The sequence below is a fragment of the Salmo salar genome, unplaced genomic scaffold, assembly GCF_905237065.1.
Source record: "Salmo salar unplaced genomic scaffold, Ssal_v3.1, whole genome shotgun sequence".
Taxonomy (NCBI): domain Eukaryota; kingdom Metazoa; phylum Chordata; class Actinopteri; order Salmoniformes; family Salmonidae; genus Salmo; species Salmo salar.
The window spans coordinates 10283-71230 of record NW_025550932.1 but is presented as its reverse complement, the minus strand read 5'-3'; the positions used below and the strand labels follow the sequence as shown (position 1 = coordinate 71230).

The 60948-nt window shown below is 45.1% G+C and overlaps 3 protein-coding genes, 1 long non-coding RNA gene and 1 pseudogene across 8 annotated transcripts; 4 read left to right on the top strand and 1 right to left on the bottom strand.

The window, feature by feature from the left end:
* Positions 1-458: 458 nt before the first annotated feature.
* Positions 459-3779, top strand: LOC123723780 (collagen alpha-1(XXVIII) chain). Of its 3 annotated transcripts, XM_045714108.1 has the most exons (7): positions 459-931; positions 1007-1084; positions 1265-1345; positions 1517-1549; positions 2484-2552; positions 3322-3390; positions 3492-3779. In XM_045714108.1, the coding sequence occupies exons 4-7, from the start codon at positions 1518-1520 to the stop codon at positions 3604-3606; spliced, it is 285 nt and encodes a 94-aa protein (XP_045570064.1). In that variant the 5' UTR covers positions 459-931; positions 1007-1084; positions 1265-1345; position 1517; the 3' UTR covers positions 3607-3779. The 3 variants fall into 3 exon arrangements, with proteins under 3 accessions (XP_045570064.1, XP_045570065.1, XP_045570063.1); XM_045714109.1 differs by having other exon boundaries at positions 459-1084; XM_045714107.1 differs by lacking the exons at positions 459-931; positions 1007-1084; positions 1265-1345 and having other exon boundaries at positions 1352-1549.
* A 6930-nt stretch (positions 3780-10709) lies between these two features.
* On the top strand, positions 10710-14035 carry LOC106606713 (collagen alpha-1(VIII) chain-like). Of its 2 annotated transcripts, none has more exons than XM_045714110.1 (5): positions 10710-10984; positions 12454-12511; positions 13472-13538; positions 13730-13802; positions 13920-14035. In XM_045714110.1, the coding sequence occupies exons 1-5, from the start codon at positions 10937-10939 to the stop codon at positions 13944-13946; spliced, it is 273 nt and encodes a 90-aa protein (XP_045570066.1). In that variant the 5' UTR covers positions 10710-10936; the 3' UTR covers positions 13947-14035. The 2 variants fall into 2 exon arrangements, with proteins under 2 accessions (XP_045570066.1, XP_045570067.1); XM_045714111.1 differs by having other exon boundaries at positions 12457-12511; positions 13920-13958.
* Positions 14036-16477: 2442 nt separating this feature from the next.
* On the top strand, positions 16478-17582 carry LOC106606710 (collagen alpha-1(XXVIII) chain). Its single transcript, XM_014203066.2, has 4 exons — positions 16478-16622; positions 16726-16762; positions 17084-17310; positions 17547-17582. The coding sequence occupies exons 1-4, from the start codon at positions 16554-16556 to the stop codon at positions 17580-17582; spliced, it is 369 nt and encodes a 122-aa protein (XP_014058541.2). The 5' UTR covers positions 16478-16553.
* A 467-nt stretch (positions 17583-18049) lies between these two features.
* LOC106595667 (glycoprotein-N-acetylgalactosamine 3-beta-galactosyltransferase 1-like) lies at positions 18050-26231 on the bottom strand (annotated as a pseudogene). The gene is made up of 4 exons (XR_006768263.1): positions 26155-26231; positions 25665-25857; positions 22247-22911; positions 18050-20151 (listed from the first exon to the last, which is right to left on the bottom strand). The product of XR_006768263.1 is annotated as a glycoprotein-N-acetylgalactosamine 3-beta-galactosyltransferase 1-like (transcript).
* Positions 26232-45065: 18834 nt separating this feature from the next.
* Positions 45066-45748, top strand: LOC123740265 (uncharacterized). Its single transcript, XR_006768264.1, has 3 exons — positions 45066-45218; positions 45328-45413; positions 45501-45748. It is a non-coding gene; the product is annotated as an uncharacterized lncRNA (long non-coding RNA).
* Positions 45749-60948: the final 15200 nt, after the last annotated feature.

The following is a 60948-nucleotide window of genomic DNA, read 5'->3' as shown; positions in this document are numbered from 1 at the left end:
GGACGATTGCATTGTCTTACTAAACGTTTCGGAACGAAAGGGTACCCACGGGCGCCCGCGTCATAGTAGTAATGGCCCTCCCTCTATGATCAACTTTCCAGGCCTCTCGTTCGGTCAGTTTCTACCAGAGAAGACTCAAACCACTTTGTAAAGACTGTTGACATCTAGTGGAAGCCTTAGGAAGTGCTAAATGAATCCTAACTCACGGTGTGTTTCATAGGCAAAGTGTTGAAGGTGATTCCACAAATCAGATTTCCACTTCCTGCATGGAATCTTCTCAGGTTTTGGCCTGCCATATGAGTTCTGTTATACTCACAGACACAATTCAAACAGTTTTAGAAACTTTAGAGTGTTTTCTATCCAAATCTACTAATTATATGCATATTCTAGTTACTGGGCAGGAGTAGTAACCAGATTAAATCGGGTACGTTTTTTATCCGGCCGTGCAAATACTGCCCCCTAGCCCCAACAGGTTTTAATTAATACATTTTTATTTAACTAGGCAAGTCAGTTAAGCAAAAACTATTATTTGCATTTACTGCCTACCCCGGCCAAACCCTAACGACGCTATGCCAATTGTGCGCCGCCTTATGGGACTCCCAATCACGGCTGATTGTGATACAGCCTGGAATCGAACCAGGGTCTGTAGTGACGCCTCTAGCACTGAGATGCAGTGCCTTAGACCGCTGCACCAGTTAGTGGAGGTCTTGGGGACCAGGGCCCTGAAGGACCCAAAGTAAGGATTATGCTAAACTTCCTATACCTCCAGAAATGTTCTAGATAAAGATACAGCTAAAATGTACAGAGAAAGTTGGGGAAAGGTGAATGATGCCCCTCTTTCCCAGGGTGACCTAGTGGAGTGACGGAACCTCCTGGGGATACTGGCATCAGGTTTCCTACACCTAAGGCCAGTTGAAATCTGTTGTTAGAGGTGACTTCTACCTCTTTTCTGTCATACGATCTCTCTAGTCATCTCTGACTCTAATCCTAATTTATCCTGTGTCAGAACACCTAGGGTGATAAAGGAAACCAGGGAAGACCTGGACCTACCAGTCCCATGGGTATGAGTGAACCAGGACTGCCAGTAAGTTCACAGTGTTCCTTAGGTTTTATGACTAGATATCTTTCTTAAGTCAATGCTTGACATAGCCCTCTTGTAGAATTACCCTGCAGTGTGTCAGGATATCCACTAGGGTGAGACATATTGTAAATAATTGAGCTTTGCTCTTTGCTGATGGATAAAAATAATTTCTATCTTCTTTAGTATGTCTACTAGTGTCTGATTGGTCGTCCAGGGCTTCAGGGAACACAAGGGTTCCCAGGAGAGGGTCTACCAGGGCCTAAGGTGAGACACCATCACTAGCTGTTCCACCCACTGATTAGTCTAGCTTGGATATGTACTGTATGTGTATGCTATAGTGTGCTGTATGTGAGATATGACATGTATTGGAGTACTCTCATACTCATACAGTGAAGTATGTACCTAGATAATGGCTCAGTGTCTTATGTGTTTCAGGATGACATGGGTTCAAGGTTCAAAGGTGACAAGGTATGTTTACATTTACATTTACGTCATTTAGCAGACGCTCTTATCCAGAGCGACTTACAAATTGAAGCATTCACCTTATGATATCCAGTGGAACAACTACTTTACAATAGTACATCTATATATTTTTTTTGGGGGGGGGTTAGAAGGATTACTTTATCCTATCCCAGGTATTCCTTAAAGAGGTGGAGTTTCAGGTGTCTCCGGATGGGACTGGGATGGGGGGGTGGGACTGGGATGGGGGGTTGGACTGGACTGGGATAGGGGGACTGGGATGGGGATGGTTGGACTGGTGATTGTTGACCCTGACCTTAACCTAAACCACCTCAAGATGGGAGGTATTGAAGTGCTGTGTGTCTGTGGTGATGATGGTCATGAAAACATGGCGTACAGTAAGGCAGGGGGTCCGGCGACAGAATTGTCTCTCTGCCCCAAGTCTAAATTTGTAGAATAGCAGGAAAGGTGCTTTAAAACTGGAAAATTGTCTCTCTGATGCCAAGAGGGGGGCCTTTTAAATGTTCAGTCCCTGGGGCCGAGACTTGAGTCCAGCCATGCACGGCAGAAGTCATAGTAAAACCTCTTGTATGCCATTTTTATCACACTGTAGTAGGAGTTGTGTTCTGATATTATGACAGGGTCCTTGATGAGGTTGCTATCATAAATGGGGTCCCGACGCAAAAAAATGTTTGGGAACCCCTGCACTAAGGGATTACCTCTTATCCCCTGATCCTCTAACTTCTGACCTCCAGGGAAACACAGGAGCCCCAGGGTTGTCAGGATTGATGGGTTTTCTAGGAGAAATGGCAGGCCTATCAAATGATTCAATTTTTTCCACTGTGTTCAATTGTTTTGATTTGTATCCCACTGCCATTCTGGTTTGTTCTATCACTCACTTATAACTGAACTGAGTAATCTATGTCCCTCTCTCTCCCTGCAGGGAGACCATGGTCCACCTGGGTCTTCCAGCCCTCGTGGGCCACCAGGGCTGGGAATATTCATCCCGAAGGTGAGTAGAACTAAATATGGGAGTGGGTGATATGGTACATTGCCCCCTTACTCAAATCCAGACCTCGACGTGCTTAGTACAGCTGGTTTTCATTCTTCACCTCTATTTATTTTTTATTTTATTTCACCTTTATTTAACCAGGTAGGCTAGTTGAGAACAAGTGCTCATTTACAACTGCATCCTGGCCAAGATAAAGCAAAGCAGTGCGACACAAACAACACAGAGTTACACATGGGATAAACAAACGTACAGTCAATAACACAATAGAAAAAACATCTATATACAGTGTGTGCAAATGAGGTAAGATTAGGGAGGTAAGGCAATAAATAGGCCGTAGTGGCGAAGTAATTACAATTTAGCAATTAAACACTGGAGTGATAGATGTGCAGAAGATTAATGTGCAAGTAGAGATACTGGGGTGCAAAGGAGCAAAAAAATAAATAACAATATGGGGATGAGGTTGTTGGATGGGCTATTTACAGATGGGCTATGTACAGGTGCAATGATCTGTGAGCTACTCTGACAGCTGATGTTTAAAGTTAGTGAGGCAGGGTAGGATAGGTATAGGTTTGTAACAGTTTGGATCTAGATTGTCTCCCCCTTTGAAGAGGGGGATGACCGCGGCAGCTTTCCAATCTTTAGGAATCTCGGACGATACGAAAGAGAGGTTGAACAGGCTAGTAATAGGGGTTGCAACAATTGCGGCGGATAATTTTAGAGAGGGTCCAGGTCCTCTAATCAGGGACTGATTCAGTTGTCTTCTCCACAGGGTGACCAGGGCTTCCCAGGGCAGCACGGACCACAGGGAGAGAGAGGAGTTGTGGAGCCAGGGCCGAAGGTGAGTGGATGGCAAAGGTCTCCAATGCAGCATACAATATACAGCTGAGATGAGCAGGTGTTGAATGTGGAGGTGAGTGTCTGATCTGTGGTCGTCTCCAGGGTGAACCAGGACCTGACGGATCCTCTGGGATACCTGGTATACTTGGGGAAGATGGAGCGGTCCAACCTAAGGTTGTCACGTCCTGACCAGTATAAGGGTTATTTGTTATTGTAGTTTGGTCAGGACGTGGCAGAGGGTATTTTGTTTATGTGGTTCGGGGTGGTGATTTATTTAATAGGGTGTTGGTTTAGTTAGTTCTGGGTTTTTGGGGTTATGTTCTAGGTTTGTATTTCTATGTGGTCTCTAGTCTTTTGTATTTCTATGTCTAGTTTATTGGGGTTGGACTCTCAATTGGAGGCAGGTGTTTTCTAGTTGCCTCTGATTGAGAGTCCTATATATGGGTATGTGCTTGTGGGAGATTGTTTCTTGTTTTGCCTGTGGGAGCCTGACAAGACTGTTTTGTTGTTCGTGCATTCTTCGTTTTGTTATTTTGGTGTTCCCTTTATTTAAAATAAATAACAAGATGAGCATCCACATTCCTGCTGCGTTTTGGTCCTCTATTCCCGACCGACAGCCGTTACAAAGGTAAGCAAGGTGTCAAAAGTTCATTTAGAGGTCAAAGTTCATTGGGCCCCATTGTTCATCTACTATACAGTATAAAGAGCACAGACATTTGAAGTAGTTATTACATAACTTGTTTATTGTCTGCATTTTCTTTGTGTCTTGAAACAGGGTGAGATTGGTTTGCCAGGACTGCGAGGAACAGAGTGTGCGCCTGGGAAAGGAATTCCTGGATTTTTTTTTGAAGGTTTAGGGATCTAGAATGTTTACCCAGACAACCACCCAGAGTCCTATAGAAACCTTTAGTAGTTCTGGCCTACCTGCATACACCTACGTTATACACAGCATTGTCTGCTTCCAGTATAAGAGTCATACTGATTAACTCAAACTTAAGCAATACAAGAGAGGATATCCTGAATAGTCAACCTTTGAAGTACAGGATGGACAAATATTGTGCTGGGTCTTACACAACTTAATTGAGTGAGTTTACCAGTCACCCTCTCCTGGGTGACAAAATATTGAACATGCCCTATACGTCAGGCTGGCTGAATAAACATTTCCTGAACACAAAGTCAATATATATCCACTACAACTAGACTCCCTGACTGGTGCTTCACCTTTAAAAGGCAGTTCCAAGCAATATTATATGTCATAATGAAATATGATAAGTTATGAATGGTACCTGTATTGATAACGGAAGCTTAAACACAGTAGTGGTGCTTTTAGAGAATCCAGACAGGGTTGGGTGTCCCAAATAGCATCTTATACCCTTAAAGTGTGGTCCACTGCACTCTCGTGGAACTGGGTCCTTTCTATGACTTCTGCAGTGAAACCTTTGACAATGACGACCAAAATGGTCAAGAATTTGTCCAGGTCCTAGTTATAGGCTAGCTACCTGAGCAGGTAATATGGGAAATGTTAGGGTTAACAATGTTAGGGTTACCAATTCCCCCACCAAAAAAACCTCAGTCTCAACTTACTGTTGATAGTTAAGTTAATAGAATACACAAGGTGCAATTTCGAAATTTGGTTGTGCATCACCAGTCACTCAATTAGCCCATGTCAATTTCTTTTTTAGGTTGGTAAGTTAGTCTGGTGGCCAGCTATCTAAACTTGTAGTAAGCATGGTCGAATTACCGACCGGGGTGGGGCCCATTGATCATCAGCTATCATGTTAAAAACTGCAAACATTTGCCTTCAACCTATGGCAAATTGTGTAGAATTGCAGGAAATTAGCTGTAAAACTGTACATTTTTATCTCCGCTCCATGGCAAGATGATTAGAAATGTAGCGAACTTGCTTTAAAACTGCAACATTTTCTCTATGCCCCATGGCAAAATGTGCAGAATTGCAGTAAATTAACTTTAAAACAGATTTTTTTCCCCTTTCGCTATTACGAGGGGGGCCGCTAAAATGTTTTGCTCGCAAGGTGGAGAGATATTGATGTGGGTACACAGACCCACAAGCCACTGGGGCCCCTTATGATGAGTTCGGTTTTTAGTGGCCCCCACCCCCATCAAAGTTGCCCATCCCTGCTGTAGATGTTAGAGAATGTTAGTGTTTAAGGCGGGTCATCTTTAATAGAGGAGGCATTAGGATTTATGGCTGGGTTTGGTTTGAAGTGTTTTTTAAAGGAATTCTAGGGGCTAACTTTAGGGTTCGATTATATGGCTGTTTATGAGTGTCATCTGAGGTTCCCTTTCAAGTTACATGTGTGGAATGCCACTTGGAATTCTTCAACTTTTTTCAGTCTGGGTGGTTTTCGGTCTTGAGATCTTCACACAACATTTTTAATTATAGATGGTTATAGGCTACATGTGCACCACCAAGTCAGGACAGTTGGCAAAATTAAGAGGGGTAAATAGACCAAATTATTAGGGTGAGGCACATGGGCTACTAACAGCTTACTACACAACATACACTTATTATTACTTTCTTAGCTACAGTGTACATATCTCCCTGGCATATTACATAATTTACGCAGCAGCATACAATAAATGTTTTGGAATCACCTTGTTGTGCTCACTTGAACAGGAAGGTGGCGTGGGAAAATCCTTAATGGGAAAATTTTGCCATCGAAGTCTGGCATTCTCTGGATTTAGGGTGCTTTCAAGACAACTGGGAACTCTGGGGGGAAGAAAAGGTTGAATCATGATGACGTCAGTGATCTCCAGGTTGTAGCTCTAGAAAGAGGCCCGAGTTCCGAATGTACAATTCCAAGTTGGATGAAAGTTCAAAATGTATTTTCCCAGTCATATTTGAGCACGGCACAAATCATGCTTCATTGACAGCATGGCAAATGTTGAATGTTTATCATTTTAAACTAGGAAAAGAGACCCTTAATCTTAGACTTTGGACCACACAGCCGCTTCACTGAATAGCAGGCTAGTGATTGCTAGCCATACTGATTCCTTCCAAACCACTCATTGTTGAATTTGCGATTTCCAACTTGTGTAATGTTTATCTCCAACGGCCGAGGAGCACCGATACGTTCTATCTATAATTTCTCTTCATTATTTCTCTTCATATGACAAGGATTAAACAGGATTTGCCAGTAGATTGTCGACTTGATTCATGATGATGACTGTTAGCTAAGATTTTGAAAGTATGATGTTGACATGGTCAGTGCAATCAAAGCTATTGTAGATGTAATGTGATTTCACATAATTTTATCAGTGGCCAATGACCTTGAGCATTCTTGGATTGACACTTCTATTGTAACTCTATGGCAGCACCCAAGGGGCTAGAATTTTCTAGCTCTACCCTTAGACTTGGCGATGACGTGCAGTCCTCATGAGTGAAAGAACACTGAGACGATCACGGCGCAAAACCACCACAGAAAACACTGAGCTACACTGAAACACCTGCATTTTGGAGCTGCCTTACTCAAGAAAAGAGACCACGTTTCTATGCGGCTTTATTAACTCAATTATATATTTTTTTTTACATTGTTTGCAAACTGATATGTGACACGTATTAATGCCAAAATAACATGCAAAACAGAAAAGCTCCGCCCAAAAAATGTTTTGGGGCCCCACCTGCCCTGAATGACGTGTCACCACTGGACATAACATAGTAAATCTAAATCCTGGACACTTAAATTAGTGTAACATGTTACATTTGGTATGAATACATGAGACAGAAAATGTCTTAAGGCAAAAACGAAAGGAACCCTAACCTTAACCGTTTAAACAAATTCATAACCTTAACCCTAAACTAGCTATTGTTAGCCAGCTAGCTAGCGTTAGCGTTGTTTTTACTATCAGTATTTGCCTTCTTACCATAATCCTCAGATTTCAAAAGACATAAGTATTGCTTCTATTACTTTACAAACTATTTGACTATTGTGTGACATGAGGTTGTTTGATTAGGGATAAAGACAGATGAACAATATGCTTTAACAATACCAGTAAGCTCTCCCACCCATGATTGTATTTTACATCTCTTTTAGAGTTGTTGATCCTATGAGAGGTATTTCTTAACTATATGTTTATGACAATAGCAGTGAACTCCCATTACGCTCTTTTACAGTAGATTTGGCTCATAATATGAAATGTGGCTTTTGACAGCTGGTTCAACATATCAGTGGAACAGGTTGTGTGTGTTTGCTGTATTTGCCTGGTTATTGTTGGTCTGTCATTCGAGGTTCATGATGTTGCGTATTACATTTACATTTACATTTAAGTCATTTAGCAGACGCTCTTATCCAGAGCGACTTACAAAATGGTGCATTCACCTTATGATATCCAGTGGAACAACCACTTTACAATAGTGCATCTAAATCTTTTAAGGGGGGGAGGGGGTTAGAAGGATTACTTTATCCTATCCTAGGTATTCCTTAAAGAGGTGGGGTTTCAGGTGTCTCCGGAAGGTGGTGATTGACTCCGCTGTCCTGGCGTTGTGAGGGAGCTTGTTCCACCATTGGGGTGCCAGAGCAGCGAACAGTTTTGACTGGGCTGAGCGGGAACTGTGCTTCCTCAGAGGTAGGGGGGCCAGCAGGCCAGTGGTGGATGAACGCAGTGCCCTTGTTTGGGTGTAGGGCCTGATCAGAGCCTGAAGGTATGGAGGTGCCGTTCCCTTCACAGCTCCGTAGGCAATCACCATGGTCTTGTAGCGGATGCGAGCTTTAACTGGAAGCCAGTGGAGAGAGCGGAGGAGCGGGGTGACGTGAGAGAACTTGGGAAGGTTGAACACCAGACGGGCTGCGGCGTTCTGGATGAGTTGTAGGGGTTTAATGGCACAGGCAGGGAGCCCAGCCAACAGCGAGTTGCAGTAATCCAGACGGGAGATGACAAGTGCCTGGATTAGGACCTGCGCCGCTTCCTGTGTGAGGCAGGGTCGTACTCTGCGAATGTTGTAGAGCATGAACCTACAGGATCGGGTCACCGCCTTGATGTTAGTGGAGAACGACAGGGTGTTGTCCAGGATCACGCCAAGGTTCTTAGCACTCTGGGAGGAGGACACAAGGGAGTTGTCAACCGTGATGGCGAGATCATGGAACGGGCAGTCCTTCCCCGGGAGGAAGAGCAGCTCCGTCTTGCCGAGGTTCAGCTTGAGCTGGTGATCCGTCATCCACACTGATATGTCTGACAGACATGCAGAGATGCGATTCACAGCCTGGTTATCAGAAGGGGGAAAGGAGAAGATTAATTGTGTGTCGTCTGCATAGCAATGATAGGAGAGACCATTTGAGGATATGACAGAGCCAAGTGACTTGGTGTATAGCGAGAATAGGAGAGGGCCTAGAACAGAGCCCTGGGGGACACCAGTGGTGAGAGCGCATGGTGCGGAGACAGATTCTCGCCACGCCACCTGGTAGGAGCGACCTGTCAGGTAGGACGCAATCCAAGCGTGGGCCGCGCCGGAGATGCCCAACTCGGAGAGGGTGGAGAGGAGGATCTGATGGTTCACAGTATCAAAGGCAGCAGATAGGTCTAGAAGGATGAGAGCAGAGGAGAGAGAGTTAGCTTTAGCAGTGCGGAGAGCCTCCGTGACACAGAGAAGAGCAGTCTCAGTTGAATGCCCAGTCTTGAAACCTGACTGATTAGGATCAAGAAGGTCATTCTGAGAGAGATAGCAGGAGAGCTGGCCAAGGACGGCACGTTCAAGAGTTTGAGAGAAAAGAAAGAAGGGATACTGGTCTGTAGTTGTTGACATCGGAGGGATCGAGTGTAGGTTTTTTTCAGAAGGGGTGCAACTCTCGCTCTCTTGAAGACGGAAGGGACGTAGCCAGCGGTCAAGGATGAGTTGATGAGCGAGGTGAGGAAGGGGAGAAGGTCTCCGGAAATGGTCTGGAGAAGAGAGGAGGGGATAGGGTCAAGTGGGCAGGTTGTTGGGCGGCCGGCCGTCACAAGACGCGAGATTTCATCTGGAGAGAGAGGGGAGAAAGAGGTCAAAGCACAGGATAGGGCAGTGTGAGCAGGACCAGCGGTGTCGTTTGACTTAGCAAACGAGGATCGGATATCGTCAACCTTCTTTTCAAAATGGTTGACGAAGTCATCCGCAGAGAGGGAGGAGGGGGGGAAGGAGGATTCAGGAGGGAGGAGAAGGTAGCAAAGAGCTTCCTAGGGTTAGAGGCAGATGCTTGGAATTTAGAGTGGTAGAAAGTGGCTTTAGCAGCAGAGACAGAAGAGGAGAATGTAGAGAGGAGTGAGTGAAAGGATGCCAGGTCCGCAGGGAGGCGAGTTTTCCTCCATTTCCGCTCGGCTGCCCGGAGCCTTGTTCTGTGAGCTCGTAGTGAGTCGTCGAGCCACGGAGCAGGAGGGGAGGACCGAGCCGGCCTGGAGGATAGGGGACAGAGAAAATCAAAGGATGCAGAAAGGGAGGAGAGGAGGGTTGAGGAGGCAGAATCAGGAGATAGGTTGGAGAAGGTTTGAGCAGAGGGAAGAGATGATAGGATGGAAGAGGAGAGAGTAGCGGGAGAGAGAGAGCGAAGGTTGGGACGGCGCAATACCATCCGAGTAGGGGCAGAGTGAGAAGTGTTGGATGAGAGCAAGAGGGAAAAGGATACAAGGTAGTGGTCGGAGATTTGGAGGGGAGTTGCAATGAGATTAGTGGAAGAACAGCATCTAGTAAAGATGAGGTCAAGCGTATTGCCTGCCTTGTGAGTAGGGGGGGAAGGTGAGAGGGTGAGGTCAAAAGAGGAGAGGAGTGGAAAGAAGGAGGCAGAGAGGAATGAGTCAAAGGTAGACGTGGGGAGGTTAAAGTCACCCAGAACTGTGAGAGGTGAGCCATCCTCAGGAAAGGAACTTATCAAGGCGTCAAGCTCATTGATGAACTCTCCAAGGGAACCTGGAGGGCGATAAATGATAAGGATGTTAAGCTTGAAAGGGCTGGTAACTGTGACAGCATGGAATTCAAATGAGGAGATAGACAGATGGGTCAGGGGAGAAAGAGAGAATGTCCACTTGGGAGAGATGAGGATTCCAGTGCCACCACCTCGCTGGCTCGATGCTCTAGGGGTATGCGAGAAAACGTGGGCAGACGAAGAGAGAGCAGTAGGAGTAGCAGTGTTATCTGTGGTAATCCATGTTTCCGTCAGCGCCAGGAAGTCTAGGGACTGGAGGGTAGCATAGGCTGAGATGAACTCAGCCTTGTTGGCTGCAGACCGGCAGTTCCAGAGGCTGCCGGAGACCTGGAACTCCACATGGGTCGTGCGCGCTGGGACCACCAGGTTAGAGTGGCAGCGGCCACGCGGTGTGAAGCGTTTGTATGGCCTGTGCAGAGAGGAGAGAACAGGGATAGACAGACACATAGTTGACAAGCTACAGAAGTGTTGTTTCTTGTATTATTGTCTCCTGTGTCTTTAGAGAACTGTTTCACTTTGATATCCTTTTTCTTCTGTCCTGATTTTCACTTTCTTTTCTTCTGTTAACTAGATATTCTTGAACATAGCAGAGTATTCGTATCTCACGTCTCTGTTCTTCTGCTTGGCAGTTTTGTAATGATGGGTCTACCAGGTCCTCCTGGCAGGGGTCTACCTGGGTCAAAGGTAAGTGGTATACACACAGGTGCATGCAAACAGCTGCGCGCACACACACACACACACACACACACACACACACACACACACACACACACACACAAGCAATCCAGAAACAGCCTGTATCTCCGTAGCCCCTACCACCTAGTCCCTACCCCTTATCACCCCTTTTCCCCTGACCCATTTCCCTGTATTCCTTTCCCCTACCATTTGCCCCTCCCCCTAATTCCTACCCCCTAGCTCCTACCCTGTAGCCCCTAACCCATAGCCCCTACCCCTCGCTCTATCCATAGCCCCTACACCCTATCTCCTACCCCTAGACCCTACTCCTAGCTCCTATCCCTATTCCGTACCCCTAGCTTCTAGCCCTTGCCCCTAGCCACTACCCCCTAGCCTCTACCCCTAGCTTCTACCACTAGCCCCTAGTCCCTACCCCCTAGCTTCTAGCCCCTATGCCCTAGCCCCTTGCTCCTACCCCTAGCCCCTCTCCCCTTGCTCCTATGCCCTAGCCCCTCTCCCCTTGCTCCTACGCCCTAGCCCCTCTCCCCTTGCTCCTACCCCTAGCCCCTACGCCCCTGCCCCCTTGCTCCTACCCCCTAGCCTCTACCCCTAGCTTCTACCACTAGCACCTAGTCCCTACCCCCTAGCTTCTAGCCCCTACGCCCTTGCTCCTACCCCTACACCCTAGCCCCTTACGCCCTAGCCCCTCCTCCCTTGCTCCTAGCCCCTACTCCCTAGCCCCTCCCCCTTGCTCCTAGCCCCTATGCCCTAGTCCCTCCCCCCTTGCTCCTAGCCCAAGGGGTGGCAAAGTACAGCCCACGGGCCGTATTTATTATTCTAATATATATATATATATATTTTTATTTTTTAAACCCTTTTTTCCCCCAATTTCGTGGTATCCAATTGGTAGTTACAATCTTGTCCCATCGCTGCAACTCCCATACGGACTTGGGAGAGGCGAAGGTCGAGAGCCGCGCGACCTTCCGAAACACGACTCAGCCAAGCTACACTGCTTCTTGACACACAACGCCGCTTAACCCGGAAGCCAGCCGCACCAATGTGTTGGAGGAAACACCGTACACCAGGCAACCGTGTCAGCGTTCATGCGCGTGGCCCGCCACAGGAGTCGCTAGAGCGCGATGGGACAAGGAAATCTCAGCCTGCCAAACCCTCTCCTCTCGGGAGGCCCAAATTGATTTTAACAAACAATTGGTCCCCCATAAAATGCAGACCTCCATTGAATTGCAAAATTCCGATGTGGCCCTCAAGCCAAAATGTTTGCCTGCCATAGCCCATACCCCTGGCTCCTATCACCTAGCTCCTAGCCCCTACCCCTGGCATAGACCCTTCATCTGCTGTAGATCACTTATTGTCAACATCTCTTGTTTCTTTTCAATACCAGTGTCCCTTTAAAAAGGTCAAATGTTTTTCTTTTTGAAAATTGTCATGTGGAACTGAACTAATGTTTGTATGTTAAGCAGGGTTCTGTGGGCCAGCCAGGTCCACTTGGTCTGTCAGGTATCCCAGGAGCCCAAGGTAGGGTAACATTATCATACTGGACTGGCATGGTGGGGTGTGCGATAGTGATCATCATTTTATTTTACCTTTATTTAACTAGGCAAGTTAGGAACAAATTCTTATTTACAATGACGGCCTAGGAACAGTGGGTTAACTGCCTTGTTCAGGGGCAGAACAACAGATTTTTACCTTGTCAGCTCGGGGATTTAATCTTGCAACCTTTCGAGTCCAACGCTCTAACCACTAGGCTACCTGCTGCCACATAATGGTGATGATGGTGTAATATTTTTTGGATAATTATGTGTAATTGACAATATATCAACTGCAATTCTAGTTAAATGCCCATGTAATTATAGTATGTCGTTCATGGCCCCACAAACAAAATACTCTGCTATGTTCAAGTGGTGAGGTACAGGTAACTGTCAAAATAAAGGAAACACCAACATAAAGTGTCTTAATAGGGCATTGGGCCACCATGAGCCACCAGAACAGCTTCAGTGTGCATTGGTATAGATTCTACAAGTGTCTGGGACTCTACTGGAGGGGTGCGACACCATTCTTCCACAATAAATTCCATAATTTGGTGCTCCAGAATCTCCCATACGTGTTCAATTGGGTTGAGATCTGGTGATTGAGACACACACACCCTTTAAACCCCCTATGCTTCTTCTAGCCATTGTAGTGTTCAACTGGCCATTTTATACATGACCCTAAGCATGATGGGAGGTTTTAATTGCTTAATTAACTCAGGAACCACACCTGTGTGGAAGCACCTGCGTCAATATACTTTGCATCCCTCTTTTACTCAAGTGTTTCCTTTATTTTGGCAGTTACCTGTATGCTCAGAGGGAAATTGGTTTTGGTACTATCACACTGACGTGGCACAATATTCTGTGTGCCACTGTATACAGTATTGTGAGCTGTTATAGCCATGATTAACCATGCTAATCATTAGTCTGGTCTTCTTGTGACCTTCAGGGGAGCCTGGGTTCCAGGGGCCAATGGGCCCCCGGGGCCTCCAGGGGACAGCTTTCCAGGAGAAAAGGTACAAACTTAGCCAACGCTTTTGATCCCTGCGGGAATTGAACCAACAACCTGAGCCACACAGGACTGTAACTGCCAAACAAACACACACAGACCGGTTCAATGACAACATGGACACACACAACCATTTGCTGTTCACTATAAATGTTCTTGTTGATGTGCTTAACAATACTGTCATATTACTCTACACAGGGGGATTGGTGGAGACTGTGGGAGGAAAGGAGACAAGGGAGAATTTGGAGAGCCAGGGTCTATAGGACCCATGGTATGATAGTCTTTTGGTCCCATCATGGTTATAAAACTGAGACTGCTCTTCTCTGTGTCACGGAGGCTCTCCGCACTGCTAAAGTTAACTCTCTCTCCTCTGCTCTCATCCTTCTAGACCTATCTGTTGCCTTTGATACTGTGAACCATCAGATCCTCCTCTCCACCCTCTCCGAGTTGGGCATCTCCGGCGCGGCTCACTCTTGGATTGTGTCCTACCTGACAGGTCGCTCCTATCCGTCTCCGCACCACGTGCTCTCACCACTGGTGTCCCCCAGGGCTCAGTTCTAGGCCCTCTCCTATTCTCGCTATACACCAAGTCACTTGGCTCTGTCATATCCTCACATGGTCTCTCCTATCATTGCTACGCAGACGACACACAATTAATCTTCTCCTTTCCCCCTTCTGATAACCAGGTGGCAAATCGCATCTCTGCATGTCTGGCAGACATATAGTGTGGATGACGGATCACCACCTCAAGCTGAACCTCGGCAAGACGGGCGCTGCTCTTCCTCCCAGGGAAGGACTGCCCGTTCCATGATCTCGCCATCACGGTTGACAACTCCATTGTGTCCTCCTCCCAGAGTGCTAAGAGCCTTGGCGTGACCCTGGACAACACCCTGTAGTTCTCCGCTAACATCAAGGCGGTGACCCAATCCTGTAGGTTCATGCTCTACAACATTCGCAGAGTACGACCCTGCCTCACACAGGAAGCGGCGCAGGTCCTAATCCAGGAACTTGTCATCTCCCGTCTGGATTACTGGAACTCGCTGTTGGCGGGGCTCCCTGCCTGTGCCATTAAACCCCTACAACTCATCCAGAACGCCGCAGCCCGTCTGGTGTTCAACCTTCCCAAGTTCTCTCACGTCACCCCGCTCCTCCGCACACTCCACTGGCTTCCAGTTGAAGCTCGCATCTGCTACAAGACCATGGTGCTTGCCTACGGAGCTGTGAGGGGAACGGCACCTCCGTACCTTCAGGCTCTAATCCTTCTAACCCCCCCCTTAAAAGATTTAGATGCACTATTGTAAAGTGGTTGTTCCACTGGATATCATAAGGTGAATGCACCAATTTGTAAGTCTCTCTGGATAAGAGTGTCTGCTAAATGACGTAAATGTAAAATGACATACAGTTGAAGTCAGAAGTTTACATGCACTTATGTTGGAGTCATTAAAATGCGTTTTTCAACCACTCCACAAATTTCTTGTTAAAAACTAGTTTTGGCAAGTCGGTTAGGACATCTACTTTGTGCATGACACAAGTAATTTTCCAACAATTGCTTACAGACAGATTATTTCACTTATAATTCACTGTATCACAATTCCAGTGGGTCAGAAGTTTACATACACTAAGTTGACTGTGCCTTTAAACAGCTTGGAAAATTCCAGAAAATTATGACATGGCTTTAGAAGCTTCTGATAGGCTAATTGACATAATTTGAGTCAATTGAAGGTGTACCTGTGGATGTATTTCAAGGCCTACCTTCAAACTCAGTGCCGCTTTGCTTGACATCAAATCGGCCGAAAAATTGTAGACCTCCACAAGTCTGGTTCATCCTTGGGAGCAATTTCCAAATGCCTGAAGGTACCACGTTCATCTGTAAAAACAATAGTATGCAAGTATAAACACCATGGGACCACGCAGCTGTCATACCTCTCAGGAAGGAGACGCGTTCTGTCTCCTAGAGATGAACATACTTTGGTGCAAAAAGTGCAAATCAATCCCAGAACAACAGCGAAGGACCTTGTGAAGATGCTGGAGGAAACGGGTACAAAAGTATCTATATCCACAGTAAAACGAGTCCTATATCGACATAACCTGAAAAAACACTCAGCAAGGAAGAAGCCACTGCTCCAAAACCACCATAAAAAGCCAGACTACGGTTTGCAACTGCGCATGGGGACAAAGATCGTACTTTTTGGAGAAATGTTCTCTGGTCTGATGAAACAAAAATAGAACTGTTTGGCCATAATGACCATCATTATGTTTGGAGGAAAAAGGGGAGGCTTGCAAGCCAAAGAACACCATACCAACCGTGAAGCACGGGGTGGCAGCATCATGTTGTGGGGGTGATTTGCTGCAGGAGGGACTGGTGCACTTCACAAAATAGATGGCATCATGAGAAAGGAAAATGATGTGGATATATTGAAGCAACGTCTCAAGACATCAGTCAGGAAGTTAAAGCTTGGTCACAAATGGGTCTTCCAAATGGACAATGACCCAAAGCATACTTCCAAAGTTGTGGCAAAATGGCTTAAGGACAACAAAGTCAAGGTATTGGAGTGGCCATCACAAAGCCTTGACCTCAACCCTATAGAAAATTTGTGGGCAGAACTGAAAAAGCGTGTGCAAGCAAGGAGGCCTACAAACCTGACTCAGTTACACCAGCTCTGTCAGGAGGAATGGGCCAAAATTCATCCAACTTATTGTGGGAAGCTTGTGGAAGGCTACCCGAAACGTTTGACCCAAGTTAAACAATTTAAAGGCAATGCTACCAAATACTAATTGAGTGTATGTAAACTTCTGACCCACTGGGAATGTGATGAAAGAAATAAAAGCTGAAAGAAATCATTCTCTGTCCTATTATTCTGAAATTTCACATTCTTAAAATAAAGTGGTGATGCTAACTGACCTAAGAGAGGGAATTTTTACTAGGATTAAATGTCAGGAATTGTGAAAAACTGAGTTTAAATGTATTCGGCTAAGGTGTATGTAAACTTCCGACTTCAACTGTATTTCATGGTTCATTTATATGTTGATTGCTAACCTGTGTCCAAACTTGCAGGGGAAATCTGGTGAGAAGGGGGAACCTGGCCTGACAGTGAGGAGAGCACAAAATGCTTACTGTTTCATAATAACACCTTTTGTTATGTCTCTCAACCATATTTTTCTATCTCAATAACGTTTTCTTCTTCCTCCCACAGAGAGAGGAAGTCATCAAAATCATCAGGGACATTTGTGGTTAGTTAAAACAGCTCATTGACTATGAATGAATGGATGTGTACAGAACATAAACACTATTGACTTACAGAGTTAGCTGATGTTTCTTCCTTCTAAGGAACTGTGTCAAGAGCTCCCTGGAAAACAGTGGCAATTGTTACTATTGCTGGACTATCCTTTGCTAAATAGATCAAAATTAATATATTAAATGTTCTTCTGTTTGCTCTTTGTGTTCTAGGCCAGGTTACTGTAAAACACTTTGTGACAACTGCTGATGTAAAAATGACTTTTTAAATACATTTGATTGATCGATAAAGACACTCTCTCTGTTTATGTTCTCAGGCTGTGCTCTGAAGTGCAGAGAGAGTCCTCTGGAGCTGGCGTTTGTGATTGACAGCTCAGAGAGCTTTGGACCGGAGAACTTTGAGGTGGTCAAGGACTTTGTGAACGCCCTGACTGACCGTATGTCTGTGAACTGTGAGGCCAGCAGGATCAGTGTGATCCTCTACAGTCATTTGGACATGGTGGTGGTCAATGTGAAGCAGCAGTCCAGCCAGAACGATGTTAAGGTCAGTAGTATTGAAGCAGATGAGTACCTGTTACAGACTGGGTTCAAATCCTGGGTTTCTTGCATGCCACCACTGTGTTAGCCCTCTGAGCTAATGTCTAGACATTCTTGAAGCAGACCTGTGTTCATTCTGCTGTATCCTTTTTCTGTCTGATGTTAATTACACTCATTCATTCATCCACTGGTATATCTGTCTGTCTGTCAATCTATGTAATTTCTCTGACTGCGGTGAGGAAGATGCTATACCTGGGCGAGGGCACCTTTTATGGGTAGTGCCATCTTGAGAGCCAACCAGCTGTTCCAGGCCTCGCGGCCCGGTGTTCATAAAGTCGCCGTGGTACAAACCGATGGGCAGGCAGACCGGTGTGATGCAGTGCAGCCTGAGGACGCCGCCAGCATTGATGTTTGTCATCGGAGTGGTAAATAAGAAAGGCCCGCTGTAAGCAGAATTCCAGGCTGAGATGATTGCTATCACCTCTGGCCCAGATGAGGAGCACGTGTACCTGATAGACGACTTCATGACGCTGCCCAGTATGTGGTTCGAGATCAAGTTCAAGACTCTAGATCAAGTTTAAGACTAGATGCTAGACTGCCTAGTATATGGTTCTAGTTAAGTTTTATTTACACTGACACTCATAGCAGTCAATTCAAAATGGAATCCATGCAAATAGCATAGGCCTATCTAAATACATTGATAAAATATCTATCAGAACTCAGGATAAGACCCAGATGCAGACAGCTAGAATTACAGATGTTTATTGACCCAAACAGGGGGCAGGCAAAAGACAGGTCTAGGCCAGGAAGAGGTTCGTAATCGGGTCAGAGTCAGGCAGGTACAGAACGGCAGGCAGGCTGGTCAGAACTAGTTAACAGAAACTTGAGAAAACAGGAAGACGGGAAAACATGCTGGTAAGACCTGACAAGACGAACTGGAAACAGACAGAGAACACAGGTATAAATGCACAGGGGATAATGGGGAAGATGGGCAAGACCTAGAGGGGGGTGGAGACAAGCACAAAGACAGGTGAACCCAATCAGAGTGTGGCAAGAACAGACAAGGGATCTATTCTAACAACACAAATGAAGAGCCCCTTAAGGGGTTTGTGATGGGGATGTCTTGATTTCTGTAGATCGGGATGGAACAGGGCCAAAACTGCTTTGACATTAACTCGATGATGTTAAAAACCTTTATATAACCCTTTGGTTTATGACGTCTGTGAGAGAGCAGCGATTATTTAAAATGTAAGTATTTGAGTTTAAACAGTGTGAAAATGCATTGCATGTAAAGCAGTCACCATAGTTGCAGTATTGTAAACTCTTTAAACGTTATAGATAATGTCTCATCACATCCCAACTATGCTCACTGCGTGGCCTGTTTAAAGTTACATTTGGGGAAAAGTTATATTTTGATACTCCCTGGATGACTATTTAATAATTTGATAGCTTGAAATTAGCTTGATGTTGATGACAGTCTTTGTTAAACTGTGTATCTTGGCACAGCCCTGGAGAGTATGCTGCTCTTTGTCTTATCTGTACATGGATTTCTTCACACTTCCATACACCCACTATAAATGTTTTGTCTATGGCAGACTCAGATCTGTTTCCTTGTTCAGATTACGTCATAATGTTACAAAACCAGTTCTCACAACCAGTTCTCGCATGTAACAGACAGTGGTGCTTTGTTTAAAGAGTTGGGCCGGATACAAAGCCTGCACATTTCCCAATGTTGATGTCAGAGGGATGCACTGAGGACATGGCCTCCTATCTATCTATGGCTGCATCCCAATTCTCCCAAGGATGTGGAGTATGTAAGTGCATACTTTGGGATAAGGGTGGAGAATTGGGACACAGTCTCTATATCAGTTACAGTTTGACCAAAGCTCAGGCGAACGACAGCACTGCTACACTGATGCTCCAGAGGACCTGTATACTCTATTTCTCTATTGTGTTCTTTATGTAGTCTGTGAACCACCCCCTGTACTGTACAAATATTCAACCAGTTCATATTTTTTATATTTTCACACCCTTGTTTTTACTCATTGTGTTGCTTCAAATAATTGTCCATTAAAAGACACCTTAACTTCCACACCAAAAACACTGAACTGAACAGATTCTCACAGGTCAGGAGTCTCATAACATAAAATGATCTGTTGTGTACTGAACTTTGTCAAAATGTCATCTTTAGCTATCAATCTGAATTTAATATTTTACTAGACCTCCATAAATCTGTAGAACCCATTAAGTACATACTTCTATTTTCATTTTAACAAAATATCATGTTAACCTTTGTTTAACTGTAAGTTGGAAAAAATGAACACTCGACTGTAAAATAGATATTTTTTTACATTGTATAACAAAAGCAAAGAAGGAAATGTGAAACTCTCAACAGAATGAACTCAACTTAGTACAACTGTCTCACCCTGTCACAAAAAAACTGTAACTCTATTGTTCATGTTTGTTTACATAGACAACAAATACAATGTATAGCTTCAAAATATGTTTAAAACTACCATGTCAATGAATTTGATAGTGGTTCCATTTCCTTAGTCTCATTGCCACTTTCTTTGGTAAGCTGAGCAATGTCAGGCTGTTGTTTCGGCATTTAAACATGACACAGAAATAAGTTCTTTCTTCAGTGCAGTAGTCTGTCTGTGATATCTCTGTGTTAAGCAGAGACAGGTGTGGTGGTGTTACTCTCAATTTCAGCTGCTGCAGCATCAGGGTTGTACCTGTACTTGTATCCATAGGGCCGTAGATGATAGGTGAAGTATTCCAGCGTGTACATCTCTACAGGATAGATGTAGTGAAATGATACGATGTGATCTGAACAACATTCTGGGCCCTGGGAGAAAGAAGAACGACAGTCTGATTAAGTATATAAATAGTCGTTTAGGTCAAGGGTTCTTCAACGTTTTCAGCCTGGGACCCAAATGAGAAATTCTGTGTTTTCCTGGGACCCAAGCATAGGAAAATATGCAACTATACATACATATCAGTACATCTCATTGCACTTACGCCTAAAACAAATGCAATATAGACAAAAACAAATAACAATGAAATTAAATATCCATATAAATATATATTAATGTTAATTTTCCCCCATTAAAAACACTCTTACATATCTGTCTAGGTTGGAACTGTTGCTGTTAAAATACAATAAATAATTTTCATTCTGAACTGGAATAAACGGATTGATCACATCACACAGACGAATAACAGAACACACACAGGCTTTCTGATAGTGCAACCCTAAGTAACAGTACAGATTAAAAAAAAATGATCAGGCCTACTGTACATCTTACTGTAGAAATTATTGTTAAGTCTAGGTTGGAACTGTTGCTGTTAAAATACAATACATATGTTTTATTCTGAACTGGAATAAACTGATTGATCACATCACACAGATGTAGGCCAGAAAACACACAGCAGTCCTAATGAGCATGTCTATTCTGGGCTCTGTTTTTGACAGTACAACACTGAGGTCATGCTCAGCCTTCAAAGTGTTTCTGTACTTGTTTTTAAGTATGCCAGAGTTGAGAACCCTGACTCGCATAGGTATGTGGTGCCAAACTGGACCAGAACATCTACTGCTTTCTCAGTCAGGCAGGAGACCGCTTCCTGCTGTTGATGAACAACCCAGAACTGTATTGAGTGTGTTTGCCTCAAAAAGCATCTTGCTTCAATCAGTTTATTCCAGTTAAGAATAACAATTATTATTGTATTTTAACAGCAACAGTTCCAACCTAGACTAGTTTTTTCAACAATCATTTCTACAGTAAGATGTACAGTAGGCCTGATCATTTTTCATCATCATCTGTGCTGTTACTGGGTTGCACTGGTAGCTAGCTTGCTTTGGCGAATGTTAGCTATTAGCAGTGTACACGGCCAGGGGATTGTATGAAAGAGAAACTCACATCTACTACTATGAGAGTTAGTACTCCCTTATTTCTGCTTCTCATCACCTGTTATAAAATGACAACAATGCCTTGCTAGCTGACTTACTTTTCCACTGTCGAAGCACTGTTTCCTGAAGCATTCTGTCCTGTTCTGAAAGAACTCACTGGGTTTACCATCATGCTGTGGATGTTTGGTCAGGACGTGTCGTTTTATTAATTTGTTCGTCATGAGAGACTCATTACTAAGCACTTCCTCACACAAAACACATTGTGGGCGCTCCTCGTTATAAGTTTGTATGAAAGAGAGAGAAACTCATCGCTGTATATGCGTTTCATGACAATTGAGCTCAGTCAGAACTTGTGACTAGCATAAGTCCATTTGATAACAGCGGTGAGTGATTGGGAATGAAGAGTCAATGGCTAACAGCGGATCATCTGCTGCCTGAACGACAGCGCTGCATCGGGTGGGTCGCGGAGTGATCTTCAAGAAAACTGCAGAAAAAAGATCCGGTAAACCGCGAAGCACACGGGCATCTCCCTCTCAAACTCGCGCAGCTGCCAAACTGAGCAGAGAAGCAGATGCACTTGGCCAAATCAATAATTATACATTTACACTGACACGTCGCGACCCATACTTTAAGAAAGGCTTATTTAGGTAGTATACCAACTGCTGTATTAAGCCTGTATAAAACATTATACAAGTGTTTATATAAGGCCCTGTACATCATGCTGCCTCACGCTACAGTAACAAGATATAGGCTTTTGTCTTAAGAGCCTTTCCGGCTCGCACAAGCTTTGCTACTTACTTATAATAAGTACAATGCCATGAGTAAATCCATGAGTAAATATTTACTGTAGTTACTCAATCATAAAACACTTTGAATGCCAAACCCAAAGCATCTATGACACCTCTCAATATACATTACACATGATTGAGGAAGTATCACACCCGCACACAGCTGAAAATATAATTGAATAGAATGGTATGTATGATTATACTTGATGTAAGTGTCTACTTCATTAGGGTTAGGCTATGCTTACCTCTCTTGGTTTGTAGTGGTCGTATAAGAGATACCAGGGCCGTTTTCTGGGCGGCTCTTTGATCAAGTACATGTCTGGTGGGTAGGGATGAAACGTCTGCCTTCCCTTCACATCTCTGGAGTCCCCCGGCTCCACACCCATAGTCTCCATACACTTCCCTAGAGCCATGTCTTCTATGATGGAGAAGTGGGAACATTTCCCCTGTGTCGAATCCCTTGATGAACCTTCTGACGGCTTCTTTACTGAGGACATAGCCGGCTCCACCACTCATGTAACCCTGCTGGACGAACGGGTGGAACCTTCGCCCAAAGTATACAGGCTTCTCCGGGTCCTGTTTAGACAATGTGTGTCGGAGGTTCTCGATGACCACGAACGTGTCATCGTCGGCTTTGAGGACCCAGTCGTAGTCGTTGCGGTGGTGTTGGTAGATGTACTGGAAGGCTCTGATGGTCTTCCAGTAGAGCTGGTCTCGTCCCTCAGTTACGTTGAGCCCCACCGTGGGGAATTCTGTCTCCTCTGAGCTCATGTAGAGGGTTTTTTGCATCGTTTGCCCCAGGTGGCCCGGATGTGTTTGGTTCTGGACTCCAGGTTCTTAGGCCCAGTCATGATCCAACATAGTAGTCGTACATTTTGGGACAGGTTGGCTGCAACACTCCTGTCCTCATCTGAAAGAGATCATTTAAAAAATAATGAATAAAAAGTGTGGTCAATTAGCACATGGTGTCCCAAACTCGGTCCTGGGGTGCGTGCTTAGACACCTCCTGCACTCCCTGTTCGCCCACGTCTACGTGGCCTTGCACAATTTCAACACCATCATTAAGTTTGCCGACGACACGACGGTGATAGGCCCGGTTCACCGATGACGATGAGTCAGCCTACAGAGAAGAAGTCAGAGCCCTAGCAGTGTGGTGCCAGGACAACAACCTCTCCCTCAACATCAGCAAGACAAAGGAGCTGATCGTGGACTACAGGAAACAGAGGACCAAGCACGCACCCATCCACATAGACAGGGCTGTAGTGGAGCAGGTTGATAGCTTCAAGTTCCTCTGTGTCCACATCACTAAGGAATAATCATGGTTCACACACACACCAACACATTCATGAAGAGGGCATGACAACACCTCTTCCCCCTCAGGAGGCTAAAAAGATTTAGCATGGGCCCTCAGATCCTCTAAAGGGTATACAGCTGCACCATTGAGAGCATCTTGACAGGCTGCATCACGGCTTGGTATGGCAACTGCTTGGCATCTGACCCCAAGGCACTACAGAGGGTAGTGTGTACAGCCCATTACATCACTGGGGCCGAGCTCCCTGCCATCCAGGACCTCTGTACCAGGCGGTGTCAGAGGAAGACCCTAAAAGGTCTGAACTATTCCCTCTGCTACTGCATGGAAAGCTGTACCAATGCACCAAGTCTGTAAGCAACAGGACACTGAACAGCTTCTACCCCCGTAAGACTGCTAAATAGTTAGTCCGGGTAGCTATTGGTTAACTATATGAATTGACCCTTTTTGCAACTCTTTTCACTCATCACATATACTGCTGTTGTCATGAACACAATGGGAGACAGAGAGCTGGTTTCATGCGCAGGGCACAGCAGGTGTTTATTTGTAAACAACCACAGGAGGAGGCAAGTAGCTGGGTCCAGGGGAAGGTAGAAGGTCATACACGGGGGGTCCAAAAAGGCAACAGTACAGACAGGGAAAAAGGCTAGTAATGTCATCCGGGAGATCAGGCAATAGGTTGATAACAGGAAATTCGATAGGCTTAGCTACAGGCAGGTAATAGGCAAAACGCATTTTTAGTGAGGCAGGCCAAAACTATCATACATGGGAGGATTAAATTACAGTAAAAACCAGCACTCCAAGTAGAAGTGTGACACAAAACAATCAATACCTCACAATGATGGGGTGCAAAGAACTGAACTAAATAGTGTGTGATAATGACATACAGGTGTGTGAACAGGTGATTGGGATCTGGAGAGTGAGCTGCGTTCAGGGGATCTATGTGTGTTGAGAGTGTGAGCTGGAAAGTGCGCTGCGTTCAGGGGATCTACATGTTTGAGCGTGTGAGTTGGAAGCAAACGTTACAGCTGTTACTGTTTATTATCTATCTTGTTGACTAGTCACTTTATCCTTACATATGTACATTCTGTACAATGACAATCTAGATGATTCTGTGCTTTCAACTTTGTGGCAACAGTTTGGGAAAGGCCCTTTCCTGTTTCAGCATGACATTGCCCCTGTGAACAAAGCGAGTTCCATACAGAAATAAATATTTGTCGAGATCGGTGTGGAAGAACTTGACTGGCCTGCACAGAGCCCTGACCTCAACTCTATCTAAAACCTACGGGATAAATTGGAACGCTGACTGTGAACCAGACCTAATCGCCCAACATCAGTGCCCTACCTCACTAATGCTCTTGTGGCTTAATGGAAGCAAGTCTTCACAGCAATATTCCAACATTTTGCCGTTTCCTTCCTCTCTGGCAACTGAGTTAGGAAGGACGCCTGTATCTTTGTAGTGACTGGGTGTATTGATACACCATCCAAAGTGTAATTAATAACTTCTCGATGCTCAAAGGGATATTCAATGATTTTAGTTTTTACCCATCTACCAATAGCTGGGTTTTTCTTCTTTGCTAGGCATTGGAAAACCTCCCTGGCCTTTGTGGTTGAATCTATGTTTGAACTTCACAGCTCGACTGAGGTACCAAAAATCATGTTAAACACTTATTGCACACAGAGTGAGTCCATGAATTTATTATGTGACTTCTTAAACACATTTCAACTTTTCAAGACATTTAAGCTTTTCATTTTTTATACATTTTTATACATTTGCAAAAATGTCTAAAAACATAATTCCACTTTGACATTATGGGGTATTGTGTGTAGGGCAGTGACACAAAATCTCAATTTAATCAATTTTAAATCAGGCTGTAGCACAACAAAATGTGGAAAAAGTCAAGGGGTGTGAATACTTTCTGGAGGCACTGTATTTGAATCAGCTGTGTTGTGCTAGAGCACCCACATTTTTTTTGGGGCCAGGACCGAGTTTGGGAAACTCTGATTTAGCAGATGCTATTATCCAAAGTATTTGGTTGTGTCATTGAAACAACTGCATGTGGCCTATGCAGGAATCAAACCCCTAACAGTAGTGTTCCCAGCACTGTGCTCTAATCCATTGGCCTCTTGGAACCAGAATTCTTTCAGGAATCACAGATGTTATAAGATTCTCTCTCACACACACACAAAAAAAGCTTTCTACTTAGACTTAGACCTTACACATTAATAGGAAGTGGAGAAAACCTCAACGCATTTGTTTATATTCGTTTTTGATTAATAACATTCTATTACAATATTGGGATTAAGAAAGCGACAAATAAAATGCAGTGAATGGATATTCAGAAGTCAATTACCTGAGAGTATGTGTCTTGGAACCCTTTTGTCATAATGAACTCCACTGGAGTAACCCAGTGAGAAAACAGCTGGTTTTGCAGTGCTGGTGTCCAAGTAAACAAAGTATTGAATAAACAGAAATCCTATACACAGCCCAGACACAAAGGGTACAGGTGAAAGAGTGATCATAATTCCCCTCTTTTAGACCAAACCCTGTGAGTGATACAAAAAATAAGTGAGTTAGGGCAGGTTAACAAACACTTGTTACTTCCAACCTGTCAAAAATAATTTGCCAATATGCTATATACAGTATTCAACTGACGTTGACTGTGCTATAATGTTGAAGATCAGTTTACAAGGGGGATGTATTTAAAATAAAGAATTGTAATAATGACTCTCAATCAAAGTCATTGTTACTTTTAAAGTTACAATAACACCTTTAGCAACATTTTGATATTAAAATATTTTGATATTATCGTTGGTAATTTTTAATGAAAAAAATGGGCTTACCAGTTCACACAAAAATGTAAAAAATATATTCTCCTCTGATTGTGGATAACGCCGGAGTAGAAACATGGAGTGACAAGAATAAGAGCACATAGTGGTGGGAGTGAGTTTTATAGGCCGGTTAATTCCTCCAATACGCATGCATGGAATGTTACCAAGCAGTTATTGCGTTTGCCTTGTCTGATACATCTGATGATGAGACTGAAATTATGTATGTACACTAGTAGGCTATAATTGACACATTTTCAGTCAGTGCATGATCAGATCCAAATGGTATCCGTATTTGTTGTTTAAATTCGGATATTGAACGAACGGTACACGGATCGTGCTTTCATCTATTTACCTGCAATCACAAGAATGTTCTAGGAAACAAACATCGATTTAGTCAGTGTCGCCTTTATTTTTTTCTCTTTATTTTGGGAGAGGGAGCTCAAATAAAAATGTCCTGTTTTTATAAATAACAAGTTTGAAACAGTAATATAACATTTTCATAGACACAAGTATTATAAAGAGTGGTTAAGGTTACGATGGACATTGAGATTCCCCTGACTGATTAGTTGCCAAAACTGCACATCTACAGAGGTATTTGTTTTTTATCTGAATGTGTCATGCAACATTTGTCACGAAAGGACTTGCCTTACATAGTAGTGAACGTGACGCATAGCTTGAAACCTGTCTTCCAGCTGATGGCGAAACTCGAGTCGCCTCATGCACAAATTCATGATACACTTTTCTACTCCTTCATTACAGCTGCAGTGCTGGTTGTAGCAGGAGTGGAAGTAGGAAGAATGCACATTTTATGGCTTATAAAAGTGTTGAATAAAAGGTGTTGACAGTGCTGAGTAAGAACTTAAACATAAACTCACTTTTAAAAACAGAAGCTCTTTGCTCAGTTCGTTGACAGTCTCTCTCTAGTCGTAGTTTTAAATGTTTTGAAATGTCACAGTATCAACTTTGCAGTGAATTTCTTTTACGCCTGCTATGTTAATGCAGACACGGTAATCTGAGCCATCCAATTAGCCAGCGGTCGGCCTATAGTGCACTTGATTTGTACCTTCAGACACATGAAATCGCGATCGACCAGTTGGTGACCACTGGCTTAAAGGGTGCAGTAGCACAGAATGTAAACGACAATAAAGAAATGTTCAATATCATCAACACTAGCTTTGCATAATATTGTAGTCTATAGCAGCGGTCCCAAACCACCGGGCCGCGGACATTCGCTACCGGGCCGCACGGAAAGGATCAATATTATTATTATATCTTTTTTTATTGGTAAAATAATAATTATATACAATTATAGGCTATTTGTGCAGTAATTACATTGAACTTGGTGTCTGTTGGTGCCTGTTGGTCTGTTGGTCCCTTTCTCACCACTCTAATATCTCTGTCAGGCCCACAACAGTTTACAGACTTTGAACTTGAGTAATGCGTGCGCTGCGAGTTCATCAGTCTTCGTGAGTTGTGTTGTCTGACAACGTTGTACTAGCTAGCTACGTTACCTGACATGAATAAAAACAAACAAACGTCGCTGGAGAGCTTCTTCGGAAGGAGTATGGGAGATAAAAGGCCCAACGACGATGTTGATAATACAGAGACTGCAGAAAGAAAAAAGCCTCATTCTATAGAAAATCTGATGTCCTACCTAAAATATGGCTTTATTGTGACAGGTGACTCGCGTGCTCCAAGCCCCCTGTGCGTAGTATGTGGAGATAGGCTATCTAACGAGGCAATGAAGCCCTCAACTGCATCGGCACATCGAATCCAATCACCCTACACTTAAAGACAAACCTGTTGAATTCTTTGAGCGAAGAAAACGTGAACAAGAAGGACAGAAGCAAGTCTTGAAAGCCAACACATCAACAAACGTGGCTGCACTGAGAGCGTCATACTTGGTGGCTAGCCGTATTGCTAAGGCCAAGAAGCCTTTCACTATTGGCGAGGAGTTGATTCTACCTGCTGCTAAGGACATTTGTCGTGAACTCTTAGGAGAGGCTACAGCTAAAATGATAGCACAGGTTCCTCTTTTGGCTAAAAATGTATTTATCCTTTCCGTGCGGCCCGGTACTGGTCCGCGGCCCGGTGTTTGGGGACCCCTGCTCTAAGACGTTGGGTCTCAACAACAGTCATGAAGCATGATGTTAGACACACACACATACATACACACACACTTATCCAACAGGTATTTTGTGACAGGTACTGGCTCTCTCTGTATCTGGAGTGAGACTAGACAACTTATTCTGACATTCAGTATGGGTCTCAGAGTCAGAATTCTGGATTCTGCAATTAAAATGGCCTTACAGGCAGAATGGCATAGGCCTGTGTCCTGATAGCCTCCGAGGATTTGTTTAGCAAACCATTTATTAATTTATGTATGAAATATCTAACCAATAACTATGTATCTCATTTGTCATCCTCTACGACTAGAATACTGACATAATCTGCCCGAGGATTCCAACAGGCCCCTCAGGCGTGACGTCCGCTGAAGGCCCATTCTGCTAACTGCTAGCTACCTAGAGCTACTTGGAACCCTACTAATCCACGACTGGTCTGTCGACGTCACCGCACGAAGATGCAAAAACAGACTTAACTCCATCGCGATGTCCCCCAAAGGCCCTTTGGCTAACTTGCTAGCCCCGGGTCTGCTAACTGCTAGCTTGCTAGCCCCGGTCTGCTAACTGCTAGCTTGCTAGCCCCGGTCTGCTAACTGCTAGCTTGCTAGCCCCGGTCTGCTAGCTTGCTAGCCCGGTCTCTAACTGCTAGCTTGCTAGCCCCGGCCTGCTAACTGTCTGAATCAATATGCCTCGTCCATTACTGTCCTGGTTAGTGATTACTGTCTTATTTCACTGTGGATCCTCTAGCCCTGCTCAATATGCCTTAACCAACCATGTTGTTCCACCACCTACATATGCGATGACATCACTTGGTTTAAACGTCTCTAGAGACTATATCTCTCTCATCATTACTCAATGCCTAGGTTTACCTCCAATGTACTCACATCCTACCTTACCTTTGTCTGTACACTATGCCTTGAATCTATGCTATCGTGCCCAGAAACCTGCTCCTTTTACTCTCTGTTCCGAACGTGCTAGACGGCCAGTTTGTATAGCCTTTAGCCGTACCATTATCCTACTTCTCCTCTGTTCCTCTGGTGATGTAGAGTTTAATCCAGGCCCTGCAGTGCCTAGCTCCACTCCCCAGGTGCTCTCATTTGTTGACTTCTGTAACCGTAGAGCCTTGGTTTCATGCATGTTAACATTAGAAGCCTACTCCCTTAGTTTGTTTTACTCACTGCTTTAGCACACTCTGCCAACCCAGATGGCTTAGCCGTGTCTGAATCCTGGCTTAGGAAAACCACCAAAAACCCTGAAATCTCCATCGCTAACTATAACATTTTCCGCCAAGATAGAACTGCCAAAGGGGGCGGTGTTGCAATCTACTGCAGAGATAGCCTGCAGAGTTCTGTCTTACTATCCAGGTCTGTACCCAAACAATTCGAGCGTCTACTTCTAAAAATTCACCTTTCCAGAAACAAGTCTCTCACTGTTGCCGTTTGCTATAGACCACACTCTGCCCCCAGCTGTGCCCTCGACACCATATGTGAATTGACTGCCCCCCATCTATCCTCTGAGCTCGTGCTATTAGGTGACCTAAACTGGGACATGCTTAACACCCCGGCCATCCTACGATCTAAGCTTGATGCCCTCAATCTCACACAAATTATCAATGAACCTACCAGGTACAACCCCAAATCCGTAAACACGGGCACCCTCATAGATGTCATCCTAACTAACTCGCCCTCCAAATACACCTCTGCTGTTTTCAATCAAGATCTCAGCGATCACTGCCTCATTGCCTGCATCCGTAATGGGTCTGCGATCAAACGACCACCCCTCATCACTGTCAAACGCTCCCTAAAACACTTCTGCGAGCAGGCCTTTCTAATCGACCTGGCCGGGGTATCCTGGAATGACATTGACCTCATCCCGTCAGTAGAGGATGCCTCGTTATTCTTTAAAAGTGCCTTCCTCACCATCTTAAATAAGCATGCCCCATTCAAAAAATGTTGAACTAGGAATAGATATAGTCCTTGGTTCACTCCAGACCTGTCTGCCCTTGACCAGCACAAAAACATCCTGTGGCGTTCTGCATTAGCATCAAACAGCCCCCGTGATATGCAACTTTTCAGGGAAGTTAGGAACAAATATGCACAGGCAGTTTGGAAAGCTAAGGCTAGCTTTTTCAAACAGAAATTTGCATCCTGTAGTACAAACTCCAAAAAGTTCTGGGACACTGTAAAGTCCATGGAGAATAAGAACACCTCCTCCCAACTGCCCACTGTTCTGAGGCTAGGAAACACTGTTACCACTGATAAATCCACTATAATTGAGAATTTCAATAAGCATTTCTCTATGGCTGGGCATGCTTTCCACCTGGCTCCCCCCTACCCCGGTCAACTGCCCTGCACCCTCCACAGCAACCCGCAAAGCACCCATCATTTCTCATTCACCCAAATCCAGATAGCTGATGTTCTGAAAGAGCTGCAAAATCTGGACCCCTACAAATCAGCCTGGCTAGACAATCTGAACCCACTTTTTCTAAAATTATCTGCCGAAATTGTTGCAACCCCTATTACTAGCCTGTTCAACCTCTCTTTCGTATCGTCTGAGATTCCCAAAGATTGGACAGCTGCCGCGGTCATGTGACACTCTAGACCCAAACTGCTACAGACCTATATCTATCCTACCCTGTCTTTCTAAGGTCTTTGAAAGCCAAGTTAACAAACAGATTACCGACCATTTCGAATCCCACCGTACCTTCTCCTCTATGCAATCTGGTTTCAGAGCAGGTCATGGGTGCACCTCAGCCACGCTCAAGGTCCTAAACGGCATCATAACGGCCATCGATAAGAGACATTACTGTGCAGCCGTATTCATCGACCTGGCCAAGGCTTTCGACTCTTGTCAATCACCACATTCTTATTGGCAGACTCGACAGCCTTGGTTTCTCAAATGATTGCCTCGCCTGGTTCACCAACTACTTCTCTGATATAGTTCAGTGTGTCAAATCGGAGGGCCTGTTGTCCGGACCTCTGGCAGTCTCTATGGGGGTGCCACAGGATTCAATTCTCGGGCCGACTCTCTTCTCTGTATACATCAATGATGTCGCTCTTGCTGCTAGTGATTCTCTGATCCACCTCTACGCAGACGACCCCATTCTGTATACTTCTGGCCCCTCTTTGGACACTGTGTTAACTAACCTCCAGACGAGCTTCAATGCCATACAACTCTCCTTCCGTGGCCTCCAACTGCTCTTAAATGCATGTAAAACTAAATGCATGCTATTCAATCGATCACTGCCCGCACCTGCCCGCCCGTCCAGCATCACTACTCTGGACGGCTCTGACTTAGAATACATGGACAACTACAAATACCTAGGTGTCTGGTTACTGTAAACTCTCCTTCCAGACTCACATTAAGCATCTCCAATCCAAAGTTAAATCTAGAATCGGCTTCCTATATCGCAACAAAGCATCCTTCACTCATGCTGCCAAACATACCCTCGTAAAACTGACCATCCTACCGATCCTCGACTTCGGCGATGTCATCTATAAAATAGCCTCCAACACTACTCAACAAATTGGATGCAGTCTATCACAGTGCCATCCGTTTTGTCACCAAAGCTCTCGTTGGTTGGCCCTTGCTTCATACTGGTTGCCAAACCCACTGGGTACAGGTCATCTACAAGTCTCTGCTTGGTAAAGCCCCGCCTTATCTCAGCTCACTGGTCACCATAGCAGCACCCACTCGTAGCACGCGCTCCAGCAGGTATATCTCACTGGTCACCCCCAAAGCCAATTCCTCGTTTGGTCGCCTTTCCTTCCAGTTCTCTGTTGCCAATGACTGGAACGAACTGCAAAAATCACTGAAGCTGGAGACTCATATCTCCCTCACTAGCTTTAAGCACCAGCTGTCAGAGCAGCTCACAGATCACTGCACCTGTACATAGATGGGCTGTTTACAGATGTGCTATCTACCTCATCCCCATACTGTATTTATTTATCTTGCTCCTTGTAACGCCCTGGCCATAGAGAGGGGTTTTTAGTTCTCTATTTTGGTTAGGCCAGGGTGTTACATGGGTGGGCATTCTATGTTTATTTTTCTATGTTGGTTTGTTTCTTTGGTTGGCCATGTGTGGCTCTCAATCAGGAACAGCTGTAGATTGTTGTTGCTGATTGAGAGTCATGCATAGGCAGCCTGTTTTTCCTTTGGGGTTTGTGGGTGATTATTTTCTGTTTAGTTTTGTACCTAGCAGAACTGTAGGCTGTCGTTCATTTTCGTGTTTTGTTTATTAAAGTGTTTCTATTAATTAAATATTGAATATGAACACTCACCACGCTGCGCTTTGGTCCCCTACTTCCACAGACGACGGTCGTTACACTCCTTTGCACCCCAGTATCTCTACTTGCACATTCATCTTCTGCACATCTACCATTGCAGTGTTTAATTGCTATATTGTAGTTACTTCTCCACCATGGCCTATTTATTGCCTTAACTCTCTTATCTTACCTCATTTGCACTCACTGTATATAGACTTTTTTTCTTTTTTCTACTGTATTATTGACTGTAAGTTTTGTTTATTCCATGTGTAACTCTGTGTTGTTGTATGTGTCGAATTGCTATGCTTTATCTTGGCCAGGTCGCAGTTGCAAATGAGAACTTATTCTCAACTAGCCTACCTGGTTAAATAAAGGTGAAATAAAAATAAAAAATACAGGGGGTCATCATTAATGAATTATCCTTATTCATGAAATAATCATAATTGATAGGATTGATTTAGCCTAGTGCTTTCTACCAGGTGCTCAATATGCTTTATATGATATGGGGGTAAACTGAAGCCAGATATGGCCCAGTACTACAATGACTGTCTGTGAGGAACCAACAGAGTGTTTTTCCAGTGTAATGATGAATTAGAGAGGAAGGGAGTCCATCGTCCTGCATTAATGAGTCAAATGAAGTGGTGATAGGATGGCAGCTGGATGCCAGAGCAGAGAGAATGTAGTCCTTTTGTCTGTCACCACGGTGGCCTTAACTGCCTGATTGACTGAGAATAGGGATCCATGGGGGATGGAGCTGCTGCTTATGTTTCTGTGATATTCTCTTCTCCTCGCTTCTCTTCTCCTCCTCTTAGCTTTTCAGGTGTAGGGCCTTCCTCTGACACCGCCTGGTATAGAGGTCCTGGATGGCAAGAAGCTTGGCCCCGGTGATGTACTGGGCCGTACGCACTACCCTCTGTAGTGCCTTGCGGTCAGAGGCTGAGCAGTTGCCATACCAGGCAGTGATGCAACCCGTCTGGATGCTCTCGATGGTGCAGCTGTAAAACCTTTTGAGGATCTGAGGACTCATGCCAAATCTTTTCAGTCTGCTAAGGGGGAATAGGTTTTGTCATGCCCTCTTCACGACTGCCTTGGTGTGCTTGAACCATGTTAGTTTGTTGGTGATGTGGACACCAAGGAACTTGAAGCTCTCAACCTGCTCCGCTACAGCCCCATCGATGAGAATAGGGGCGTGCTCGGTCCTCCTTTTCCTGTAGTCCACAATCATCTCCTTTGTCTTGATCACGTTGAGGGAGAGGTTGTTGTCCTGGCACCACACGGTCAGGTCTCTGACCTCCCTATAGGCTGTCTCATCGTTGTCGGTGATCAGGCCTACCACTGTTGTGTCATCAGCAAACTTAATGATGGTGTTGGAGGCATGCCTGGCCATGCAGTCATGAGTGAACAGGGAGTACAGGAGGGGGACGAGCACGCACCCCTGAGGGGTCCCATTGTTGAGGAACAGTGTGGTGGATGTGTTGTTACCTACCCTTACCACCTGGGTAATGGTATGTAACACTTTTAAGTCACACTTTGTACAGTTCAAACACTTATTTTTTATAATATTACATTTTAAATCCAAGCCTCTGTGGTGCTTGTACACAAGCTGCAATGGAAATGCTGTAAAAAAGGAAAAAGGTCACCCACCAGATTCTCTGCAGCTTCATGTCTCTCTAAATGACGGGCCTTGGCAGAAGAGCTCTATGGAATGTATTTAGTGCAATACCATGGATGCCACTGCTAGTCCTGCCCAAGGTCTTATTCAGTAGAACATTTAGAATGTTGCAGATAGAACATGGAACCTTTATAATGTGTCTGATGGTACACAGACCTTTAGAATGTTGCAGATAGAACATGGAACCTTTAGAATGTGTCTGATAGAACATGGAACCTTTAGAATGTGTTTGATAGAACATGGAACCTTTAGAATGTGTCTGATGGTACACAGACCTTTAGAATGTGTCTGATAGAACATGGAACCTTTAGAATGTGTCTGATAGAACATGGAACCTTTAGAATGTTGCAGATAGAACATGGAACCTTTTAGAATGTGTCTGATGGTACACAGACCTTTAGAATGTTGCAGATAGAACATGGAACCTTTAGAACGTTGCCATATTTATATCTGCAGCAAGGCTCTGAACATTGGACTCTGTTGAACAACATGTCTGGTCATATTTGGTGTTCTTGCCTCTTGGATGACAGACTGTACAAACTTCCAAGTGATGGAGAGACAAGACAACCTGGGTTGGATTCCTCTATTCTCCATCAGAGCCTGCTGTCTATAGTTTTGTTTCATTGTTATCTCAGTCTCATGTTTAGTTGCTGCACCCCAAGAGATGGCAAGAAGCCGCCCTTCAAACTCCCTGGCCGGTGGTGGCAGGGCTGGCATCGGTCTGTTGGTTTAACATAGCCTGGCCCAGACACCCAGCCTGAGCCCAGTTACCGACACAGTACTCACTCTCACAGTGCCAGAGAATGGCTTTCACAACAACCACACTGAATAATAATGACACTATATGCCACTGTGCAGACACTTTCATCCAAATCGACTTACAGCATAGTACAGTTCTTACATTTTGTGTAGGCCTTTGTAATCCCTGTGGGAATTGAACCCACAACCTTGGATTTTGTTAGTTTCCTGCTCTAACCAATAGAGCAACACAGTACTTCAATTCCAGCCATGCAGTTATCAAGTAACGTTCCTTCAACATTCTCAGAAGTAGAACTTTTTGGCAGGCATGTTCTGTGGTTTGACATCTTTATAATGCCTGGAAGAAGAAGCAGCATGGTCCCTGTCACAGTGTAGATGTTGATCACTGCCCCCCTCCAGCTAATGAGCAACCTTCAACTAGGGAAGTTTATGGCCGATTCCTCAGGGTGACATTTTAAGTACTGCGAAAGACAAATATATGAGGCTACTAATGCCACCAACACCTGTGTCCTATTGTCAATATAGGTTGGTAATTTGTCATTTGAGCAAGTTTGCGAACCTGGGATCTTGTGATAGTGAGTGACCTTGATGAAGTCACTAGGTGTCTTCATTACATCTTCAGAAAAACATATTGCGTCAACATCTGTAGGCCATCTGGTCTGTAGGACCAAACCTGATACATCTCATGAGAAGATTGTTAACCTTTTCAGTTGGAGCAACCCTTCTTTCTCAGACATTTTTTATTTACAGTCGTGGCCAAAAGTTTTGAGAATGACACAAATATTAATTTTCACAAAGTCTGCTGCCTCAGTTTGTATGATGGCAATTTGCATATACTCCAGAATGCTATGAAGAGTGATAAGATGAATTGCAATTAATTGCGAAGTCCCTCTTTGCCATGCAAATGAACTGAATCCCCAAAAACATTTCCACTGCATTTCAGCCCTGCCACAAAAGGACCAACTGGCATCATGTCAGTGATTCTCTCGTTAACACAGGTGTGAATGTTGACGAGGACAAGGCTGGAGATCACTCTATAATGCTGATTGAGTTCGAATAACAGACTGGAAGCTTCAAAAGGAGGGTGGTGCTTGGAATGATTGTTCTTCCTCTGTCATCCATGGCTACCTGCAAGGAAACACGTGCCGTCGTCATTGCTTTGCACAAAAAGGGCTTCACAGTCAAGGATATTGCTGCCGATAAGATTGCACCTAAATCAACCATTTATCGGATCATCAAGAACTTCAAGGAGAGCGGTTCAAGAAAAGATAGCCCAGCAAGCGCCAGGACCATCTCCTAAAGTTGATTCAGCTGCGGGACCGGGGCACCACCAGTACAGAGCTTGCTCAGGAATGGCAGCAGGCAGGTGTGAGTGCATCTGCACGCACAGTGAGGCGAAGACTTTTGGAGGATGGCCTGGTGTCAAGAAGGGCAGCAAAAAAACCACTTCTCTCCAGGAAAAACATCTGGGACAGACTGATATTCTGCAAAAGGTACAGGGATTGGACTGCTGAGGACTGGGGTAAAGTCATTTTCTCTGATGAATCCACTTTCCGATTGTTTGGGGCATCCGGAAAAAAGCTTGTCCAGAGAAGACAAGGTGAGCGCTACCATCAGTCCTGTGTCATGCCAACAGTAAAGCATCCTGAGAACATTTATGTGTGGGGTTGCTTCTCAGCTAAGGTAGTGGGCTCACTCACAATTTTGCCTAAGAACACAGCCATGAATAAAGAATGGTACCAACACATCCTCCGAGAGCAACTTCTCCCAACCATCCAGGAACAGTTTGGTGATGAACAAAGCCTTTTCCAATATGATGGAGCACCTTGCCATAAGGCAAAAGTGAAACTAAGTGGCTCAGGGAACAAAACATCGATATTTTGGGTCCATGGCCAGGAAACTCCCCAGACCTTAATCCCATTGAGAACTTGTGGTCAATCCTCCAGAGGTGGGTGGACAAACAAAAACCCACAAATTCTGACAAACTCCAAGCATTGATTATGCAAGAATGGGCTGCCATCAGTCAGGATGTGGCCCAGAAGTTAATTGACAGCGTGCCATGGCGGATTGCAGATTCTTGAAAAAGAAGGGTCAACACTGCAAATATAGACTCTTTGCATCAACTTCATGTAATTGTCAATAAAAGCCTTTGACACTCATGAAATGCTTGTAATTATACTTCAGTATTCCATAGTAACATCTGACAAAAATATCTAAAGACACTGAGGCATTTTTGTGTCATTCTCAAAACTTTTGGCCACGACTGTACATCCTCAGGAGTTGGCATGACAACCCCTCTCGGTCATGTCTCTGTGCTGTGAGTTATAGGAAGGAGACAGGTACAGTGATGATGTCTCTTTCACATTGAAGTCATCCAGATGAGGTCTGGTGCTTGCTAGTCCCTGAACAGTGGGGTTGCTGCTTGGAGTGGGTTCAAGATGTTGCTCAATGGTCATTGATCAATAATATGTTCATCCTATGCCTTTCCTTTAACAGAACATCCCTACACTCTTAGAAAAAAAGTGCTATCTAGATTCTAAAAGAGTTCTTCGGCTGTCCCCATAGGAGAACCCTTTAAAGAACCCTTTTTAGTTCCAGATAGAACCCTTTCCACAGAGAGTTCTACATGGAACCAAAAAGGGTTGTCCCGTGGGGACATTCGAAGAACCCTTTAGAAACCCTTTTTTCTAAGTGTTGCAGTTGGGTGACATACATGTACTCCAGACCTAAGTCAACATTATAACTCAAACTCTTGAGGTGCACTTGAATCGTGGCTGAATGACGACATGGATATTCAGCTAGCGGGATACACGCTGCACCGGCAGGATAGAACGGCACACTCCGGTAAGTCGAGGGGGGCGGTCTGTGCATATTTGTAAGCAACAGCTGGTGCACGGAATCTAAGGAAGTCCCTAGATTTTGCTCGCCTGAAGTAGAGTATATTGTGATAAATTGTAGGCCACACTACTTGCCTAGAGTTTTCAGCTTTACTTTTCGTGGCTGTTTATTTACCACCACAGACAGATGCCGGCACTAAGACCGCACTCAGCCAGCTGTATAAGGAAATAAGCAAACAGGAAACCACTCACCCAGAGGCGGCACTCCTAGTGGCTGGAGACTTTAATGCAGGGAAACTTAAATCAGTTCTACCAAATCTCTATCAACATGTTAAATGTACAACCAGAGAGAAAATAAATCTAGATCACCTGTACTCCACACACAGAGACACGTACAAAGCTCTCCCTCGCCCTCCATTTGGTAAATCCGACCACAACTCTATCCTCCTGATTCCTGCTTACAAGCAAAAATTAAAGCAGGAAGCACCAGTGACTCGGTCAATTAAAAAAATGGTCAGATGAAGCAGATGCTAAACTACAGGACTGTTTTGCTATCACAGACTGGAACATGTTCCGGGATTCTTCCGATGACATTGAGGAATACACCACATCAGTCACTGGCTTTATCAATAAGTGCATTGAGGACGTCGTCCCCACAGTGACTGTACGTACATACCCCAACCAGAAGCCATGGATTACAGGGGACAGGGGACAATAGAGGTTCACCGTGACTGTCTGTGGGTTCAATGAGACTCCGTAGTGTACAGATATGAATATAAACATATACAGTAGTCCAACTAACGTTATTTATTTCATTGTAGCACATTAATAACAGAGGATGGGTGGGAGGGATGTTGCACATTGATAGGCCGCAACATGGTTTAGTTGGTATGAATGATGACTGAGAAAACAAGGTGGTCTGACCTCAATATTGTAGAGTGAAAAAAAAACGGATTAACTATTGTTGTTATCAACATCAAAAATGTGTAATAACCAACATTCATTTCTTTCCATCAATCCGTTTGACAACAGTGTGATTGTCGGTGCGCTTCATAAAAATTCAGTGTTCCCAGTGCAGCCCCCTCGTGCAGGTTTGAATCGATTCGAGCAGGTTGATCACGGTTGCTCTCTCCTGCTTTAGGACTAAACAGGGGATAAAAAGGTTGCCCACCGGACTATGTAATTCAGACCAAATTAGCTGACTATTACTGTGATTCATTGTATTTAAATAAGAATCAAGGTACGGTTTAATTGATTTGAAACTATGTTATGTAACATTTGTGTCAAGTGGACTGTAGGCTATTGAACATCAAGTCATTTCCAGAGAGAAATTTGTTGTAGGCTATCCAATGACAATCACATGTGTTGCGTGTTGTGTTGCAGATTGAAATGCCATTTTTAAAAATGATAATGGGTAACCCTGTCATTTTTATGATGGGTTGAGGGTTATTTGTGCTTTTAAATTAATCAATCCATTGATTTGGGAGCATTAAAACCTGTTGGGGCTCGGGGGCAGTATTGAGACATTTTGAAAAAATATGTGCCCATTTTTAACTGCCTCCTACACCAACTCAGAAGCTAGGATATGCATATTATTAACACATTCGGATAGAAAACACTCTGAATTTTCTAAAACAGTTTGAATGGTGTCTGTAAGTATAACAAAACTCATATTGCAGGCAAAAACCTGTGAAAAATAGATCCAAAAAAATTTGAATTTTGTGACTGTACTATTTAGTGTCATTGTTTTATAGATACCATAGTGAGAAAGGATTCATTTCGCAACACCTACGGCTTCCACTAGATGTCAACGATCGTTATAAAGTTGTTTGAAGCGTCTATGATAAACAGAGAGCAAATTAGAATCCAAGGAAGTTGACATGTCATCACTTCATTTTTTTGCGCCTGCGCATAAATCTGAGAAGCGTGAGTTTGTCATCATTGTTTATCTAGACATAGGATAGGTTGTGTGAAAATATTACTGATGTTTAACGTTAAAAATGGACCAAAAGATTAATGCTAAACAACATTTGACATGTTTGAACGAACATAAATAGATTATTTACTAGGTTTTTTAGCTTTTCGGCGTGATTTTACACTCCCCCCACCACATTTTGTGGGAGCATAATGAACGCTAAGTACTTGGTGTTATTTGGACATAAATTATGAACTTTGTCAAGAGAAACCACATTTGTTCCGGACCTGGGATGCCTTCCGGACCTGGGATGCCTGCCTTCTGATGGAGATAATCAAAGGTAAGGGGATATTTACAATGTTATTATCGATTTTAGATGATGCTAACTGTATAGCATAGCTTATTGTTCTTAGCATAACACCCTGTTTATTGCAAAATGTGATTTCCCAGTAAAGTTATTTTGAGATCTGGCCATTCGGTAGCAATTACGAGATGATAATATATTATTCTTTGAATGACAATATTATAATTTACCAATGTTTTCGAATAGTAATTTTGTTATGTTCACCGGAAGCATTTCAGAGAAGAAAAAATCTGAATTTCACGCTACTGTAAAATGCTGTTTTTGGATATAAATATGAACTTGATGGAACAAAAAATGCATGTATTGTATAACATAATGTCCTAGGAGTGTCATCTGATGGAGATTGACAAAGGTTAGTACATAATTCTAGCTGGTTTCTGCTTTTGGTGACGCCTGACCTTGAATTGAAAATGGATGTTTGTACTTTTGTGGCTATGTACTGTCCTAACATAATCTAACTTTATGCTTTTGCCGTAAAGCCTCTTTGAAAATCGAACAATGTGGTTAGATTAAGGAGATGTTTATCTTTTAAATTGTGTAAAATAGTTGATTGTTTGAGAAATTGAAATTATTCGATTTTTTGATGTTTTGAATTTCCAGCCTTGTTAGCAATCCCGACTCGGGGTTCATTGCTAACCTGTAGCCCTAACAGGTTTTAACTAGTTCTCAGAATAATTCTCAGGATTTATACATTTATGATAACAAATTTACAATTAAATATTTGATATGAAATAAATCAATTGAAATGGAATTCAAGAAATTTTTAACTTTTTGGAACTAAATGGGGAACATTTCAGAAGAAAAAATGGTGTTTGACCATATCCTGCAAATTACTGCTATAGAGGCAAAAGGTAACTGGGAATAACTTGGCATCAGAATCTATTCTATCTGGTGAATGAAACAGAGGATCTGACAGAGAGCAGTGGTTTTGGTTCCCTGGGTAGTCATTAAGTTACACCGCCAGCTATTCCCTCACTGGAGGCTTCATGTGCAACCTGTTCCCTTTGCTTGCAAACAAATTATGATATCACACTGGCCCAAATTGATCTGGCATTATTTAGTGTTGTGTATTATGGTGTTGGCGCCCTCTAGTGTGTATATACGTCATAGTACTCATAGAGAGTCAAAGGATGCAGATGGAGAGCCGTTAGATAAATCCCAGTGTCTGCTGGTTTTGTTTCCTCCTTTCAATTAAGACCAGGTGAAAGGAGTTATTTACAAATTAGTGACCTTAATTAATCAAAAGCTTCCTCTAGTAGCCAGTAAACGTCATACACTATAACTATCAGTTCAGGAAGTACACTGAATTTCAATTCCAATTTTCCTTTTGAAAAGCAATGACTGGTTTGACTGAATTTACATGAAATTGACCTCAAACCCGCCCTTCATATTTCCCAGTGTTGTGTCTGTGTGTCAGATCTGGTGTGTCTGAAGTGTCCAGGTTGACAGTGGTTTACTCTGCAGTACAGAGGAGCAGTAATCCTCAGACAGGTCTGTGTTATTGCTGGAAAGTTCACCAGTTGGACAACCATTTGCTATAATCCCCCTACACACCCCTCTGTATGCAACCAGGGGCTCTCCCAGGGTTAGCACCCCATTTCTACCCCCCCCCCACACACACACACACACACACTGCAAGTGTAGCAGGCCTGTACTGTGCGAGAGGCAAAGTGTCATGACGTAAAATAAAATTATAGCGTAGAGGGCATTTGTGTGTTTTGACTAGCAGGCCTTTTGAAGAGAGGCTTAAAGAGACTTTTAGGGAGTTGGGGCGTTAGGGGAGTTGGGGCATTAGGGGAGATGAAAGAGGTTATATGGCACAGAGGCCCCTGACTCTATTGAGTTTACTGAGGCTATACAGCACAGAAGCCCCAAAATGGCGCCGACAGAGATGGTCGCCTCGCTCGAGTCCTTAGGAAACTATGCAGTATTTCGTTTTTTTAATGTATTATTCCTTACATTGTTACCCCAGGAAATCTTTAGTCTTTTTACATACAGCCGGGAAGAACTATTGGATATAAGAGTGACGTCAACTTACCAACATTACGACCAGGAATGCGACTTTCCAGAAGCGGATCTTCTTTTTGGACCACCACTCAGGACAATGGATCTACTCCCAGAAGCTGACCCAAAACAACAGTGCGGCAGAAGGGCCACCTGGTCAGGCTCCATAGACGTGCACATCGCCCACCGCTCCCGAGTATACTACTCGCCAATGTCCAGTCTCTTTACAACAAGGTAGACGAAATTAGAGCAAAGGTTGACTTCCAGAGAGACATCAGAGATTGTAACATTCTCTGTATCACGGAAACATGGCTCTCTCGGGATATGTTGTCGGAATCGGTACAGCCACCGGGCTACTCCATGCATCGCGCCGACAGAGATAAAAACCTCTCTGGGAAGAGGAAGGGCGGGGGTGTATGCTTCATGATTAACGACTCATGATGTAATCATAACAACATACAGGAACTCAAGTCCTTCTGCTCACCCGACTTAGAATTCCTTACAATCAAATGCCGGTTATATTACCTCCCAAGAGAATTCTCATCAGTTATCGTCACAGCTGTGTACATTCCCCCTCAAGCAGACACCACGACGGCCCTCAAGGAACTTCACTGGACTCTATGTAAACAGGAGTCTTGCAACTGTAATTGCTGAAAAAGTGTCTCTACAAAGTATTGATTTTGGGGGGGTGAATAGTTACGCACGCTCAAGTTTTCCGTTTTTTTGTCTTATTTCTTGTTTGTTTCACAATAAAAAAGATTTTGCATCTTCAAAGTGGTAGGCATGTTCTGTAAATCAAATGATACAAACCCCCAAAAAATCTATTTTAATTCCAGGTTGTAAGGCAATAAAATAGGAAAAATGCCAAGGGGGTGAATACTTTCAAGCCACTGTATATCCTGAGGCTGCATTTATTGTAGCTGGGGATTTGAACAAAGCAAATTTGAGAACAAGGCTACCTAAATTCTATCAGCATATTGATTGCAGTACCTGCAGGGGTAATACACTCGATCACTGCTACTCTAACTTCCGCGATGCATACAAGCCCTCCCCTGCCCTCCCTTCGGCAAATTCAACCACGACGCCATCTTGCTCCTACCGTCTTATAGGCAGAAACTCAAACAGGATGTACCAGTGACTAGAACCATTCAACGCTGGTCTGACCAATCGGAATCAATGCTTCAAGATTGCTTTGATCACGCGGACTGGGATATGTTCCGGTCAGCCTCAGAGAACAACATTGATCAATACGTTGACTCGGTGAGTGAGTTTATAAGGAAGTGCATTTGAGATGTACCGACTGTGACTTACAACTTACCCTAACCAGAATCCGTGGATGGATGGCGGCATTCGCGCAAAACTGAAAGCGCGAACCACCGCATTTAACCATGGAAAGAGGTCTGAGAATATGGCTGAATATAAACAGTGTAGTTATTCCCTCCGCAAGGCAATCAAACAAGCGGAATCTTCCGACTTCAAAGGTATGTACTGTATTTTATACCATCTATTGCATCTTGCCTATGCCGCTCGGCCATCCATATATTTATATGTACATATTCTCATTCACCCCTTTAGATTTGTGTGTATTAGGTAGTTGTTGGGGAATTGTTAGATTACTTGTTAGATTTTACTCCACTGTCAGAACTAGAAGCACAAGCATTTCACAACACTCACTTTAACATCTGCTAACAGTGTGTTTGTGACCGATAAAATTAGATTTGATTTGACACTATTGAGTTGACTGAGGTTATACGGCACAGAACCCTCTGACACTATTGAGTTGACTGAGGTTATACGGCACAGAGCCCTCTGACACTATTGAGTTGACTGAGGTTATACGGCACAGAACCCTCTGACACTATTGAGTTGACTGAGGTTTTACGGCACAGAACCCTCTGACACTATTGAGTTGACTGAGGTTATACGGCACAGAGGCCCCTGACACTATTGAGTTGACTGAGGTTATACGGCACAGAGGCCCCTGACACTATTGAGTTGACTGAGGTTATACGGCACAGAACCCTCTGACACTATTGAGTTGACTGAGGTTATACGGCACAGAGGCCTCTGACACTATTGAGTTGACTGAGGTTATACGGCACAGAGGCCTCTGACACTATTGAGTTGACTGAGGTTATACGGCACAGAGCCCTCTGACACTATTGAGTTCACTGAGGTTTTACGGCACAGAGCCCTCTGACACTATTGAGTTGACTGAGGTTTTACGGCACAGAACCCTCTGACACTATTGAGTTGACTGAGACTGTATAGGCTACTACTCAGGGTTTGAGGCTGATAATATAAAGAGGTCACAGAAAGAGCATAGACAGAGGATTTACACACCGAACGATCATAGTCACCTACACACGCATTTACAAACACCATGGGGATGTTATGGGAACAACCAGGGATGAAAAAGGGCCCCAAAAAATATATTCTGTCCAATGATCTGTCCTCTGATGGAATGATATCTCCATTCCTGTGTAATTTGCAGGGGAAAACAGGCCGGTCTGGATCTGACGGTACTCCAAGTCCTAAAGGATTTCGTGTAAATTCTTTGTTTTGTCCTAAATGAATCTGTAGTGACAGAAGCAGTGTTTTTACATACGTTGATTTTCCAGGAGAGAGATTTTTTTTAAACTAAAAGGGTTCAATGACAGTTCAATGGGATCGAACCCGGGTCTGTAGTGACGCCTATAGCATTGCGAGGCAGTACCTTAGACCGCTGTGCCACTTGGGAGGCCCTGACTGATTGGTTTTCTTATTTGTATTTGTGAAAACCTCAAGGCCCCTGTGATTATAGCCCACTGCAGAGGATTTATATTCACGCATTGACCGAGGTGTTTTTCTTGTCTCTTTGCAGGGTCTTTTTAATGAATACATTTTATTTAACCAGGCAAGTCAGTTAAGAAAAAAGTATTATTTGCAATGACTGCCTACACCGCAAAACCCTAACGACGCTATGCCAATTGTGCGCCGCTTATGGGACTCCCAATCACGGCTGATTGTGATACAGCCTGGAATCGAACCAGGGTCTGTAGTGACACCTCTAGCACTGAGATGCAGTGCCTTAGACCGCTGCACCTGTTAGTGGAGGTCTTGGGGGCCAGGGCCCTGAAGGACCTTTAGGACCCAAAGTAAGGATTATGCTAAACTTCCTATACCTCCAGAAATGTTCTAGATAAAGATACAGCTAAAATGTACAGAGAAAGTTGAGGAAAGGTGAATGATGCCCCTCTTTCCCAGGGTGACCTAGTGGAGTGACGGAACCTCCTGGGGATACTGGCATCAGGTTTCCTACACCTAAGGCCAGTTGAAATCTGTTGTTAGAGGTGACTTCTACCTCTTTTCTGTCATACGATCTCTCTAGTGATCTCTAGTCATCTCTCAGACTCTAATCCTAATTTATCCTGTGTCAGAACACCTAGGGTGATAAAGGAAACCAGGGAAGACCTGGACCCACCAGTCCCATGGGTATGAGTGAACCAGGACTGCCGGTAAGTTCACAGTGTTCCTTAGGTTTTATGACGAGATATCTTTCTTACGTCAATGCTTGACATAGCCCTCTTGTAGAATTACCCTGCAGTGTGTCAGGATATCCACTAGGGTGAGACATATTGTAAATAATTGAGCTTTGCTCTTTGCTGATGGATATAAATTATTTGTATCTTCTTTAGTGTTACTAGGGTCTAATTGGTCGCCCAGGGCTTCAGGGAACACAAGGGTTCTTTGGAGAGGGTCTACCAGGGCCTAACGTGAGACACCATCACCAGCTGTTCCACCCACTGATTAGTCTAGCTTGGATATGTACTGTATGTGTATGCTATAGTGTGCTGTATGTGAGATATGACATGTATTGGAGTACTCTCACACTACAGTAAGTATGTACCTAGATAATGGCTCAGTGTCTTATGTGTTTTGATGACATGGGTTCAAGGTTCAAAGGTGACAAGGTATGTTGACCCAACCCCGACCTTAACCTAAACCACCTCAAGATGGGAGGTATTGAAGTGCTGTGAGTCTGTGGTGATGATGGTCACGAAAACATGGCGTACAGTAAGGCAGGGGGTCCGCGACAGAATTGTTCTGCAAGTCTAAACCACTAAACCGGTACATTGCCCTTACTCATTTACATTTACATTACATTTAAGTTATTTAGCAGACGCCTTATCCAGAGCGACTTACAAAATGGTGCATTCACCTTATGATATCCAGTGGAACAACCACTTTACAATAGTGCATCTAAATCTTTTAAGGGGGTTAGAAGGATTACTTTATCCCATCCTAGGTATTCTTTAAAGAGGTGGGGTTTCAGGTGTCTCCCAAGGTGGTGATTGACTCCGCTGTCCTGGCGCCGTGAGGGATCTTGTTCCACCATTGGGGTGCCAGAGCAGCGAACAGTTTTGACTGGGCTGAGCGGAACTGTGCTTCCTCAGAGGTAGGGGGGCCAGCAGGCCAGTGGTGGATGAACGCAGTGCCCTTGTTTGGGTGTAGGGCCTGATCAGAGCCTGAAGGTAGGAGGTGCCGCTCCCTTCGCAGCTCCGTAGGCAATCACCATGGTCTTGAAGCGGATGCGAGCTTCAACTGGAAGCCAGTGGAGAGAGCGGAGGAGCGGGGTGATGTGAGAGAATTGGGAAGGCTGAACACAGACGGCTGCGGCGTCTGGATGAGTTGTAGGGGTTTAATGGCACAGGCGGGGAGCCAGCCACCAGCGAGTGCAGTAATCCAGACGAGATGACAAGTGCCTGGATTAGGACCTGCGCCGCCTCCTGTGTGAGGCAGGGTCGCACTTCGCGAATGTTGTAGAGCATGAACCTACAGGATCGGGTCACCGCTTGATGTTAGTGGAGAACGACAGGGTGTTGTCCAGGATCACGCCAAGTTTCTTAGCACTCTGGGAGGAGGACACAAGGGAGTTGTCAACCGTGATGGCGAGATCATGGAACGGGCAGTCCTTCCCCGGGAGGAAGAGCAGCTCCGCCGAGGTTCAGCTTGAGCTGGTGATACGCCATCCACACTGATATGTTGACAGACATGCAGAGATGCGATTCGCCGCCTGGTTACAGAAGGGGAAAGGAGAAGATTAATTGTGTGTCGCCTGCATAGCAATGATAGGAGAGACCATGTGAGGATAGACAGAGCCAAGTGACTTGGTGTATAGCGAGAATAGGAGAGGGCCTAGAACAGAGCCCCGGGGGACACCAGTGGTGAGAGCGCACAGGCGGAGACAGATTCTCGCCACGCCACCTGGTAGGAGCGACCTGTCAGGTAGGACGCAATCCAGCGTGGGCCGCGCCGGAGATGCCCAACCCGAGAGGGTGGAGAGGAGGATCTGATGGTTCAACAGTATCAAAGGCAGCAGATAGGTCTAGAAGTATGAGAGCAGAGGAGAGGGAGTTAGCTTTAGCAGTGCGGAGAGCCTCCGTGACACAGAGAAGAGCAGCCCAGTTGAATGCCCAGTCTTGAAACCCGACTGACTAGGATCAAGAAGGTCATTCTGAGAGAGATAGCAGGAGAGCTGGCCAAGGGACGGCACGCTCAAGAGTTTTGGGAGAGAAAAGAAAGAAGGGATACTGGTCTGTAGTTGCTGACATCGGAGGGATCGAGTGTAGGTTTTTTCAGAAGGGGGTGCAACTCTCGCTCTCGAAGACGGAAGGGACGAAGCCAGCGGTCAAGGATGAGTTGATGAGCGAGGTGAGGAAGGGGAGAAGGTCTCCGGAAATGGTCTGGAGAAGAGAGGAGGGGATAGGGTCAAGTGGGCAGGTTGTTGCGGCCGGCCGCACAAGACGCGAGATTTCATCTGGAGAGAGAGGGGAGAAAGAGGTCAGCACAGGGTAGGCAGTGAGAGCAGGACCAGCGGTGTCGCTGACTAGCAACGAGGATCGTATATCGCCAACCTTCTTTTCAAAATGGTTGACGAAGTCATCCGCAGAGAGGGAGGGGGAGGGGGAGGAGGATTCAGGAGGGAGGAGAAGGTAGCAAAGAGCTTCCTAGGGTTAGAGGCAGATGCTTGGAATTTAGAGTGGTAGAAAGTGGCTTTAGCAGCAGAGACAGAAGAGGAGAATGTAGAGAGGAGTGAGTGAAAGGATGCCAGGTCCGCAGGGGAGGCGTAGTTTTCCTCCATTTCCGCCCGGCTGTCCGGGAGCCCTGTCTGTGAGCTCGGAGTGAGTCGCCGAGCCACGAGCAGAGGGGAGGACCGAGCCGGCCTGGAGGATAGGGGACAGAGAAAATCAAAGGATGCAGAAAGGGGAGGAGAGGAGGGTTGAGGAGGCAGAATCAGGAGATAGGTTGGAGAAGGTTTGAGCAGAGGGAAGAGATGATAGGATGGAAGAGGAGAGATAGCGGGAGAGAGAGAGCGAAGGTTGGGACGGCGACTACCATCCGAGTAGGGGCAGAGTGAGAAGTGTTGGATGAGAGCGAGAGGGAAAAGGATACAAGGTAGTGGTCGGAGACTTGGAGGGAGTTGCAATGAGATTAGTGGAAGAACAGCATCTAGTAAAGATGAGGTCGGCTTATTGCCTGCCTTGTGAGTAGGGGGAAGGTGAGAGGGTGAGGTCAAAAGAGAGAGAGGAGTGGAAAGAAGGAGGCAGAGAGGAATGAGTCAAAGGTAGACGTGGGGAGGTTAAAGTCACCCAGAACTGTGAGAGGTGAGCCATCCTCAGGAAAGGAACTTATCAAGGCGTCAAGCTTATTGATGAACTCTCCAAGGGAACCTGGAGGGCGATAAATGATAAGGATGTTAAGCTTGAAAGGGCTGGTAACTGTGACAGCATGGAATTCAAATGAGGAGATAGACAGATGGGTCAGGGGAGAAAGAGAGAATGTCCACTTGGGAGAGAATGAGGATTCCAGTGCCACCACCCCGCTGGCTCGATGCTCTAGGGGTATGCGAGACACGTGGGCAGACGAAGAGAGAGCAGTAGGAGTAGCAGTGTTATCTGTGGTAATCCATGTTTCCGGGCAGCGCCAGGAAGTCTAGGGACTGGGGCAGCATAGGCTGAGATGAACCCAGCCTTGTTGGCGTGCAGACCGGCAGCTCCAGAGGCTGCCGGAGACCTGGAACTCCACGTGGGTCGTGCGCGCGGGGACCGCCAGGCTGGAGTGGCAGCGGCCACGCGGTGTGAAGCAGGTTGGATGGCCTGTGCAGAGAGGAGAGAACAGGGATAGACAGACACATAGCTGACAAGCTACAGAAGTGTTGTTTCTTGTATTATTGTTCCTGTGTCTTTAGAGATCTGTTTCATTTTGATATCCTTTTTCTTCTGTCCTGATTTTCTCTTTCTTTTCTTCTGTTAACTAGATATTCTTTTTGTACTCAAATCCAGACCCGAGGTGCTAGTACGGCTGGATTTCATTCTTCACCCTATTTATTTTTTATTTTATTTACCTTTATTTAACCAGGTAGGCTAGTTGAGAACAAGTGCTCATTTACAACTGCAACCTGGCCAAGATAAAGCACAGCAGCGCGACACAAACAACACAGTTGTGTAAACATGGGATAAACAAACGTACAGTCAATAACACAATAGAAAAAACATCTATATACAGTGTGTGCAAATGAGGTAAGATTAGGAGTGTAAGGCAACAAAGAGGCCGTAGTGGCGAAGTAATTACAATTTAGCAATTAAACACTGGAGTGATAGATGTGCAGAAGATGAATGTGCAAGTAGAGATACTGGGGTCAAAGGAGCAAAAATAAATAACAATATGGGGATGAGGTTGTTGGGATGGCTATTTATCAGATGGCCTATGTACAGGTGCAATGATCTGTGAGCTACCTGACAGCTGATGCTTAAAGTTAGTGAGGCAGGGTAGGATAGGTATAGGTCTGTAACAGTTTGGATTGATTTTGAAGAGGGGGACGCAGCCAGGCTTTCCAATTTAGGAATTCTGACGATATGGAAAGAGAGGTTGAAACAGGCTAGTAATAGGGGTTGCAACAATTGCAGGCGGATAATTTTAGAGAGGGTCCAGGTCCTCTAATCAGGGACTGATTCAGCTGTCGTCCCACGGGTGACCAGGGCTTCCCGGGGCAGCAAGGACCACAGGGAGAGAGAGGAGTCGTGACCGGGAAGGTGAGTAGAGGCAAAGGCCTCCAATGCAGCATACAATTACAGCTGAGATGAGCAGGTGTTGGGAATGTGGAGGTGGGAGTGTTGATCTGTGGTCGCCTCCAGGGTGAACCAGGACCCGACGGATCCTCTGGGATACCTGGTATACTTGGGGAAGATGGAGCGTCCAACTTAGAAGTGTCACAGCCCTGACCAGTATGCGTTATTTGTTATTGTAGTTTGGTCAGGACGCGGCAGAGGTATTTTGTTTATGTGGTTCAGGGTGGTGATTTATTTAACAGGGTGTTGGTTTAGTTAGTTCTGGGTTTTTGGGGTTATGTTCTAGGTTTGTATTTCTATGTGGTCTCTAGTCTTTTGTATTTCTATGTTTAGTTTATTAAGGTTGGACTCTCAATTGGAGGCAGGTGTTTTCTAGCTGCCTCTGGACTGGAGAGTCCTATATATGGGTATGTGTTTGGTTAAGTGTTTGTGGGAGATTGTTTCTTGTTTTGCCTGTGGGAGCCTGACAAGACTGTTTTGTTGTTTGTGCGGTCTTCGCTTTGTTATTTTGGTGTTCCCTTTATTTAAAATAAATAACAAGATTAGGCATCCACATTCCTGCTAGCGTTTTTGTCCTTATCCGAATGCACAGCCGCTACAAAGGTAAGCAAGGTGTCAAAAGTTCATTTAGAGGTCAAAGTTCATTGGGCCCCATTGTTCATCTACTATACACTATAAAGAGCACAGACATTTGAAGTAGTTATTACATAACTTGTTTATTGTCTGCATTTTCTTTGTGTCTTGGAAACAGGGGTGAGATTGGTTTGCCAGGACTGCAGAGGAACAGAGTGCGCCTGGGAAAGGAATTCTGGAGAAAAGGTAGAGTTATTTTTAAGGTTTTGGGATCTAGAATGTTTACCAGACAACCACCCAGAGTCCTATAGAAACCTTTAGTAGTTCGGCCTACCTGCATACACCTACGTTAAACACAGCATTGTTGTTCAGTATAAGAGTCATACCGATTAACTCAAACTTAAGCAATACAAGAGAGGATATCCTGAGTAGTCAATCTTTGAAGTACAGGATGGACAAATATTGTGCTGGGTCTTACACAACTTAATTTGGAGTGGAGTTTACTAGTCACCCTCTCCTGGGTGACAAAATATTGAACATGCCCTATACGGCCAGGCTGGCTGAATAAACATTTCCTGAACACAAAGTCAATATATATCCATTACAACTAGACTCCCCTGACTGGTGCTTCACCTTTAAAAAGGCAGCTCCAAGCAATATTATATATGTCATAATGAAAATATGATAAGTTATGAATGGTACCTGTATTGGATAACGGAAGCTTAAACACAGTAGTGGTGCTTTTAGAGAATCCAGACAGGGTTGGGTGTCCCAAATAGCATCTTATACCTTAAAGTGTGGCCCACTGCAGTCCTCGTGGAACTGGGTCCTTTTATGATTCTGCAGTGAAACTCTTTGGACAAATGACGACCAAAATGGTCAAGAATTTGTCCAGGTCCTAGTTATGTAGGCTAGCTACCCGTGAGAGGTAATATGGGAAATGTTAGGGTTAACAATGCTAGGGTTACCAATTCCCCACCAAAAAAAAACTCAGTCTCAACTTACATTTACATTACATTTTTTTAGTCATTTAGCAGACGCCTAATCCAGAGCGACTTACAGTAGTGAATGCATACATTTCATAGATTTTTTTCTTTTTCTGTGCTGGCCCTCCGTGGGAATCGAACCCACAAACCTGGTGTTGCAAAACACCATGCTCTACCAACTGAGCTACAGGGAAGGGCTATACTTCTGCTGGCTATCAACTTACTGTTGATAGTTAAGTTAATAGAATACACAAGGTGCACTTTCGGAAATTTGCAGTTGTGCATCACCAGTCACCAATTAGCCCATGTCAATTTCTTTTTAGGTTGGTTGTTAGTCTGGGGGCCAGCTATCTAAACTTGTAGTAAGCATGGTCGACATCGACCGGTAAGACACTAACATCATCAGCTATCATGTTAAAAACTGCAAACATTTGCCTTCAACCTAAGGCAAATTGTGTAGAATTGCAGGAAATTAGCTTAAAACTGTACATTTTTATCTCCGCTCTCATGGCAAGATGATTAGAAATGTAGCAAACTTGTTTTTAAAACTGCAACATTTTCTTCTATGCCCCATGGCAAAATGTGCAGAATTGCAGTAAATTATCTTTTTAAACAGATTTTTTTCCCCTTTCGCTATTACGCAGGGGGCCGCTTAAAATGTTTATTGGTATCGCAAGGTGGAGAGGTATTGATGTGGGTACACATGACCCACAAGCTCACTGGGGCCCTTATGATGAGCTGGGCTTTTTAGTGGCCCCACCCCCATCAAAGTTGCCTATCCCCTGCTAGGTAGATGTTAGAGAATGTTAGTGTTTAAGGCGGTTCATCTTTAACAGGAGGCATTAGATTTATGTGGCTGTCTATCTATAGGTGATGTCCTCTCCTGTCCTCCAGAACTAGCTGTCTATCTATAGGTGATGTCCTCTCCTGTCCTCCTCCAGAACCAGCTGTCTATCTATAGGTGATATCCTCTCCTGTCCTCCTCCAGAACCAGCTGTCTATCTATAGGTGATATCCTCTCCTGTCCTCCAGAACCAGCTGTCTATCTATAGGTGATGTCCTCTCCTGTCCTCCTCCAGAACCAGCTGTCTATCTATAGGTGATATCCTCTCCCTGTCCTCCTCCAGAACCAGCTGTCTATCTATAGGTGATATCCTCTCCTGTCCTCCCCAGAACCAGCTGTCTATCTATAGGTGATATCCTCTCCTGTCCTCCCCAGAACCAGCTGTCTATCTATAGGTGATGTCCTCTCTGTCCTCCTCAGAACCAGCTGTCTATCTATAGGTGATGTCCTCTCCTGTCCTCCTCCAGAACCAGCTGTCTATCTATAGGTGATATCCTCTCCTGTCCTCCTCCAGAACCAGCTGTCTATCTATAGGTGATATCCTCTCCTGTCCTCCTCCAGAACCAGCTGTCTATCTATAGGTGATATCCTCTCCTGTCCTCCAGAACCAGCTGTCTATCTATAGGTGATGTCCTCTCCTGTTCTCCTCCAGAACCAGCTGTCTATCTATAGGTGATGTCCTCTCCTGTCCCTCCAGAACCAGCTGTCTATCTATAGGTGATGTCCTCTCCCGTCCTCCCTCCAGAACCAGCTGTCATCTATAGGTGATATCCTCTCCTGTACCTCCTCTAGAACCAGCTGTCTATCTATAGGTGATGTCCTCTCCTGTCCTCCCAGAACCAGCTGTCTATCTATAGGTGATGTCCTCTCCTGTCCTCCTCCAGAACCAGCTGTCTATCTATAGGTGATATCCTCTCCTGTCCTCCTCCAGAACCAGCTGTCTATCTATGGGTGATATCCTCTCCTGTCCTCCCAGAACCAGCTGTCTATCTATAGGTGATATCCTCTCCTGTCCTCCTCCAGAACCAGCTGTCTATCTGTGGGTGATATCCTCTCCTGTCCTCCCCAAAACCAGCTGTCTATCTATAGGTGATATCCTCTCCCTGTCCTCCTCCAGAACCAGCTGTCTATCTATAGGTGATGTCCTCTCCCTGTCCTCCCTCCAGAACCAGCTGTCTATCTATAGGTGATATCCTCTCCTGTCCTCCCTCCAGAACCAGCTGTCTATCTATAGGTGATGTCCTCTCCTGTCCTCCTCCAGAACCAGCTGTCTATCTATAGGTGATGTCCTCTCCTGTCCTCCCCCAGAACCAGCTGTCTATCTATAGGTGATATCCTCTCCTGTCCTCCAGAACCAGCTGTCTATCTATAGGTGATATCTCTCCTGTCCTCCAGAACCAGCTGTCTATCTATAGGTGATATCCTCTCCTGTCCTCCAGAACCAGCTGTCTATCTATAGGTGATATCCTCTCCTGTCCTCCTCCAGAACCTGCTGTCTATCTATAGGTGATGTCCTCTCCTGTCCTCCAGAACCAGCTGTCTATTTATAGGTGATATCCTCTCCTGTCCTCCTCCAGAACCAGCTGTCTATCTATAGGTGATGTCCTCTCCCTGTCCTCCTCCAGAACCAGCTGTCTATCTATAGGTGATATCCTCTCCTGTCCCCCCTCCAGAACCAGCTGTCTATCTTAGGTGATGTCCTCTCCTGTCCTCCTCCAGAACCAGCTGTCTATCTATAGGTGATGTCCTCTCCTGTCCTCCCCAGAACCAGCTGTCTATCTATAGGTGATATCCTCTCCTGTCCTCCAGAACCAGCTGTCTATCGATAGGTGATATCCTCTCCTGTACTCCTCAGAACCATCTGTCTATCTATAGGTGATATCCTCTCCTGTCCTCCAGAACCAGCTGTCTATCTATAGGTGATATCCTCTCCTGTCCTCCCTCCAGAACAAGCTGTCTATCTATAGGTGATATCCTCTCCAGTCCTCCTCGAGAACCAGCTCTCTATCTATAGGTGATATCCTCTCCTGTCCTCCGCCAGAACCAGCTGTCTATCTATAGGTGACATCCTCTCCTGTCCTCCTCCAGAACCAGCTGTCTATCTACAGGTGATATCCTCTCCTGTCCTCCAGAACCAGCTGTCTATCTATAGGTGATGTCCTCTCCTGTCCTCCTCCAGAACCAGCTGTCTATCTATAGGTGATATCCTCTCCTGTCCCCTCCAGAACCAGCTGTCTATCTATAGGTGATGTCCTCTCCTGTCCTCCTCCAGAACCAGCTGTCTATCTATAGGTGATGTCCTCTCCTGTCCTCCTCCAGAACCAGCTGTTTATCTATAGGTGATATCCTCTCCTGTCTCTCCAGAACCAGCTGTCTATGGATAGGTGATATCCTCTCCTGTCCTCCAGAACCATCTGTCTATCTATAGGTGATATCCTCTCCTTTCCTCCAGAACCAGCTGTCTATCTATAGGTGATATCCTCTCCTGTCCTCCTCCAGAACTAGCTGTCTATCTATAGGTGATGTCCTCTCCTGTCCTCCAGAACCAGCTGTCTATTTATAGGTGATATCCTCACCTGTCCTCCTCCAGAACCAGCTGTCTATCTATAGGTGATGTCCTCTCCTGTCCTCCAGAACCAGCTGTCTATCTATAGGTGATATCCTCTCCTGTCCTCCTCCAGAACCAGCTGTCTATCTATAGGTGATGTCCTCTCCTGTCCTCATCCAGAACCAGCTGTCTATCTATAGGTGATATCCTCTCCTGTCCCCCTCCAGAACCAGCTGTCTATCTATAGGTGATGTCCTCTCCTGTCCTCCTCCAGAACCAGCTGTCTATCTATAGGTGATGTCTCTCCTGTCCTCCTCCAGAACCAGCTGTCTATCTATAGGTGATATCCTCTCCTGTCCTCCTCCAGAACCAGCTGTCTATCTATAGGTGATATCCTCTCCTGTACTCCAGAACCATCTGTCTATCTATAGGTGATATCCTCTCCTGTCCTCCAGAACCAGCTGTCTATCTATAGGTGATATCCTCTCCTGTCCTCCTCCAGAACAAGCTGTCTATCTATAGGTGATATCCTCTCCAGTCCTCCTCGAGAACCAGCTCTCTATCTATAGGTGATATCCTCTCCTGTCCTCCTCCATAACCAGCTGTCTATCTATAGGTGATATCCTCTCCTGTCCTCCTCCAGAACCAGCTGTCTATCTGTAGGTGATATCCTCTCCTGTCCTCCAGAACCAGCTGACTATCTATAGGTGATGTCCTCTCCTGTCCTCCTCCAGAACCAGCTGTCTATCTATAGGTGATATCGTCTCCCTGTCCTCCAGAACCAGCTGTCTATCTATAGGTGATGTCCTCTCCTGTCCTCCTCCAGAACCAGCTGTCTATCTATAGGTGATATCCTCTCCTGTCCTCCAGAACCAGCTGTCTATCGATAGGTGATATCCTCTCCTGTCCTCCAGAACCAGCTGTCTATCTATAGGTGATATCCTCTCCTTCCTCCAGAACCAGCTGTCTATCTATAGGTGATATCCTCTCCTGTCCTCCTCCAGAACCAGCTGTCTATCTATAGGTGATGTCCTCTCCTGTCCTCCAGAACCAGCTGTCTATTTATAGGTGATATCCTCTCCTGTCCTCCTCCAGAACCAGCTGTCTATCTATAGGTGATGTCCTCTCCTGTCCTCCCTCAGAACCAGCTGTCTATCTATAGGTGATATCCTCTCCTGTCCTCCTCCAGAACCAGCTGTCTATCTATAGGTGATGTCCTCTCCTGTCCTCCTCCAGAACCAGCTGTCTATCTATAGGTGATATCCTCTCCTGTCCTCCCCAGAACCAGCTGTCTATCTATAGGTGATGTCCTCTCCTGTCCTCCTCCAGAACCAGCTGTCTATCTATAGGTGATGTCCTCTCCTGTCCTCCTCCAGAACCAGCTGTCTATCTATAGGTGATATCCTCTCCTGTCCCCAGAACCAGCTGTCTATCGATAGGTGATATCTTCTCCTGTACCCAGAACCATCTGTCTATCTATAGGTGATATCCTCTCCTGTCCTCCAGAACCAGCTGTCTATCTATAGGTGATATCCTCTCCTGTCCTCCTCCAGAACAAGCTGTCTATCTATAGGTGATATCCTCTCCAGTCCTCCTCGAGAACCAGCTCTCTATCTATAGGTGATATCCTATCCTGTCCTCCGCCATAACCAGCTGTCTATCTATAGGTGAAATCCTCTCCTGTCCTCCTCCAGAACCAGCTGTCTATCTGAAGGTGATATCCTCTCCTGTCCTCCAGAACCAGCTGACTATCTATAGGTGATGTCCTCTCCTGTCCTCCTCCAGAACCAGCTGTCTATCTAAGGTGATATCCTCTCCTGTCCTCCAGAACCAGCTGTCTATCTATAGGTGATGTCCTCTCCTGTCCTCCTCCAGAACCAGCTGTCTATCTATAGGTGATATCCTCTCCTGTCCTCCTCCAAAACCAGCTGTCTATCTATAGGTGATGTCCTCTCCTGTCCTCCTCCAGAACCAGCTGTCTATCTATAGGTGATGTCCTCTCCTGTCCTCCCCAGAACCAGCTGTCTATCTATAGGTGATATCCTCTCCTGTCCTCCAGAACCAGCTGTCTATCTATAGGTGATATCCTCTCCTGTCCTCCAGAACCATCTGTCTATCTATAGGTGATATCCTCTCCTGTCCTCCAGAACCAGCTGTCTATCTATAGGTGATATCCTCTCCTGTCCTCCTCCAGAACTTGCTGTCTATCTATAGGTGATGTCCTCTCCTGTCCTCCAGAACCAGCTGTCTATCTATAGGTGATATCCTCTCCTGTCCTCCTCCAGAACCAGCTGTCTATCTATAGGTGATGTCCTCTCCTGTCCTCCTCCAGAACCAGCTGTCTATCTATAGGTGATATCCTCTCCTGTCCACCTCCAGAACCAGCTGTCTATCTATAGGTGATGTCCTCTCCTGTCCTCTTCCAGAACCAGCTGTCTATCTATAGGTGATGTCCTCTCCTGTCCTCCTCCAGAACCAGCTGTCTATCTATAGGTGATATCCTCTCCCTGTCCTCCAGAACCAGCTGTCTATCGATAGGTGATATCCTCTCCTGTACTCCAGAACCATCTGTCTATCTATAGGTGATATCCTCTCCTGTCCTCCAGAACCAGCTGTCTATCTATAGGTGATATCCTCTCCTGTCCTCCTCCAGAACAAGCTGTCTATCTATAGGTGATATCCTCTCCAGTCCTCCTCGAGAACCAGCTCTCTATCTATAGGTGATATCCTATCCTGTCCTCCGCCATAACCAGCTGTCTATCTATAGGTGACATCCTCTCCTGTCCTCCTCCAGAACCAGCTGTCTATCTACAGGTGATATCCTCTCCTGTCCTCCAGAACCAGCTGACTATCTATAGGTGATGTCCTCTCCTGTCCTCCTCCAGAACCAGCTGTCTATCTATAGGTGATATCCTCTCCTGTCCTCCTCCAGAACCAGCTGTCTATCTATAGGTGATGTCCTCTCCTGTCCTCCTCCAGAACCAGCTGTTTATCTATAGGTGATATCCTCTCCTGTCCTCCAGAACCAGCTGTCTATGGATAGGTGATATCTTCTCCTGTACTCCAGAACCATCTGTCTATCTATAGGTGATATCCTCTCCTTTCCTCCAGAACCAGCTGTCTATCTATAGGTGATATCCTCTCCTGTCCTCCTCCAGAACTTGCTGTCTATCTATAGGTGATGTCCTCTCCTGTCCTCCAGAACCAGCTGTCTATTTATAGGTGATATCCTCTCCTGTCCTCCTCCAGAACCAGCTGTCTATCTATAGGTGATGTCCTCTCCTGTCCTCCAGAACCAGCTGTCTATCTATAGGTGATATCCTCTCCTGTCCTCCTCCAGAACCAGCTGTCTATCTATAGGTGATGTCCCTCTCCTGTCCTCATCCAGAACCAGCTGTCTATCTATAGGTGATATCCTCTCCTGTCCCCCTCCAGAACCAGCTGTCTATCTATAGGTGATGTCCTCTCCTGTCCTCCTCCAGAACCAGCTGTCTATCTATAGGTGATGTCCTCTCCTGTCCTCCTCCAGAACCAGCTGTCTATCTATAGGTGATATCCTCCCTGTCCTCCAGAACCAGCTGTCTATCGATAGGTGATATCTTCTCCTGTACTCCAGAACCATCTGTCTATCTATAGGTGATATCCTCTCCTGTCCTCCAGAACCAGCTGTCTATCTATAGGTGATATACTCTCCTGTCCTCCTCCAGAACAAGCTGTCTATCTATAGGTGATATCCTCTCCAGTCCTCCTCGAGAACCAGCTCTCTCTATCTATAGGTGATATCCTATCCTGTCCTCCGCCATAACCAGCTGTCTATCTATAGGTGACATCCTCTCCTGTCCTCCTCCAGAACCAGCTGTCTATCTGCAGGTGATATCCTCTCCTGTCCTCCAGAACCAGCTGACTATCTATAGGTGATGTCCTCTCCTGTCCTCCTCCAGAACCAGCTGTCTATCTATAGGTGATATCGTCTCCTGTCCTCCAGAACCAGCTGTCTATCTATAGGTGATGTCCTCTCCTGTCCTCCTCCAGAACCAGCTGTCTATCTATAGGTGATATCCTCTCCTGTCCTCCTCCAAAACCAGCTGTCTATCTATAGGTGATGTCCTCTCCTGTCCCTCCTCCAGAACCAGCTGTCTATCTATAGGTGATGTCCTCTCCTGTCCTCCTCCAGTACCAGCTGTCTATCTATAGGTGATATCCCTCTCCTGTCCTCCAGAACCAGCTGTCTATCTATAGTTGATGTCCTCTCCTGTCCTCCTCCAGAACCAGCTGTCTATCTATAGGTGATGTCCTCTCCTGTCCTCCACAACCAGCTGTCTATCTATAGGTGATGTCTTCTTCTGGTCTCCTCCAGAACCAGCTGTCTATCTATAGGGGATATCCTCTCCTGTCCTCCTCCAGAACCAGCTGTCTATCTATAGGTGATATCCTCTCCTGTCCTCCTCCAGAACCAGCTGTCTATCTATAGGTGATGTCCTCTCCTGTCCTCCTCCAGAACCAGCTGTCTATCTATAGTTGATATCCTCTCCTGTCCTCCTCAGAACCAGCTGTCTATCTATAGTTGATATCCTCTCCTGTCCTCCTCCAGAACCAGCTGTCTATCTATAGGTGATATCGTCTCCTGTCCTCCAGAACCAGCTGTCTATCTATAGGTGATGTCCTCTCCTGTCCTCCTCCAGATCCAGCTGTCTATCTATAGGTGATGTCCTCTCCTGTCCTCCTCCAGAACCAGCTGTCTATCTATAGGTGATGTCCTCTCCTGTCCCCCAGAACCAGCTGTCTATCTATAGGTGATATCCTCTCCTGTCCTCCTCCAGAACCAGCTGTCTATCTATAGGTGATGTCCTCTCCTGTCCTCCTCCAGAACCAGCTGTCTATCTATAGGTGATATCCTCTCCTGTCCTCCAGAACCAGCTGTCTATCGATAGGTGATATCTTCTCCTGTACTCCAGAACCATCTGTCTATCTATAGGTGATATCCTCTCCTGTCCTCCAGAACCAGCTGTCTATCTATAGGTGATATCCTCTCCTGTCCTCCTCCGGAACAAGCTGTCTATCTATAGGTGATATCCTCTCCAGTCCTCCTCCAGAACCAGCTCTCTATCTATAGGTGATATCCTATCCTGTCCTCCTCCAGAACCAGCTGTCTATCTATAGGTGACATCCTCTCCTGTCCTCCTCCAGAACCAGCTGTCTATCTACAGGTGATATCCTCTCCTGTCCTCCAGAACCAGCTGACTATCTATAGGTGATGTCCTCTCCTGTCCTCCTCCAGAACCAGCTGTCTATCTATAGGTGATATCCTCTCCTGTCCCCCTCCAGAACCAGCTGTCTATCTATAGGTGATGTCCTCTCCTGTCCTCCTCCAGAACCAGCTGTTTATCTATAGGTGATATCCTCTCCTGTCCTCCAGAACCAGCTGTCTATGGATAGGTGATATCTTCTCCTGTACTCCCAGAACCATCTGTCTATCTATAGGTGATATCCTCTCCTTTCCTCCAGAACCAGCTGTCTATCTATAGGTGATATCCTCTCCTGTCCTCCTCCAGAACTTGCTGTCTATCTATAGGTGATGTCCTCTCCTGTCCCCCAGAACCAGCTGTCTATTTATAGGTGATATCCTCTCCTGTCCTCCTCCAGAACCAGCTGTCTATCTATAGGTGATGTCCTCTCCTGTCCTCCAGAACCAGCTGTCTATCTATAGGTGATATCCTCTCCTGTCCTCCTCCAGAACCAGCTGTCTATCTATAGGTGATGTCCTCTCCTGTCCTCATCCAGAACCAGCTGTCTATCTATAGGTGA

Bases quoted from the DNA above. Each gene is read 5' to 3' on its own strand.
- LOC106606710 (XM_014203066.2), top strand. From the start codon at position 16,554: ATGTTGATTGCTAACCTGTGTCCAAACTTGCAGGGGAAATCTGGTGAG. The intron at 16,763-17,083 runs GTTAGTTAAAAC...TTATGTTCTCAG, and splicing joins AATCATCAGGGACATTTGTG to GCTGTGCTCTGAAGTGCAGA. The intron at 17,311-17,546 runs GTCAGTAGTATT...GCGGTGAGGAAG, and splicing joins CCAGCCAGAACGATGTTAAG to ATGCTATACCTGGGCGAGGG.
- LOC106606713 (XM_045714110.1), top strand. From the start codon at position 10,937: ATGATGGGTCTACCAGGTCCTCCTGGCAGGGGTCTACCTGGGTCAAAG. The intron at 10,985-12,453 runs GTAAGTGGTATA...TTGTATGTTAAG, and splicing joins GGGGTCTACCTGGGTCAAAG to CAGGGTTCTGTGGGCCAGCC. The intron at 12,512-13,471 runs GTAGGGTAACAT...TGTGACCTTCAG, and splicing joins AGGTATCCCAGGAGCCCAAG to GGGAGCCTGGGTTCCAGGGG.
- LOC123723780 (XM_045714107.1), top strand. From the start codon at position 1,478: ATGTACCTAGATAATGGCTCAGTGTCTTATGTGTTTCAGGATGACATG. The intron at 2,553-3,321 runs GTGAGTAGAACT...TCTTCTCCACAG, and splicing joins TGGGAATATTCATCCCGAAG to GGTGACCAGGGCTTCCCAGG. The intron at 3,391-3,491 runs GTGAGTGGATGG...GGTCGTCTCCAG, and splicing joins TTGTGGAGCCAGGGCCGAAG to GGTGAACCAGGACCTGACGG.